The sequence below is a fragment of the Sminthopsis crassicaudata genome, chromosome 6 (genome assembly GCF_048593235.1).
Source record: "Sminthopsis crassicaudata isolate SCR6 chromosome 6, ASM4859323v1, whole genome shotgun sequence".
In the NCBI taxonomy this organism is placed as follows: Eukaryota; Metazoa; Chordata; class Mammalia; order Dasyuromorphia; family Dasyuridae; genus Sminthopsis; species Sminthopsis crassicaudata.
In genome coordinates, this window is record NC_133622.1 from 194,001,494 (window position 1) to 194,073,434 (window position 71,941).

Genomic DNA, 71,941 nt, shown 5'->3' on the forward strand with positions numbered 1-71,941 from the left:
TAGCAACCGTGGCCAAGGCAAAGGTCGGAGCTGCCCCTTGTCCTGCCCTGCTCCGCCTTATTATCAGGAGAAGGGAGCGTGGAGAGGGCGAGTCTCAAATTGGGGGGGAGGAAGAGAGGAGCAAGCGTCGGGGCTTCGGGGCCAGCTGCGGGACCCGCCAGCCCTGGGGGTGCGCTGTGGAGGGGACCTTCTGTGGCCGTCGCGCCCCGCACCCAAAGGCCCGCGCACGTGGAGAGGAGGCAGGCGGCCCGTGGGCTCCCACCCGCGCCGAGCCTCACCTTGCGCACGTCCATGTCCGGCGCCGAGCGCTTCCGCCGATGGGGCAGTTCTGGATGTAGCAGGCGGAGGCCAGGGCCAGGAGAGCAGCAGGAGAGGCCGGGACGGGCGCGGGCCGCGAGGCCCTGTGGGGTGCCGGAGGCTGATCTTCCTGGGGCTCTGCGCACCGGGGCTGGTGCCCGGCCTACTTATGCCCCGAGGCCAGAGCGTGGCAGGTGCTAGGAAGCTTACGCTTGGTCAGCGGGGCGTCTGTGCCTCTGGCCTCCCTCCCCTCCCTCCCCACCCCACTCCCGCACTTAGCCCGCCCGGGCTTGGGCACGGGGTCAGCTTCTCTTCTCGGGGCCGAGGTCCGGGTCAGAACCGGGGCGTTGCCCTCTTTAGGCTGGAGCTGTCCTGGTGCCCCCAATTAACTCTGGGCTCTGCAGACCAGCAGCCCGCACTTACACCCCCCTCCCCCAAGACTCGCTCCTCTCCGTCTGTCTCCAGGTGGAGAAGAGCTGCTCCCGGGCTTCCTCTCTCAGAGCAAGAAACGGCCGCTCCATCTCCAGGGAAAGCAGAAGCCAAGGCCCAGAGAGCGAAGAGGCTCCCAGAGAGTGGGCTCCAGAACCCCAGTCCTTAGTTCCCTCCCCTTTATCAAAGGCTGCCTGCCCCAGGAAGAGGAGCAAAGACTAGAGAAAAGTAAAACTTACTGATACATACATATATATACATTATATATAAATATATATATGTTTATATAAGGAAATTTATATGAGGAAAAATTATTATGATTTTCATATTTACCAATGTGCTATTTGTTTTTTTTGTTTGTTTTTTAATTTTTTTTAATTAAAGCTTTTTATTTACAAAACATATGCATGGATAATTTTTCAACATTGACCCTTGTGAAACCTTCTGTTCCAAATTTTCCCCTCCTTTCCCCCACCCCCTCCCCTAGGTGGCAGGAAGTCCAATACATTAAATGTTAAAATATATGTTAAATCCAACATATCTATACCTATTTATACAATTATCTTACTGCAAAAGAAAAATCAAATCAAGAAACCTGCAAAAGAAAACAAAATGCAAGCAAACAACAACAGAGAGAGTGAGAATGCTATGTGGTGAATCATACTCAGTACTCACAATCCTCTCTCATAGTGCAGATGGTTCTCTCCATCACAAGATCATTGGAATTAGCCTCAATCATCTCATTGTTGAAAAGAGTCATGTCCATCGGAATTGATCATAGTATAATCTTGTTGCGATGTATAATGATCTCCTGGTTCTCCTCATCTCACTCAGCATCAGTTCATGTAAGTCTCTCCAGGCCTCTCTGAAATCATTCTGTTGGTCTTTTCTTACAGAACAATAATATTCCATAACATTCATATACCTGGGGCAGCTAGGTGGCGCAGTGGATAGAGCACCAGCCTTGAATTCAGGAGGACCCGAGTTCAAATCTGGTCTCAGACACTAAACACTTCCTAGCTGTGTGACCCTGGGCAAGTCACTTAACCCCAACCTTAAGGGAAAAAAAATCATATACCACAATTTATTCAGCCATTCTCCAACTGATGTGCATCCACTCACTTTCCATTTCCTTACCATTACAAAGAGGGCTGCTACAAACATTTCTGCACATGTGGATCCTTTTCCCTCCTTTAAGCTCTCTTTGGGATTTAAGCCCAGTAGAGACACTGCTGGACCCAAGGGTATACACAGTTTGATGGCCCTTTGAGCATTTTCCCAAATTGCTCTCCAGAATGATTGGATCCATTCACAGTTCCAACAATGCATCAGTGTCCCAGTTTTCCCACATCCAACATTCATCATTATCTTTTTCTGTCATCTTAGCTAGTCTGACAGGTGTGTAATGGTATCTCTCAGTTGTCTTAATTTGCATTTCTCTGATCAATAATGATACCAATGTGATATTTGTAATGGATATTCCAAATGCCTTTTCTGGCTTGAGAGTTCAACTCTTACAATGCAATTTGAAATGATAAATCAGTTTTTGACAGTGCTCTCCTCTGTATGCTAAATGAAGTGAATCAAAGATTATAGAATCTGTTCCCATCACCAAACTCTGGTTCTCTTCCCCCACCAAGTAACAACCCCTGTAATTTGAAACAATGACTTAGGAATTATCCCCACAGGACTAGAGAACATCCCTTTTGTCCTGGATTAGTGGACTTGTTATGGGAAAACACCCAGGCCCTAAAAATGATTGCTCTATAACCCACCTTCCCCCTCCTTTCTCATTTATGATTTGTGTATAAAATCTCTACCATCCTACAATAAGAGGAGGTCTTCTGCCTAGGGGAACTTCCAGGATGCAAATTGTATTCCTCACTCTGACAGTGGTTAAACTGCTATTTGAGCTCTAAAACCTTTCCCTGTTTTGTGCAGCTCTAGCAATCTAGAGACCAAAGTCAGCAAAAATTCATTTAACAGTATGATAAACATATGTTTTCCTATACATATATTTATTTGTATGCATATCTCCTGAGGTTCAGTCTTACATTATAAAATATTAGATATTTACATCTGGGAATCTTATAGACATCTCAAATTCAGAATTTTTTTATTGTTGTTTTTTTTTAAGCTTTTTATTTACAAGATATATGCATGGGTAATTTGTTAGCATTGACAATTGCAAAACCTTTTGTTTCAACTTTTCCCCTCCTTCCCCCCACGGCCTCCCCCAGATGGCAGGTTGACCAATACATGTTAAATATGTTAAAGTATAAGTTAAATACAATATATGTATACATGTCCAGTTATTTTGCTGTATTAAAAGAATCAGACTTTGAAATAGTGTACAATTAGCCTGTGAAGGAAATAAAAAATGCAGGTGGACAAAAACAGAGAGATTGGGAATTCTATGTAATGGTTCATAGTCATCTCCCAGAGTTCTTTCTCTGGGTGTAGCTGGTTCAATTCATTACTGCTTTATTGGAACTGATTTGGTTCATCTCATTGTTGGAGAGGGCCTGGTCTACCAGAATTGACCATCATGTAGTTGAAGTATATAATGATCTCCTGATCCTGCTCATTTCACTCAGCATCACTTCATGTAAGTCCCTCCAGGCCTTTCTGAAATCATCCTGCTGGTCATTTCCTACAGAACAATAATATTCTATAAAATTCATATACCACAATTTATTCAGCCAATCTCCAATTGATGGGCATCCACTCAGTTTCCATTTTCTGGCCACTACAAAGAGAGCTGCCACAAACATTCTTGCACATACAGGTCCCTTTCCCTTCTTTAAGATCTCTTTGGGATACAAACCCAGTAGCAAAGATGCTGGATCAAAGGGTATGTACAGTTGGATAACTTTTTGAGCATAGTTCCAAATTGCTCTCCAGAATAGTTGGATGCACTCACAATTCCATCAACAATGTTTGGTTTTCCCACATCCCCTCCAACATTCTGCATTACCTTTCCCTGTCATTCTAGCCAATCTGACAGGTGTGTAGTGGTATCTTAGAGTTGTCTTAATTTGCATTTCTCTGATTATTAATGATTTGGAGCATCTTTTCATATGATTAGAAATAGTTTCAATTTCTTTATCTGAGAATTGTCTGTTCATATCCTTTGACCATTTATCAATTGGAGATTGGCTTTATTTCTTATATATTAGAGTCAGTTCTCTATATATTTTGGAAATTTGGAAATGAGGCCTTTATCTGAACCTTTGACTGTAAAAATGTTTTCCCAGTTTATTGTTTCCCTTCTAATCTTATCTACATTGATTTTGTTTGTACAAAAACTTTTCAAATTGATATAATCAAAGCTTTCTATTTTGTGATCAATAATGATCGCTAGTTCTTCTTTGGTCATGAATTCATTCCTCTTCCACAGGTCTGAGAGGTAAACTATCCTATGTTCCTTTAATTTATTTATAATCTCATTCTTTATTCCTAGATCATGAACCCATTTTGACCTGACCTTGGTATACAGTATTAAGTTGGGTCAATGCCTAGTTTCTGCCATACTAATTTCCAATTTCCCCAGAAATTTTTGTGAAACAGTGAAACTCAGAATTTTTAAATAGAACTTATCTTCTTTTCTATCCCCCAAACCTCTCTTCTAGCCAACTTTTTTCTTTTTTGAAAAAAAATATTTATTTAACACACATTGCTTTATGAATTATGTTCAGAGAGAAAAATCAGAGCAAAAGGGAAAAACCATGGCAGAGATTTTAAAAAAAATGAATAATACATAGCATGTGTTGATTTACATTCAGTCTCCTGCAGATGGCATTTTCTGTCCAAATCTTCTTAACTTCTCTAACTCTTTTGAAGACATCACATCCTAACTATGACCTAAGTTTTAAACCTTAGATTTATCACACACACACACACAACACACACACACATACACACACACAGCCAATTAGTTGCCAAGTTTCAGCCATCATACTTTCACATCACTTGAATCCCTTTTGCTCATGATACAACCACCATAGTTCTAGACCTGACTTTTGTAATAACCTCTTAATTGGTCTTCTTGAGTCTGGTCTGACACATTCTTTCTGCACCTGTCAAAGTGTGAAAGTCCTAAACAAGACATGGTTGATTCAGTAGCAGGGACAGTGACTTTTCATCACCTCCAACAGCAAGTGCAAACTCTTTTTGTATTTAAAGCTTTTGCAGCCAATCCCCAACCTACATTTCTATACTTAATATATAGCAATCCTCCACTTCCTCTATCCTCCAGCCAAACTGACCTTCTCTTCCCCATACAGGCCATTTTCATCCATCTTTGTGACTTTTCACAAATTGTCTTCCATTGAATACGCTGTGTCCTCAACTCTGCCCCTCCTAGAATCCCAAAGTTCATTTCAAGTACTTTTTACATGAGAGTTGGATGTTTGAGGTGCAAGGAAGAGAGAGAAAGAGAATAAGCGTGTATTAAATGGCTACTATGTGCCAGGCACTTTCCTATACTGTTTACCAGACAATATGTCATTTGATCTTCACAACAATCCTGGGAGGTAGATGCTATTATTATCTCCATTTTACTGATGAGGAAACTGAAATGTATCACTCACACAGCTAGTAAGTAGGCTTTGAACTCAAGGCCAGTTTCTTGAGAGCAGGGCTTGTTTCATTTTTGCCTCTGTGTCCCAATAGCTGGCATAAAGTGGTCTAGTACCAAAGGATCATAGATTCCAGCTGGAATATTTGTAGCTACTATTCTCACTATGCTATCTTAGTAACTGTTGTTGTTAAGAGGTAATTGTTTCTATTGGCTTATTGTTAACTGAAAGCACACTGATGGGGGTATCCCTCATTAAAGATTACATAGTAACAGCTCTCTGAGGGAATGTGCCAGAAAAGAGGGCAGCAATCTTTAAAACTTTAAACCTTTCAAATCCTTCCTGATAGACTTAATTTTTCTTCCTCCTTGATCCGATTTTTCTTCGGCAGCAAAATAGCTGTATAAATATGTATACATATATTAGATTTAACATATGTTAGACTACCTGCCATCTAAGGGAAGGGGTGGGAGAAAGGAGGGATAACTTGGAACAGAAGGCTTTGCAAGGGTCAATGTTGAAAAATTACCCATGCATGTGTTTTGTAAATAATAAGCTTTAATAATTTTTTAAAATCTTCTTGATATAGTCCCATTCTCTTTCATACTAATTACATCTCTTTAGATAAAGGTATACTCTGATTCATACTTTATTCTTCTCAGAGGAGATATGTGGAGAAATCCCTTCCTATACTTGCTGACACATCCTGGGGAAATGCTCAGAGGCTGGATCACTTTGCTTACAAAGAAAATAGAAAGGTTGATCCAACCTCTCCCTCACTCCCATTTTTTTGGTGGCTTTTTCCATACAAGCAAAATGAATCAGAAATTGTCGCCCTCATTTCCCTCCTAGACAACTTAAACACATTACCAAATGGACTCTCTAGGTTGCAGTGACCAGCTGAGGCATCTCTATTAAGTGTGGACGTGTCCCTGATGTTCCTGGCAGAAATTCTAGCTGGAGGACAGGTCAGGACAGAGACAAAACAAGACCGTGACGCCCCAGGCAGCCCAACCATCCCTTTATTAAGGCTTGAAGTTTCTCAGACAAACAGACAGATGGACAAGAAACTATTTGTTCACACAAAAGAAGTGCCAGCTCCCCCACCCTCCCCATGACTGGATGCCACTCTGTTCCTGGGAGAGTTGGCTCCTGGGCCATCCAGAGGCCATGTGCTTAGGGACTTCTGCCAAATTTGGCCCCCTGGGAAGTCCAGCTCTTTTCTCACTTTGCAGGAAGGGGCTGGTGGGGAGGGAAAGAGGAAGGGAGGGACTGGGAGAAGGGTCACGGTGCTCTTGGCTTCCCAGTTAATCCAAGGGAAGACTGCCACAGACAGAAACCTGCAGCAGAGGGATGGATCCTGGAAGGAAGGACCAGCTAAGGAGGGTTTGACTCCCACGATGAGACAAAACAGACCTCCGGGGCCTGGGCTGGGAAGAGATGGAGGGGAAGATGGCCCCAGCATTTCACTGTCCCCTGTCCTGGAAGCATATGGCTTCAGGTGGGGTACAGAGGGATGATCCTTTGTTACATTCAGCTTGAGCACTGTCCTTGGGAACAGAAGGTTGGGTTCGAGGCCAACTACGCCCAGCAGACTGGCCAGGAGTGCTCTGGCCAAGGCTCCCCTGGGGAAGCCCTCCTTCTCCTTTTCCCACTCTCCTCTTGTCCTTCCTTGGATGGCTCTTTCCTCCATGGAGCACAGCCTTAGAGATGGACCCTCAGGATATCCTCGTTGGCAGCAGCCTTCTTACAGCTCACACAGGTGAGGGTCGGGGACTTCTCCCTGTCAGCTAAACAGGTGCGGCACACCAGGTGGCCACAGGGAAGCTGGTAAGCAGGATCGCTTCTGAAGAAAGTAGTGAAGACTCTGCTGCAGGCGCTGCATCCAGGACCCGAGCTCCAGGTCACTGCAGGGAAACAAGGGAGAAAAACTAGGGCCAGGATTAGGACCCACGTGCTTCCTGCCCACATGCTTGGGATAGCAGTTTCCAGGGTCGTTTCTCCACAGCCACCATTAACATTATGGCTACTTTGAACTGCCAAGGGAAAGCTCTCACCTGTCTGAGTCTAGAGAAGGCAGGTCCACCTGCCCCAGACTACAGACTAGCACCCAGTTTTCCTAGGGGCTGGACTGGCAGGTGCCAACATTTAGGGCAGCTCTCCTTTCCCTCCCAAAGTAGTCATTTCCGGTTTGGTGCAAGAGATGATCAGTTCATGGAAAAGCTGGATTTCTCTGGCCCACGACCACATCACCTTGGATGTTGTAGGAGAAGTTCCCCAGACCAGCAGATGGTACCACTGATGAGCATGGCACTCCATGATGCTTCCCGTTTCATCATGATCATATGTACTTGGGTTTCCAACTTATGTGCAGCTTATCTTTATTTCCTGACATGCCACAGGAATTGGTCTCCTTCTCCTTTATATACTTGGGAAATATATGTTATGGCCATTTTTTTTTCCTGCTTAGGTACTAGCAGTATTGTGTGCTATCACTCTGTACATGTGAGATGGGTTTCATGTAAATGAGACATGTAGTCACTAGAAAGCATTTGGCTTTACTGGATTTTTAAAATCCAGATCCATGATTTTATTCATTTAGAGAATTCCCACATTGGCAAAGTCTTGTGGCTTCAAATTTTAGAAAGTGCCTGGGGAATTAAAAGATTGGGTGATTTGTCCAGAATCAGAATTCTGTGTGTCTGAGATGAGATTGAACTACAATCATCCTGACTCTCAAGCCATTTCTCTATGAACTAGGCCATTCTTCCTCTTCTGCTTGATAGATTGCATGCAATGCCAATTAGTGAGTGATAGAAAAGGTTCTGTGGGATGCTAACCAGCAATGGGGGTAATTACCTGAGATGAATTGAATTTTGATGTTATTCATCCCATTTATGAGATAGAGATGCAATATTCGTGTCATTTTGCAGGGACTATAAAACTTTCACTGCACTAAGGAATCACCCTTGAAAGGGGAGTAGAATATTCTTTTCTATTTTTCATTTTTCTGTTGAGCTCACCCATTCCCATGATGCAGACCATGGAGAGAGGAAAGATTTTTAGGAATATGTTGTCAAGTATGGAGTTAAGCTGAAACTTCCAAAGCAAGTTTCTCTGATGAGGCTTTATTTCTCCAATATAGAGGGAACTGAGTCAAATTTATAAAAAATAAGAGCCATGCCCCAATTGATAAATGATCAACAGATAGGATCTGTGTCCAAAGAGCGTAAATTCATGCATATCCTTTTGACCTAACAACACCACTTCTAGGCGTGGATACCTACAGGGATTTGAAAAAATAAAAGAAAATAAAAGAAAGCCCAGACTAAATGTCTAGGACTTCTGGAAGTCAGAGGTAAGGACACAGAGAGTTTCATGAGATAGCTTTAAAAGGCAATGAGATCTGATTGCCAGGTGATCAGGCCTAAGTGAGAGTTGCCTTCGAATATAATGCATTTTTCAGCTCCCTCTTGGACACTTAGAGTGTCAGAGCCAGGACTGCCTGAAATGCTGGTGAGATGAGTGAGATGTGCCTGATCAAAGCCAGGGAAGTAGTCCCAGTGTTATAGTGGAGGCTTGCCAGATTGTGGAGGACTCTAAATGAACAGGAATCATCAGCTACATGAACAAGACTTTCCCTCTGTCCATAACTTGGGATTTTTTTTGGTGGGAATGGGGAGGAACAAACTTCATTTCTCTTATGTCTCTGGCTTCTGGGAGTACTAGTTCCCTCAGAAGGAATAAATGTATGAATTTAACCCTTGAATATGGTAGCCTACTAAGCTTATGAGAGGCTAAACCTTGTGATTGTTGTGATTACCTGAAAGCAAACAAGTTTTGAAAATCTCAACCTATATTTTTGCAGATTCCTGCAGTAAAAGAAGCTAAGGCAGAACATGACTGATTTCCTATTGAACAAAGCAAGGAGGCAGGTAAGAATCTTAATGAGATAGCAGCTATGTACTTAGATCTTTTTGCAGAGTTAGAGTGGTGGAAGGGGAGACAAGAGCTAAATTTGTGATTCATTTATGAAACTTCAATGAAGTCTTTCACATTTTAAAACCCTGGAGGAACCTGCAGAGAGGACAAGGCACATGCTTCCCGCAATTAAAATTACTTTTTTTAAAAAAATCTTACAACAAGCGTCAAAGTGTGTGTTTCTTCTACCTGTGCTTAATGATGATGGCTTCCAACTATTCAATATCAACTTCAAGAACCAAACCATTTATGTGTTCATGGCCTCAGTGACAGTCCTCCAAGCATGAGTTTTAGGACGATTCAGCTTAATACACTACAGATCAAATGGTCATTTAGACGTTTGATGAAAAAAAAAAGCCCAAGTAGGAATGAGAGATTGTCATGGTAACCTTATTTTATCACTCAAAGAGAAAATAAAAAATAGAGGGGAAAAGAAATGATTTGGGGTTTTTTGAAGGGAGATGTTATACTAAGATTTGAGTGAAGGCAAACTTTCTTAGATAATAGTTTCAAAGACAACAATGAATTAAAAGTGAGTACTCTTTCTAATAAAGAGAAGGGGAGAGTATAACCACCCTAGTTCAGGGACTTTCACATATGCCATTGTACGAATAAAGGAAATAATAAATATTTTGCCAACTTTAAAGAACTATGTAAATGTAAATAAAAATTATGTAAAAGTCTCATGACTCTATGCTCCTAATTAGTTTCCCTTCCCCTCTCCCATCTCTGTCCTTTTCAATCCATGTTTCATAGAACTTTCAGAATTTAGGCTTTAGATTCTTTTCCTATTCAAAAGCCTGCTCTTCTTGAAGAGAACTTAGAACTTAACACAGTTAACACATAATATTTTCTAAGCATTCCCTGACTGAAAGAATGATTGATTAGCTCCTAACTGCACAATGTATAAAATCCAAACTCTCTAAGCTTTTCAAATCCTTTACAAGATGGTTCCAGCCCACCTTTTGTAGTTTTATTTCCTGGTATTAGCTTTCATATACTCAGTGCTACAAACCAAATCATCTATTTGTCCTTCCCAATATCGATCTGTCTTTTCCAGCCTCCCTTTCTATACATCCCCTGTTTCCCTGCTGGAATAACTGCCCCAGCACCATTGAAGCTCTTCTCCTCCCTCAAAGTCCATCTTAATGTTGCTTCCTTCATACCATTTTCTTTAAGAATCATATCCCTCAAATGCCCCACATGTGCAAAAATGTTTGTAGCAGCTCTTTTTTGGTGGCAAGGAATGGGAAATTGACTAGATGCCCATCAGGTGGAGAATGGCTGAATAAGTTCTGCTATATGAAGGGAATGGAAAAGTATTGTTCTATGAGAAATGATAAGCAGGATGATTCCAGAAAAGCCTGGAAAAGACTTATTTAACTGATGCTGAGTGAAGTGAGGAGAACCAGGAGAACCCTGCACACAGTAACAGCAATAGGATGTGATGATCAACTAGAATAGACTTGGCTCTTCTCAGAAACACAGTAGACCAAGGCAATTCCAATAGACTTGGGATGGAAAATGCCATCCTCATCCAGAGAGAGAACTATGGAGACTGAATGTGGATTGAAGCATGCAATTTTCATCTTTTTTAATTTGCTTTTTTTTCCTCTGATTTTTTGTTCTGATTTTTCTTTCACAACATGACTAATCTGGAAATATGTTTAAAATTATTGTACATGTATAACTTACATCAAATCACTTGATTCCTTAGGGAGGTAAGGGAGAGACAGAGAAAAATTCGGAACTCAAAATTTTATAAAAATTAAGGTTAAAATAAAATATTATTTAGAGTTTTTTTAAAAAGCATCCTATTCCTCCACCCCCACCCCAAGCAATCAGGATAATTCTGTTGAAGCACTCTGATGAACAAACTGCCCTTTGGTTGTTGATCATTTTCTAACTTGCATAATTAGCTATTTGTGTCTACCTCTAATTTCTATCCTAAGAAGAAAATTCTTTTAACAGTAGAGAGCATGATACAGACTTTTTAGATAATAGTATTAGTTGAACTGTTAAAAAATTCTTACTATTAATAATAATTATAATAATAATAATAAGATCAAGTTCAAATCCAGTCTCTCATATTTCCTCGACTAATAACTCTGGACAAGTCATTTTAATCTGTTTGCCTCAGTTTCCTCATCTGTTAAATGAGCTGGAGAAGGAAATGGAAAACTGCTCCAGCATTTCTTCCAAGAAAACCCGAAATTGGCTCAAAAAGTATGAGACATGACTGAAAATGACTGAATAAAAGTGAGTCCAATGTATAAGACTGAGTTATTTCCAACTGATAAATGGCCAAAGTTAATGAACAGTGAGTATTCAGAAGAAATCAAAGCTATCTAAAGTCATATAAATATATTCTAAATCAATACTGATTAGACAAATACAAATCTGTCTATTTTAGACAAATACAAATTAAAACAATTCTGAGATACCACCTCATATCTATCAGATTGGTTAATGTGACAGAAAAAGAAAATGAAAAAATGTAGGAGAACTATAAAACTATAGACCTACCCCAGCAATACCATATGTCAAAAAGATCCTACATAGAGTACTAGGTCTGTATCCCAAAGAGATCAAAGAAAAAGGAAAAGGACTTTTAGATTTATATTTATAGTACTTCTTTTTGAAGTGGTAAAGAACTGGAAATTAAGGGGTAATACCCATCAACTGGAGAATGGTTAAACAAGTTGTGGTATGTAGTTATGATGGAAAATTATTGTGTTATAAGAAATGATGAGCAGGATGGTTTCAGAAAAAGTGGCACAACATAGCAACTGATGCAAAGTGAAGTGAACTAACCAGAAAATTGGACATAGTAATTGCAACATTGTATGATGACCAACTGGGAATGACTTGCTATTCTCAATGATCCAAGACAATTCCGAAAGGACTTATAGAAAAAAACACTATCCTTCTCCAAATAAATGGAATCTGAGTGCAGATTGAACCATCATTTTTTCACTTTATTTGTCTTACTTTTTTGAAACATGGCTATTATGGAAATATGTCTTACATGATTTCATATGTATAATTGATAACATGTTTCTTACCTTCTCAATGCTGTGGAGGAAAATGGGAGAAAGTGAGAAAATTCAGAACTCATAATGTTTTATAAATGTATGTTTAAAATAAAAAATAAAAAATTTCATAACAAGTTGATAAAGCTAGCATAAGAGAAATATTTACTCATAGTTTCATCCTTACTGGAAAAGAAAAGTATATTAAAATGAGACTAATCATTAAATTAGAACTGGAAAATCTGGACCTGGGCTTTACATTAGTGACATGACTTAGGGAAATGTTTGTGAGAGGAATATTAAGGATTTTTATTCTGAGGCAATTGGGATTAAGTGACTTGCCCAGGTTGACACATAAATTATTATTATATTTTTTTAAAAGAAAACAAGTTGAAGATACTTAGGGTTTATAATAATTCCATTTATGTTTTCCTTCAGGAAATTATTTTATATTGCTTAAAAAAAACACACTAATGAACTAAGCTAAAGTTACCCATGAATTCAAAGAATGAATCAGGATCCATAATGACAAAAGAAAGAATGGGAATTTATAAGAGAAAATATGTAGTGATAAAAACAATAGGACTTGGTATAGATTGAGTGCAAATGAGGAGTACAGGATAAGACCTACATTGTGATCCCAGTGGTAAAGAGATAGTGGTTTGGAAGTCAAAATAAAGAGATGTTTTGGACATGTTGAGTTTAAGAAGTTTTGAGGACATTCAGATTAAAATCTTCAGTAGGCAGTTGCTGAAACAAGAGTAGAGAGATTAGGGCTAAATTTTAGAACCACAGGAATAGAGATGTTAATTTAATTTAGGAAAAGGCAATCAGATCACCAAGCAGGATAGAATAGAGAGAGGAGAGCCTTAAATAATTATCAAGATCTAATTGATATCAATTTATCCATTATAACATATAGACTCTTAAGTGATTAATAGCTTTTAAAAAGGTCATTACCTAGTGACCACATTTCCACTTAACCTCTTATTGGCTTTCCCTTCATGTCCCATCAGGCTGCATTCATCAGAACTTCTCTAACATTCCCCAGAAGCCTCTTCATCTTTTAAGATCAAGGTGGCACAAGACTTCACACTTCAGAAGTAAGCTCTGTTTCTTATACTCTTCCTTCTTATTAAAGGTAGAGAGCTACTCCCAGAATCTCCACTTAAAGAGGGCACATTTCACTGGGTTGCACTCTTTTGGAGGCTCATCTCCATCATGCCTCCATTCCAGGAACCTCTCCTCCTCCCCTACCAGAGACTTCCACTTTCTTTATGTGTTCTTTTTCATATTAATATTTAAGATGCTGTGTGACCCTTGGCAAGTCACTTAACCTCAATTGCCTCAGCTCCTCCCACAAAAAAGAACTTGAGATGCTAGAGAATAGTATCAGGCTTTTTGTGATTTGTATTTGTCTTTCCAGTGTTTAGCACATAATAAACACATAACTGATTTTTTAAAAGTATAGGGCAATTGACAAAGAGATACCAAAATGAACCACCTCTGATCTTGACAGAGAGAGAGGGAAAGGAAATGGTTGTAAGCGTGGGACATTTAAAATACTGTTTGGTTGGCTTTGCTGACCTGCATTAATTTCTCTCTCACTTTCTTATTCTTTGTAACTGGAAATGACTCTAGGAAGAAGTGGAAAAAATCTATTTGGAATTGATGAGATAAAATAGGGACTAAACTCATGGTTTCATTGGGATTGGAAATCCAAGATAAGGAGACCCTCTCTTCCATGTAAATCTTCACGTTTTCTGGAATGTGGAGTTGGAAAGCAGCTTAGAGGGCCAAGAGATCCTGGCTTGCCTAGCAGCACACAGCATGTGTCAGAGTCAGGACTTGAACCCAGATTTCTGAGACCACAATGAAATGAAGGCATAGAAAAATAAAAGACATCAAGACACTTTTAAATAGCTTTATATCCATTTTACTGCAGGAAGAGAGGGATTTGGCAAGTGGGACAGAACAATTTCCTAAACAAAACAGAACTCCCAGGACTAAGGATCACACCCACTCCTTCCTCTCACCAGCTGGGAGGGGGAGAAGAAAGGAGCTGCTCCATCTTTCTGCATCTTCCAGGCCTAGGAAAGGATAGATTCTTGATCACAGGCAGAATCCAATCCACAACCATCTGCAGAAAGAGAGTCGTAGGTATTTCAGTTAGATGGGAGCAACCATGGACTCTTCTTCTCCAACCCCTAAACCCTGGAAAGGGGTAATTGTTCAGTAGTGTCAACTCTCTAGGACCCAAACTGGGGTTTTCTTGGCAAAAGTACTGCAGTAATTTGCCATTTCCTTCTCCTGCTTATTTTATAGAAGGGGAAACTGAGGCAAACAGGAGTCACACAGGTAGTGTCTGAAGTACACTACCTGTCAGTGAGTCAGTGAGTCAGGTAGTCTTCCTGACTGCAGACCTGGCACCCTATCCATTCTTCCACTTTACTTAGGAAAGGAGGGAAAGGAGCCAGGGCAGGAGAAGGGCCTCTAGCGGAGGGAGGGCTGTCTCAGCTCCCAGCCCAGGACTTGAGGGAGCCCCTCACTCTCTCACACAGGGGTCTGCGGACCAGGAGTGCCGTCACTCACCGCTGCTGCAGCAGATCCCGGCGGCCGCACAGCGCCCTCCGCTCCCGCAGGCTTTCTGGCCAGACTGGCACGGGGAGGGCAGGTAGCTCTCTTTCTGGCACCTCAGGCTCTCGGCGGTGCCCACGTAACAGCCGAGCTCTTCCCCGCAGCAGATGCTGGGGCCGAAGCAGCGCCCTTTGCTTCCGGGGCCGCAGGGGAGGCACTGCAAGAGCGGGAGACGCGGCTGAGGGTCCGGGGCAGGACTCTGGCCAGCGTCTCCCAGCCCTATTCCCCCCCTCTCCCCCCCAGGAGGAGCACTTGAGGCCCCGGGGACGGCGGACTCTCCTCCCGCAGGGAGGCTGCACGGGAGCGCAGGGGAGCAACCCGGGCCAAGGCCGGAGCTCCCCTCTGCCCTGCCCTGCTCCGCCTTATTGTCAGGAGGAGGGAGCGTGGGGTGGGCGAGTCTGAAGTTGGGGGGGGGCAGTCAGCACAAGGGAGCCAAGCGTCGGGGCATCGGGGCCGGCTGCGGGACCCGCCCGCCCTGGGGGTGCGCTGTGGAGGGGACCTTCTGTGGCCGTCGCGCCCCGCACCCAAAGGCCCGCGCACGTGGAGAGGAGGCAGGCGGCCCGTGGGCTCCCACCCGCGCCGAGCCTCACCTCGCGCACGTCCATGTCCGGCGCCGAGCGCTTCCCGCCGATGGGGCAGTTCTGGATGTAGCAGGCGGAGGCCAGGGCCAGGAGAGCGGGGAGGTAGCAGCAGGCGAGGCCCGGACGGGCGCGGGCCGCGAGGCGCTGAGGGGAGCCGGGGCCGCCCATGGGGAAGCTGGCCGGAGGCAGGCTGGGCTCGCAAGCGGGCCCGGGGAGGCTGAGCGCTGGGTCCCGGAGGCTGATCTTCCTGGGGCTCTGAGCACCTGGGCCGGAGCCCGGCCTATTTATGCCCCGGGGCCCGGGACCTAAGGTGGCAGGCGCTTGGAAGCTCACGCCGGGTCAGCGGGGCGTCACTGCCTCCGGTGCCCCCGCACTTAGCCCGCCCGGGCTGGGGCACGGGGTCAGCTTGTCTGCTCAGGGCCTAGCTCGGGGTCAGAACCCGGGCGCTGCCCTCATTAGTCTGGAGCTGTCCTGGTGCCCCCAATGAACTCCCAATTAACCCTGGGCTCTGCAGACCAGCAGCCCGCACTTACTCCCCCCTCCCCCAAGACTCGCTCCTCTCCGTCTGTCTCCAGGTGGAGAAGAGCTGCTCCCGGGCTTCCTCTCTCAGAGCAAGAAACGGCCGCTCCATCTCCTGGGAAAGCAGAAGCCAAGGCCCAGAGAGCGAAGAGGCTCCCAGAGAGTGGGCTCCAGAACCCCAGTCCTTAGTTCCCTCCCCTTTATCAAAGGCTGCCTGCCCCAGGAAGAGGGCTTCCCAGGGGTTGGGAAGTCTGACAGTTGTGTAGTGATATCTCAGAGTTGTCTTAATTTGCATTTCTCTGATCAATAGTGATACCAATGTGATATTTGTAATGGATATTCCAAATGCCTTTTCTGGCTTGAGAGTTCAACTCTTACAATGCAATTTGAAATGATAAATCAGTTTTGACAGTGCTCTCCTCTGTATGCTAAATGAAGTGAATCAAAGATTACTAATCTGTTCCTATCACCAAACTCTGGTTCTTTTCCCCCATCAAGTAACAACCCCTATAATTTGAAACAATGACTTGCAAATTATTCCCACAGGACTGGAGAACAACCCTTTTGTCCTGGATTCGTGGACTTATTATGGGAAACCATCCAGGCCTTAAAAATGATTGCTCTGTAATGCACCTTCCTCCTCCTTTCTCATTTATGATTTGTGTATAAAATCTGCATTTTCTTTTTTTTTTTTTTTTTAACCCCCCTGAGGCTGGGGTTAAGTGGCTTGCCCAGGGTCACACAGCTAGGAAGTGTTAAGTGTCTGAGACTATATTTGAACTGGGGTTCTCCTGAATTCAAGAGTGGTGCTCTATCCACTGCTTTACCTAGCTGCCCCTATGTATAAAATCTCTACCATCCTACAACAGGAGGAGGTCTTCTGCCTAGGGGAACTTCCAGGATGCAAATTGTATTTCTCACTTTGATAGTGATTAAACTGCTATTTGATCTCTAAAACCTTTCCCTGTTTTGTGCAGCTCTGCAATCTAGAGACCAAAGACAGCAAAAATTCATTTAACAGTATGGCAAATATATATGTTTTCCTATACATATATTTATGTGTATGCATCTCTCCTGAGGTTCAGTCATGCATTATAAAATACTGGCTATTTCCATCTGGGAATCTTATAGACATCTCAAACTCAGAATTTTTCAAACAGAACTCATCTTCTTTCCTATCCCCCAAACCTCCCTTCTTCCTGACTTTTTTCTTTTTTGAAAAAAGTGTTTTTACTTATTTAACACACATTGCTTAATGAATCATGTTGGGAGAGAAAAATCAGAGCAAAAGGGAAAAACTATGGGAGAGATTAAAAAAACAGAAAATGAATAATACATAGCATGTGTTGATTTACATTCAGTCTCCTGCAGATTGCATTTTCTGTTCAAATGTTCCTAACTTTTCAAACTCTTTTGAAGACATCACATCTTAACCATGACCTAGATTTGAAACCTTAGATTTATCTCTCTCTGTCTCTCTGTCTCTCTCTCTCTCTCTCTCTCTCTCTCTCTCTCTCTCTCTCTCTCTCTCTCACACACACACACACACACACACACACACACATACACATACAGCCAATTAGTTGCCAAGATTCAGTCATTCTACTTTCACATCTCTTGAATCCCTTTTGCTCCCCTCATGCTACAAGAATCATAGTTCTAGACCTAATTTTTACAATAACTTCTTAATTGGTTTCTTGACTCCAGTCTGACCCATTCTCTCTGCACTTGTCAAAGTGTGAAAGTCCTAAACAAGGACATGGTTGATTCAGTAGCAGGGACAGTGACTTTTCATCACCTCCAGCAAGTGCAAACTCTTTTTGTATTTAAAGTTTTTTCAGCCAATCCCCAACCTACATTTCTACACTTAATATATAGCAATCCTCCACTTCCTCTATCCTCCAGCAAAATTGACCTTCTGTTCTCCACACAGGCCATTTTCGTCCATCTTTGTGGCTTTTCACAAATTGTCTCCCATGGAATACGCTGTGTCCTCACCTCTGCCCCTCCTAGAATCCCAAAGTTCATTTCAAGTACTTTTTACATGAGAGTTGGGTGTTTGAGGAGCAAGGAAGGGAGAGAAAGAGAATAAGCGTGTATTAAATGGCTACTATGTGCCAGGCACTTTCCTATACTGTTTACCAGACAATATGTCATTTGATCTTCACAACAATCCTGGGAGGTAGATGCTATTATTATCTCCATTTTACTGATGAGGAAACTGAAACGTATCACTCACACAGCTAGTAAGTAGGCTTTGAACTCAAGGCCAGTTTCTTGAGAGCAGGGATTGTTTCAGTTTTGTCTCTGTGGCCCAATAGCTGGCCCCGGGGGCAACGGACTCTCCTCCCTCAGGGAGGCTGCACCGCAGCGCAGGATAGCAACCGTGGCCAAGGCAAAGGTCGGAGCTGCCCCTTGTCCTGCCCTGCTCCGCCTTATTATCAGGAGAAGGGAGCGTGGAGAGGGCGAGTCTCAAGTTGGGGGGGAGGAAGAGGGGAGCAAGCGTCGGGGCTTCGGGGCCAGCTGCGGGACCCGCCAGCCCTAGGGGTGCGCTGTGGAGGGGGCCTTCTGTGGCCGTCGCGCCCCGCACCCAAAGGCCCGCGCACGTGGAGAGGAGGCAGGCGGCCCGTGGGCTCCCACCCGCGCCGAGCCTCACCTTGCGCACGTCCATGTCCGGCGCCGAGCGCTTCCCGCCGATGGGGCAGTTCTGGATGTAGCAGGCGGAGGCCAGGGCCAGGAGAGCGAGGAGGTAGCAGCAGGAGAGGCCGGGACGGGCGCGGGCCGCGAGGCCCTGTGGGGTGCCGGAGGCTGATCTTCCTGGGGCTCTGCGCACCGGGGCCGGTGCCCGGCCTACTTATGCCCCGAGGCCAGAGCGTGGCAGGTGCTAGGAAGCTTACGCTTGGTCAGCGGGGCGTCTGTGCCTCTGGCCTCCCTCCCCTCCCTCCCCACCCCACTCCCGCACTTAGCCAGCTGGGGCTGGGGCACGGGGTCAGCTTGTCTTCTCGGGGCCGAGGTCCGGGTCAGAACCGGGGCGTTGCCCTCTTTAGGTTGGAGCTGTCCTGGTGCCCCCAATTAACCCTGGGCTCTGCAGACCAGCAGCCCGCACTTACTCCCCCCTCCCCCAAGACTCGCTCCTCTCCGTCTGTCTCCAGGTGGAGAAGAGCTGCTCCCGGGCTTCCTCTCTCAGAGCAAGAAACGGCCGCTCCATCTCCTGGGAAAGCAGAAGCCAAGGCCCAGAGAGCGAAGAGGCTCCCAGAGAGTGGGCTCCAGAACCCCAGTCCTTAGTTCCCTCCCCTTTATCAAAGGCTGCCTGCCCCAGGAAGAGGAGCAAAGACTAGAGAAAAGTAAAACTTACTGATACATACATATATATACATTATATATAAATATATATATATATATATATATATGTTTATATAAGGAAATTTATATGAGGAAAAATTATTATGATTTTCATATTTACCAATGTGCTATTTGGTTTTTTTTTTTAATTTTTTTTAATTAAAGCTTTTTATTTACAAAACATATGCATGGATAATTTTTCAACATTGACCCTTGTGAAATCTTCTGTTCCAAATTTTCCCCTCCTTTCCCCCACCCCCTCCCCTAGGTGGCAGGAAGTCCAATATATTAAATATGTTAAAATATATGTTAAATCCAACATATCTATACCTATTTATACAATTATCTTACTGCAAAAGAAAAATCAAATCAAGAAACCTGAAAAACCTGCAAAAGAAAACAAAATGCAAGCAAACAACAACAGAGAGAGTGAGAATGCTATGTGGTGAATCATACTCAGTACTCACAATCCTCTCTCAGAGTTCAGATGGTTCTCTCCATCACAAGATCATTGGAATTAGCCTCAATCATCTCATTGTTGAAATTGTCCATCGGAATTGATCATAGTATAATCTTGTTGCGATGTATAATGATCTCCTGGTTATGCTCCTTTCACTCAGCATCAGTTCATGTAAGTCTCTCCAGGCCTCTCTGAAATCATTCTGTTGTTCTTTTCTTACAGAACAATAATATTCCATAACATTCATATACCTGGGGCAGCTAGGTGGCGCAGTGGATAGAGCACCAGCCTTGAATTCAGGAGGACCCGAGTTCAAATCTGGTCTCAGACACTAAACACTTCCTAGCTGTGTGACCCTGGGCAAGTCACTTAACCCCAACCTTAAGGGAAAAAAAATCATATACCACAATTTATTCAGCCATTCTCCAACTGATGTGCATCCACTCACTTTCCATTTCCTTACCATTACAAAGAGGGCTGCTACAAACATTTCTGCACATGTGGATCCTTTTCCCTCCTTTAAGCTCTCTTTGGGATTTAAGCCCAGTAGAGACACTGCTGGACCCAAGGGTATACATAGTTTGATGGCCCTTTGAACATTTTCCCAAATTGCTCTCCAGAATGATTGGATCCATTCACAGTTCCAACAATGCATCAGTGTCCCAGTTTTCCCACATCCAACATTCATCATTATCTTTTTCTGTCATCTTAGCCAGTCTGACAGGTGTGTAATGGTATCTCTCAGTTGTCTTAATTTGCATTTCTCTAATCAATAGTGATACCAATGTGATATTTGTAATGGATATTCCAAATGCCTTTTCTGGCTTGAGAGTTCAACTCTTACAATGCAATTTGAAATGATAAATCAGTTTTTGACAGTGCTCTCCTCTGTATGCTAAATGAAGTGAATCAAAGATTATAGAATCTGTTCCCATCACCAAACTCTGGTTCTCTTCCCCCACCAAGTAACAACCCCTATAATTTGAAACAATGACTTAGGAATTATCCCCACAGGACTAGAGAACATCCCTTTTGTCCTGGATTGGTGGATTTGTTATGGGAAAACACCCAGGCCCTAAAAATGATTGCTCTATAACCCACCCTCCCCCTCCTTTCTCATTTATGATTTGTGTATAAAATCTCTACCATCCTACAATAAGAGGAGGTCTTCTGCCTAGGGGAACTTCCAGGATGCAAATTGTATTCCTCACTCTGACAGTGGTTAAACTGCTATTTGAGCTCTAAAACCTTTCCCTGTTTTGTGCAGCTCTAGCAATCTAGAGACCAAAGTCAGCAAAAATTCATTTAACAGTATGATAAACATATGTTTTCCTATACATATATTTATTTGTATGCATACCTCCTGAGGTTCAGTCTTACATTATAAAATATTAGATATTTACATCTGGGAATCCTATAGACATCTCAAATTCAGAATTTTTTTATTTTTTTTTAAGCTTTTTATTTACAAGATATATGCATGGGTAATTTGTTAGCATTGACAATTGCAAAACCTTTTGTTCCAACTTTTCCCCTCCTTCCCCCCACGGCCTCCCCCAGATGGCAGGTTGACCAATACATGTTAAATATGTTAAAGTATAAGTTAAATACAATATATGTATACATGTCCTTTTATTTTGCTGTATTAAAAGAATCAGACTTTGAAATAGTGTACAATTAGCCTGTGAAGGAAATAAAAAATGCAGGTGGACAAAAACAGAGAGATTGGGAATTCTACATAATGGTTCATAGTCATCTCCCAGAGTTCTTTCTCTGGGTGTAGCTGGTTCAATTCATTACTGCTTTATTGGAACTGATTTGGTTCATCTCATTGTTGGAGAGTGCATGGTCTACCAGAATTGACCATCATGTAGTTGAAGTATATAATGATCTCCTGATCCTGCTCATTTCACTCAACATCACTTCATGTAAGTCCCTCCAGGCCTTTCTGAAATCATCCTGCTGGTCATTTCCTACAGAACAATAATATTCTATAATATTCATATACCACAATTTATTCAGCCAATCTCCAATTGATGGGCATCCACTCAGTTTCCAGTTTCTGGCCACTACAAAGAGAGCTGCCACAAACATTCTTGCACATACAGATCTCTTTCCCTTCTTTAAGATCTCTTTGGGATACAAACCCAGTAGCAATGCTTCTGGATCAAAGGGTATGTACAGTTGGATAACTTTTTGAGCATAGTTCCAAATTGCTCTCCAGAATGGTTGGATGCACTCACAATTCCACCAACAATGTTTGGTTTTCCCATATCCCCTCCAACATTCTGCATTACTTTTCCCTGTCATTCTAGCCAATCTGACAGGTGTGTAGTGGTATCTTAGAGTTGTCTTAATTTGCATTTCTCTGATTATTAATGATTTGGAGCATCTTTTCATATGACTAGAAATAGTTTCAATTTCTTTATCTGAGAATTGTCTGTTCATATCCTTTGACCATTTATCAATTGGAGATTGGCTTGATTTCTTATATACTAGAGTCAGTTCTCTATATATTTTGGAAATTTGGAAATGAGGCCTTTATCTGAACCTTTGACTGTAAAAATGTTTTCCCAGTTTATTGTTTCCCTTCTAATCTTATCTACATTGATTTTGTTTGTACAAAAACTTTTCAATTTGATATAATCAAAGCTTTCTATTTTGTGATCAATAATGATCGCTAGTTCTTCTTTGGTCATGAATTCATTCCTCTTCCACAGGTCTGAGAGATAAACTATCCTATGTTCCTTTAATTTATTTATAATCTCATTCTTTATTCCTAGGTCATGAACCCATTTTGACCTGACCTTGGTGTACAGTGTTAAGTTGGGTCAATGCCTAGTTTCTGCCATACTAATTTCCAATTTCCCCAGAAATTTTTGTGAAACAGTGAAACTCAGAATTTTTAAATAGAACTTATCTTCTTTTCTATCCCCCAAACCTCTCTTCTAGCCAACTTTTTTCTTTTTTGAAAAAAAATTTATATAACACACATTGCTTTATGAATTATGTTCAGAGAGAAAAATCAGAGCAAAAGGGAAAAACCATGGCAGAGATTAAAAAAAAAAAAAAGAATTATACATAGCATGTGTTGATTTACATTCAGTCTCCTGCAGATGGCATTTTCTGTCCAAATCTTCTTAACTTCTCTAACTCTTTTGAAGACATCACATCCTAACTATGACCTAAGTTTTAAACCTTAGATTTATCACACACACACACACACACACACACACACACACACACACACAGCCAATTAGTTGCCAAGTTTCAGCCATCATACTTTCACATCACTTGAATCCCTTTTGCTCATGATACAACCACCATAGTTCTAGACCTGACTTTTGTAATAACCTCTTAATTGGTCTTCTTGAGTCTGGTCTGACACATTCTTTCTGCACCTGTCAAAGTGTGAAAGTCCTAAACAAGACATGGTTGTTTCAGTAGCAGGGACAGTGACTTTTCATCACCTCCAACAGCAAGTGCAAACTCTTTTTGTATTTAAAGCTTTTGCAGCCAATGCCCAACCTACATTTCTATACTTAATATATAGCAATCCTCCACTTCCTCTATCCTCCAGCCAAACTGACCTTCTGTTCTCCACACAGGCCATTTTCGTCCATCTTTGTGGCTTTTCACAAATTGTCTCCCATGGAATACGCTGTGTCCTCAACTCTGTCCCTTCTAGAATCCCAAAGTTCATTTCAAGTACTTTTTACATGAGAGTTGGATGTTTGAGGTGCAAGGAAGAGAGAGAAAGAGAATAAGCGTGTATTAAATGGCTACTATGTGCCAGGCACTTTCCTATACTGTTTACCAGACAATATGTCATTTGATCTTCACAACAATCCTGGGAGGTAGATGCTATTATTATCTCCATTTTACTGATGAGGAAACTGAAATGTATCACTCACACAGCTAGTAAGTAGGCTTTGAACTCAAGGCCAGTTTCTTGAGAGCAGGGCTTGTTTCATTTTTGCCTCTGTGTCCCAATAGCTGGCATAAAGTGGTCTAGTACCAAAGGATCATAGATTCCAGCTGGAATATTTGTAGCTACTATTCTCACTATGCTATCTTAGTAACTGTTGTTGTTAGAGGTAATTGTTTCTATTGGCTTATTGTTAACTGAAAGCACACTGATGGGGGTATCCCTCATTAAAGATTACATAGTAACAGCTCTCTGAGGGAATGTGCCAGAAAAGAGGGCAGCAATCTTTAAAACTTTAAAACCTTTCAAATCCTTCCTGATAGACTTAATTTTTCTTCCTCCTTGATCCGATTTTTCTTCGGCAGCAAAATAGCTGTATAAATATGTATACATATATTAGATTTAACATATGTTAGACTACCTGCCATCTAAGGGAAGGGGTGGGAGAAAGGAGGATAACTTGGAACAGAAGGCTTTGCAAGGGTCAATGTTGAAAAATTACCCATGCATGTGTTTTGTAAATAATAAGCTTTAATAATTTTTTAAAATCTTCTTGATATAGTCCCATTCTCTCTTTTCATACTAATTACATCTCTTTAGATAAAGGTATACTCTGATTCATACTTTATTCTTCTCAGAGGAGATATGTGGAGAAATCCCTTCCTATACTTGCTGACACATCCTGGGGAAATGCTCAGAGTCTGGATCACTTTGCTTACAAAGAAAATAGAAAGGTTGATCCAACCTCTCCCTCACTCCCATTTTTTTGGTGGCTTTTTCCATACAAGCAAAATGAATCAGAAATTGTCGCCCTCATTTCCCTCCTAGACAACTTAAACACATTACCAAATGGACTCTCTAGGTTGCAGTGACCAGCTGAGGCATCTCTATTAAGTGTGGACGTGTCCCTGATGTTCCTGGCAGAAATTCTAGCTGGAGGACAGGTCAGGACAGAGACAAAACAAGACCGTGACGCCCCAGGCAGCCCAACCATCCCTTTATTAAGGCTTGAAGTTTCTCAGACAAACAGACAGATGGACAAGAAACTATTTGTTCACACAAAAGAAGTGCCAGCTCCCCCACCCTCCCCATGACTGGATGCCACTCTGTTCCTGGGAGAGTTGGCTCCTGGGCCATCCAGAGGCCATGTGCTTAGGGACTTCTGCCAAATTTGGCCCCCTGGGAAGTCCAGCTCTTTTCTCACTTTGCAGGAAGGGGCTGGTGGGGAGGGAAAGAGGAAGGGAGGGACTGGGAGAAGGGTCACGGTGCTCTTGGCTTCCCAGTTAATCCAAGGGAAGACTGCCACAGACAGAAACCTGCAGCAGAGGGATGGATCCTGGAAGGAAGGACCAGCTAAGGAGGGTTTGACTCCCACGATGAGACAAAACAGACCTCCGGGGCCTGGGCTGGGAGGAAGAGATGGAGGGGAAGATGGCCCCAGCATTTCACTGTCCCCTGTCCTGGAAGCATATGGCTTCAGGTGGGGTACAGAGGGATGATCCTTTGTTACATTCAGCTTGAGCACTGTCCTTGGGAACAGAAGGTTGGGTTCGAGGCCAACTACGCCCAGCAGACTGGCCAGGAGTGCTCTGGCCAAGGCTCCCCTGGGGAAGCCCTCCTTCTCCTTTTCCCACTCTCCTCTTGTCCTTCCTTGGATGGATCTTTCCTCCATGGAGCACAGCCTTAGAGATGGACCCTCAGGATATCCTCGTTGGCAGCAGCCTTCTTACAGCTCACACAGGTGAGGGTCGGGGACTCCTCCCTGTCAGCTAAACAGGTGCGGCACACCAGGTGGCCACAGGGAAGCTGGTAAGCAGGATCACTTCTGAAGAAAGTAGTGAAGACTCTGCTGCAGGAGCTGCATCCAGGACCCGAGCTCCAGTTCACTGCAGGGAAACAAGGGAGAAAAACCAGGGCCAGGATTAGGACCCACGTGCTTCCTGCCCACATGCTTGGGATAGCAGTTTCCAGGGTCGTTTCTCCACAGCCACCATTAACATTATGGCTACTTTGAACTGCCAAGGGAAAGCTCTCACCTGTCTGAGTCTAGAGAAGGCAGGTCCACCTGCCCCAGACTACAGACTAGCACCCAGTTTTCCTAGGGGCTGGACTGGCAGGTGCCAACATTTAGGGCAGCTCTCCTTTCCCTCCCAAAGTAGTCATTTCCGGTTTGGTGCAAGAGATGATCAGTTCATGGAAAAGCTGGATTTCTCTGGCCCACGACCACATCACCTTGGATGTTGTAGGAGAAGTTCCCCAGACCAGCAGATGGTACCACTGATATGGGGGCCTTGGATCACCTGCTGCTCCACATGTAACTGAGCATGGCACTCCATGCTGCTTCCCGTTTCATCATGATCATATGTACTTGGATTTCCAACTTATGTGCAGCTTATCTTTATTTCCTGACATGCCACAGGAATTGGTCTCCTTCTCCTTTATATACTTGGGAAATATATGTTATGGCCATTTTTTTTTCCTGCTTAGGTACTAGCAGTATTGTGTGCTATCACTCTGTACATGTGAGATGGGTTTCATGTAAATGAGACATGTAGTCACTAGAAAGCATTTGGCTTTACTGGATTTTTAAAATCCAGATCCATGATTTTATTCATTTAGAGAATTCCCACATTGGCAAAGTCTTGTGGCTTCAAATTTTAGAAAGTGCCTGGGGAATTAAAAGATTGGGTGATTTGTCCAGAATCAGAATTCTGTGTGTCTAAGATGAGATTGAACTACAATCATCCTGACTCTCAAGCCATTTCTCTATGAACTAGGCCACTCTTCCTCTTCTGCTTGATAGATTGCATGCAATGCCAATTAGTGAGTGATAGAAAAGGTTCTGTGGGAAGCTAACCAGCAATGGGGGTAATTACCTGAGATGAATTGAATTTTGAGATAGAGATGCAATATTCGTGTCATTTTGCAGGGACTATAAAACTTTCACTGCACTAAGGAATCACCCTTGAAAGGGGAGTAGAATATTCTTTTCTATTTTTCATTTTTCTGTTGAGCTCACCCATTCCCATGATGCAGACCATGGAGAGAGGAAAGATTTTTAGGAATATGTTGTCAAGTATGGAGTTAAGCTGAAACTTCCAAAGCAAGTTTCTCTGATAAGGCTTTATTTCTCCAATATAGAGGGAACTGAGTCAAATTTATAAAAAATAAGAGCCATGCCCCAATTGATAAATGATCAACAGATAGGATCTGTGTCCAAAGAGCGTAAATTCATGCATATCCTTTTGACCTAACAACACCACTTCTAGGCGTGGATACCTACAGGGATTTGAAAAAATAAAAGAAAATAAAAGAAAGCCCAGACTAAATGTCTAGGACTTCTGGAAGTCAGAGGTAAGGACACAGAGAGTTTCATGAGATAGCTTTAAAAGGCAATGAGATCTGATTGCCAGGTGATCAGGCCTAAGTGAGAGTTGCCTTCGAATATAATGCATTTTTCAGCTCCCTCTTGGACACTTAGAGTGTCAGAGCCAGGACTGCCTGAAATGCTGGTGAGATGAGTGAGATGTGCCTGATCAAAGCCAGGGAAGTAGTCCCAGTGTTATAGTGGAGGCTTGCCAGATTGTGGAGGACTCTAAATGAACAGGAATCATCAGCTACATGAACAAGACTTTCCCTCTGTCCATAACTTGGGATTTTTTTTGGTGGGAATGGGGAGGAACAAACTTCATTTCTCTTATGTCTCTGGCTTCTGGGAGTACTAGTTCCCTCAGAAGGAATAAATGTATGAATTTAACCCTTGAATATGGTAGCCTACTAAGCTTATGAGAGGCTAAACCTTGTGATTGTTGTGATTACCTGAAAGCAAACAAGTTTTGAAAATCTCAACCTATATTTTTGCAGATTCCTGCAGTAAAAGAAGCTAAGGCAGAACATGACTGATTTCCTATTGAACAAAGCAAGGAGGCAGGTAAGAATCTTAATGAGATAGCAGCTATGTACTTAGATCTTTTTGCAGAGTTAGAGTGGTGGAAGGGGAGACAAGAGCTAAATTTGTGATTCATTTATGAAACTTCAATGAAGTCTTTCACATTTTAAAACCCTGGAGGAACCTGCAGAGAGGACAAGGCACATGCTTCCCGCAATTAAAATTACTTTTTTTAAAAAAATCTTACAACAAGCGTCAAAGTGTGTGTTTCTTCTACCTGTGCTTAATGATGATGGCTTCCAACTATTCAATATCAACTTCAAGAACCAAACCATTTATGTGTTCATGGCCTCAGTGACAGTCCTCCAAGCATGAGTTTTAGGACGATTCAGCTTAATACACTACAGATCAAATGGTCATTTAGACGTTTGATGAAAAAAAAAAGCCCAAGTAGGAATGAGAGATTGTCATGGTAACCTTATTTTATCACTCAAAGAGAAAATAAAAAATAGAGGGGAAAAGAAATGATTTGGGGTTTTTTGAAGGGAGATGTTATACTAAGATTTGAGTGAAGGCAAACTTTCTTAGATAATAGTTTCAAAGACAACAATGAATTAAAAGTGAGTACTCTTTCTAATAAAGAGAAGGGGAGAGTATAACCACCCTAGTTCAGGGACTTTCACATATGCCATTGTACGAATAAAGGAAATAATAAATATTTTGCCAACTTTAAAGAACTATGTAAATGTAAATAAAAATTATGTAAAAGTCTCATGACTCTATGCTCCTAATTAGTTTCCCTTCCCCTCTCCCATCTCTGTCCTTTTCAATCCATGTTTCATAGAACTTTCAGAATTTAGGCTTTAGATTCTTTTCCTATTCAAAAGCCTGCTCTTCTTGAAGAGAACTTAGAACTTAACACAGTTAACACATAATATTTTCTAAGCATTCCCTGACTGAAAGAATGATTGATTAGCTCCTAACTGCACAATGTATAAAATCCAAACTCTCTAAGCTTTTCAAATCCTTTACAAGATGGTTCCAGCCCACCTTTTGTAGTTTTATTTCCTGGTATTAGCTTTCATATACTCAGTGCTACAAACCAAATCATCTATTTGTCCTTCCCAATATCGATCTGTCTTTTCCAGCCTCCCTTTCTATACATCCCCTGTTTCCCTGCTGGAATAACTGCCCCAGCACCATTGAAGCTCTTCTCCTCCCTCAAGGTCCATCTTAATGTTGCTTCCTTCATACCATTTTCTTTAAGAATCATATTCCTCAAATGCCCCACATGTGCAAAAATGTTTGTAGCAGCTCTTTTTTGGTGGCAAGGAATGGGAAATTGACTGGATGCCCATCAGGTGGAGAATGGCTGAATAAGTTCTGCTATATGAAGGGAATGGAAAAGTATTGTTCTATGAAAAATGATAAGCAGGATGATTCCAGAAAAGCCTGGAAAAGACTTATATAAACTGATGCTGAGTGAAGTGAGGAGAACCAGGAGAACCCTGCACATAGTAACAGCAATAGGATGTGATGATCAACTAGAATAGACTTGGCTCTTCTCAGAAATACAGTAGACCAAGGCAATTCCAATAGACTTGGGATGGAAAATGCCATCCTCATCCAGAGAGAGAACTATGGAGACTGAATGTGGATTGAAGCATGCAATTTTCATCTTTTTTAATTTGCTTTTTTTTCCTCTGATTTTTTGTTCTGATTTTTCTTTCACAACATGACTAATCTGGAAATATGTTTAAAATTATTGTACATGTATAACTTACATCAAATCACTTGATTCCTTAGGGAGGTAAGGGAGAGACAGAGAAAAATTCGGAACTCAAAATTTTATAAAAATTAAGGTTAAAATAAAATATTATTTAGAGTTTTTTTAAAAAGCATCCTATTCCTCCACCCCCACCCCAAGCAATCAGGATAATTCTGTTGAAGCACTCTGATGAACAAACTGCCCTTTGGTTGTTGATCATTTTCTAACTTGCATAATTAGCTATTTGTGTCTACCTCTAATTTCTATCCTAAGAAGAAAATTCTTTTAACAGTAGAGAGCATGATACAGACTTTTTAGATAATAGTATTAGTTGAACTGTTAAAAAATTCTTACTATTAATAATAATTATAATAATAATAATAAGATCAAGTTCAAATCCAGTCTCTCATATTTCCTCGACTAATAACTCTGGACAAGTCATTTTAATCTGTTTGCCTCAGTTTCCTCATCTGTTAAATGAGCTGGAGAAGGAAATGGAAAACTGCTCCAGCATTTCTTCCAAGAAAACCCGAAATTGGCTCAAAAAGTATGAGACATGACTGAAAATGACTGAATAAAAGTGAGTCCAATGTATAAGACTGAGTTATTTCCAACTGATAAATGGCCAAAGTTAATGAACAGTGAGTATTCAGAAGAAATCAAAGCTATCTAAAGTCATATAAATATATTCTAAATCAATACTGATTAGACAAATACAAATCTGTCTATTTTAGACAAATACAAATTAAAACAATTCTGAGATACCACCTCATATCTATCAGATTGGTTAATGTGACAGAAAAAGAAAATGAAAAAATGTAGGAGAACTATAAAACTATAGACCTACCCCAGCAATACCATATGTCAAAAAGATCCTACATAGAGTACTAGGTCTGTATCCCAAAGAGATCAAAGAAAAAGGAAAAGGACTTTTAGATTTATATTAATAGTACTTCTTTTTGTAGTGGTAAAGAACTGGAAATTAAGGGGTAATACCCATCAACTGGAGAATGGTTAAACAAGTTGTGGTATGTAGTTATGATGGAAAATTATTGTGTTATAAGAAATGATGAGCAGGATGGTTTCAGAAAAAGTGGCACAACATAGCAACTGATGCAAAGTGAAGTGAACTAACCAGAAAATTGGACATAGTAATTGCAACATTGTATGATGACCAACTGGGAATGACTTGCTATTCTCAATGATCCAAGACAATTCCGAAAGGACTTATAGAAAAAAACACTATCCTTCTCCAAATAAATGGAATCTGAGTGCAGATTGAACCATCATTTTTTCACTTTATTTGTCTTACTTTTTTGAAACATGGCTATTATGGAAATATGTCTTACATGATTTCATATGTATAATTGATAACATGTTTCTTACCTTCTCAATGCTGTGGAGGAAAATGGGAGAAAGTGAGAAAATTCAGAACTCATAATGTTTTATAAATGTATGTTTAAAATAAAAAATAAAAAATTTCATAACAAGTTGATAAAGCTAGCATAAGAGAAATATTTACTCATAGTTTCATCCTTACTGGAAAAGAAAAGTATATTAAAATGAGACTAATCATTAAATTAGAACTGGAAAATCTGGACCTGGGCTTTACATTAGTGACATGACTTAGGGAAATGTTTGTGAGAGGAATATTAAGGATTTTTATTCTGAGGCAATTGGGATTAAGTGACTTGCCCAGGTTGACACATAAATTATTATTATATTTTTTTAAAAGAAAACAAGTTGAAGATACTTAGGGTTTATAATAATTCCATTTATGTTTTCCTTCAGGAAATTATTTTATATTGCTTAAAAAAAACACACTAATGAACTAAGCTAAAGTTACCCATGAATTCAAAGAATGAATCAGGATCCATAATGACAAAAGAAAGAATGGGAATTTATAAGAGAAAATATGTAGTGATAAAAACAATAGGACTTGGTATAGATTGAGTGCAAATGAGGAGTACAGGATAAGACCTACATTGTGATCCCAGTGGTAAAGAGATAGTGGTTTGGAAGTCAAAATAAAGAGATGTTTTGGACATGTTGAGTTTAAGAAGTTTTGAGGACATTCAGATTAAAATCTTCAGTAGGCAGTTGCTGAAACAAGAGTAGAGAGATTAGGGCTAAATTTTAGAACCACAGGAATAGAGATGTTAATTTAATTTAGGAAAAGGCAATCAGATCACCAAGCAGGATAGAATAGAGAGAGGAGAGCCTTAAATAATTATCAAGATCTAATTGATATCAATTTATCCATTATAACATATAGACTCTTAAGTGATTAATAGCTTTTAAAAAGGTCATTACCTAGTGACCACATTTCCACTTAACCTCTTATTGGCTTTCCCTTCATGTCCCATCAGGCTGCATTCATCAGAACTTCTCTAACATTCCCCAGAAGCCTCTTCATCTTTTAAGATCAAGGTGGCACAAGACTTCACACTTCAGAAGTAAGCTCTGTTTCTTATACTCTTCCTTCTTATTAAAGGTAGAGAGCTACTCCCAGAATCTCCACTTAAAGAGGGCACATTTCACTGGGTTGCACTCTTTTGGAGGCTCATCTCCATCATGCCTCCATTCCAGGAACCTCTCCTCCTCCCCTACCAGAGACTTCCACTTTCTTTATGTGTTCTTTTTCATATTAATATTTAAGATGCTGTGTGACCCTTGGCAAGTCACTTAACCTCAATTGCCTCAGCTCCTCCCACAAAAAAGAACTTGAGATGCTAGAGAATAGTATCAGGCTTTTTGTGATTTGTATTTGTCTTTCCAGTGTTTAGCACATAATAAACACATAACTGATTTTTTAAAAGTATAGGGCAATTGACAAAGAGATACCAAAATGAACCACTTCTGATCTTGACAGAGAGAGAGGGAAAGGAAATGGTTGTAAGCGTGGGACATTTAAAATACTGTTTGGTTGGCTTTGCTGACCTGCATTAATTTCTCTCTCACTTTCTTATTCTTTGTAACTGGAAATGACTCTAGGAAGAAGTGGAAAAAATCTATTTGGAATTGATGAGATAAAATAGGGACTAAACTCATGGTTTCATTGGGATTGGAAATCCAAGATAAGGAGACCCTCTCTTCCATGTAAATCTTCACGTTTTCTGGAATGTGGAGTTGGAAAGCAGCTTAGAGGGCCAAGAGATCCTGGCTTGCCTAGCAGCACACAGCATGTGTCAGAGTCAGGACTTGAACCCAGATTTCTGAGACCACAATGAAATGAAGGCATAGAAAAATAAAAGACATCAAGACACTTTTAAATAGCTTTATATCCATTTTACTGCAGGAAGAGAGGGATTTGGCAAGTGGGACAGAACAATTTCCTAAACAAAACAGAACTCCCAGGACTAAGGATCACACCCACTCCTTCCTCTCACCAGCTGGGAGGGGGAGAAGAAAGGAGCTGCTCCATCTTTCTGCATCTTCCAGGCCTAGGAAAGGATAGATTCTTGATCACAGGCAGAATCCAATCCACAACCATCTGCAGAAAGAGAGACGTAGGTATTTCAGTTAGATGGGAGCAACCATGGACTCTTCTTCTCCAACCCCTAAACCCTGGAAAGGGGTAATTGTTCAGTAGTGTCAACTCTCTAGGACCCAAACTGGGGTTTTCTTGGAAAAAGTACTGCAGTAATTTGCCATTTCCTTCTCCTGCTTATTTTATAGAAGGGGAAACTGAGGCAAACAGGAGTCACACAGGTAGTGTCTGAAGTACACTACCTGTTAGTGAGTCAGTGAGTCAGGTAGTCTTCCTGACTGCAGACCTGGCACCCTATCCATTCTTCCACTTTACTTAGGAAAGGAGGGAAAGGAGCCAGGGCAGGAGAAGGGCCTCTAGCGGAGGGAGGGCTGTCTCAGCTCCCAGCCCAGGACTTGAGGGAGCCCCTCACTCTCTCACACAGGGGTCTGCGGACCAGGAGTGCCGTCACTCACCGCTGCTGCAGCAGATCCCGGCGGCCGCACAGCGCCCTCCGCTTCCGCAGGGTTTCTGGCCAGACTGGCACGGGGAGGGCAGGTAGTGCTCCTCCTGGCACCTCAGGCTCTCGGCGGTGCCCACGTAACAGCCGAGCTCTTCCCCGCAGCAAATGCTGGGGCCGAAGCAGCGCCCTTTGCTTCCGGGGCCGCAGGGGAGGCACTGCAAGAGCGGGAGACGCGGCTGAGCGTCCGGGGCAGGACTCTGGCCAGTGTCTCCCAGCCCTATTCCCCCCCTCCCCCCCCAGGAGGAGCACTTGAGGCCCCGGGGACGGCGGACTCTCCTCCCGCAGGGAGGCTGCACCGCAGCGCAGGATAGCAACCGTGGCCAAGGCAAAGGTCGGAGCTCCCCTCTGCCCTGCCCTGCTCCGCCTTATTGTCAGGGGGAGGGAACGTGGAGAAGGCGAGTCTCAAGTTGGGGGGGAGGAAGAGGGGAGCAAGCGTCGGGGCTTCGGGGCCAGCTGCGGGACCCGCCAGCCCTAGGGGTGCGCTGTGGAGGGGGCCTTCTGTGGCCGTCGCGCCCCGCACCCAAAGGCCCGCGCACGTGGAGAGGAGGCAGGCGGCCCGTGGGCTCCCACCCGCGCCGAGCCTCACCTCGCGCACGTCCATGTCTGGCGCCGAGCGCTTCCCGCCGATGGGGCAGTTCTGGATGTAGCAGGCGGAGGCCAGGGCCAGGAGAGCGAGGAGGTAGCAGCAGGCGAGGCCCGGACGGGCGCGGGCCGCGAGGCGCAGAGGGGAGCCGGGGCCGCCCATGGGGAAGCTGGCCGGAGGCAGGCGCGAGAGGCTGGGCTCGCAAGCGGGCCCGGGGAGGCTGAGCGCTGGGTCCCGGAGGCTGATCTTCCTGGGGCTCTGAGCACCGGGGCCGGAGCCCGGCCTATTTATGCCCCGGGGCCCGGGACCTAAGGTGGCAGGCGCTTGGAAGCTCACGCCGGGTCAGCGGGGCGTCACTGCCTCCGGTGCCCCCGCACTTAGCCCGCCCGGGCTGGGGCACAGGGTCAGCTTGTCTGCTCAGGGCCGAGCTCGGGGTCAGAACCCGGGCGCTGCCCTCATTAGTCTGGAGCTGTCCTGGTGCCCCCAATGAACTCCCAATTAACCCTGGGCTCTGCAGACCAGCACCCGCACTTACTCCCCCCTCCCCCAAGACTCACTCCTCTCCGTCTGTCTCCAGGTGGAGAAGAGCTGCTCCCGGGCTTCCTCTCTCAGAGCAAGAAACGGCCGCTCCATCTCCTGGGAAAGCAGAAGCCAAGGCCCAGAGAGCGAAGAGGCTCCCAGAGAGTGGGCTCCAGAACCCCAGTCCTTAGTTCCCTCCCCTTTATCAAAGGCTGCCGGCCCCAGGAAGAGGGCTTCCCAGGGGTTTGGGAAGTCAAGGTACAGGAGGACTGTGGGGTAGAGGCAGGTCACCGGCCCTACAGGAAGAGGAGCAAAGACTAGAGAAAAATCAAACTTAGTGACATACACATATAAATATATACATTATGTAGAAATATATTTGTTTATATAAGGAAATTTATGAGGAAAAATTATTATGATTTTCATATTTACCAATGTGCTATTTGTTTGTTTTTTTATGTTTTTTTTCATTAAAGCTTTTTATTTACAAAACATATACATGGATAATTTTTCAACATTGACCCTTGTGAAACCTTCTGTTCCAAATTTTCCCCTCCTTCCCCCCACCCCCTCCCCTACATGGCAGGTAGTCCAATATATTAAATATGTTAAAATATATGTTAAATCCAACATATGCATACCTATTTATCTTGCTGCACAAGAAAAATGAGATCAAGAGGGAAAAAGAAAACTACAAAAGAAAATAAAATGCAAGCAAACAACAACAAAGAGTGTGAACCACAACAATCCTCTCTCAGAGTGCAGATAGCTCTCTCTATCACAAGATCATTGGAATTGTCCTGAATCATCTCATTGTTGAAGAGAGCCAAGATCATCAGAATTGATCAATGTATACTCTTGTTGTAGTCATGTATAATGATCTCCTGGTTCTGCTCATTTTACTCAGCATCAGTTCATGTAAGTCTCTCCAGGTCTCTCTGTATTCATCGTGTTGGTCCTTTCTTACAGAACAATAATATTCCATAATATTCATATGCCCTAACTTATTCATCCATTCTCCAACTGATGGTCATTGACTCAGTTTCTCTTTCCTTGCTACCACAAAGAGGGTTGCCATAAACATTTCTGCACATGTGTATCCCTTTCCCTTCTTTAAGATTTCTTTGGGATATAAGCTCAGTAGAGACACTGATGGACCAGAGGGCATGCGCAGTTTGATGGTCCTTTGCGCATAGTTCCAAATTGCTCTCTAGAATGGTTGGATTCTTTCACAATTCCACCAACAATGCATCAGTGTCCCAGTTTTCCCACATCCTCCAACATTCATCATTATCTTTTCCTGTCATCTTAGCCAATCTGACAGGTGTGTAGTGGTATCTCAGAGTTGTCTTAATTTGCACTTCTCTGATCAATAGTGATATCAATGTGATATTTGTAATGGATATTCCAAATGCCTTTTCTGGCTTGAGAGTTCAACTCTTACAATGCAATTTGAAATGATAAATCAGTTTTTGACAGTGCTCTCCTCTGTATGCTAAATGAAGTGAATCAAAGATTACACAATCTGTTCCCATCACCAAACTCTGGTTCTCTTCCCCCACCAAGAAACAACCCCTATAATTTGAAACAATGACTTGCGAACTATTCCCACAGGACTGGAGAACATCCCTTTTGTCCTGAATTGGTGGACTTGTTATGGGAAAACACCGAGGCCCTAAAAATGTTTGTTCTGTAACCCACCTTCCCCCTCCTTTCTCATTTATGATTTGTGTATAAAATCTCTACCATCCTACAATAAGAGGAGGTCTTCTGCCTAGGGGAACTTCCAGGATGCAAATTGTATTCCTCACTCTGACAGTGGTTAAACTGCTATTTGATCTCTAAAACCTTTTCCTGTTTTGTTCAGCTCTAGCAATCTAGAGACCAAAGACAGCAAAAATTCATTTAACAGTATGATAAACATGTTTTCCTATACATATATTTATGTGTATGCATACCTCCTGAGGTTCAGTCTTGCATTATAAAATACTGGCTATTTCCATCTGGGAATCCTATAGACATCTCAAACTCAGAATTTTTCAAATAGAACTCATCTTCTTTCCTATCCCCCAAACCTCACTTCTTCCTAACTATTTTTCTCTTTTTTAAAAAATTATTTATTGAACACACATTGATTTATGAATCATGTTGGGAGAGAAAAATCAGAGCAAAAGGGGAAAACTATGGGAGAGATTAAAAAAAACAGAAAATGAATTATACATAGCATGTGTTGATTTACATTCAGTCTCCTTAACTCTTTTTCTGGACACAGATGGCATTTTCTCTCCAAATGTTCCTAACTTTTCTAATTCTTTTGAAGACATTACATCCTAACTGTGACTTAGATTTGAAACCTTAGATTTATCAGCACACACACACACACACACACACACACACACACAGCCAATTAGTTGCCAAATTTCAGTCATTCTACTTTCACGTCTCTTGAATCCCTTTTGCTTTCCTCATGCTACAACCACCATAGTTCGAGACCTAATTTTTACAATAACCTCTTACTTGGTTTTCTTGACTCTGGTCTGATTCTTTCTCTCTGCACCTGTCAAAGTGTGAAAGTCCTAAACAAGGACAAGGCTGATTCAGTAGCAGGGACAGTGACTTTTCATCACCTTCAACAGCAAGTGCAAATTCTTTGTGTATTTAAAGCTTTTGCAACTTATCCCCAACCTACATTTCTAGACTTAATATATAGCAATCCTCCAACCACTCTATGCTTCAGTCAAACTGGCCTTCTCTTAACCACACAGGCCATTTTCGTCCATCTTTGTGACTTTTCACAAATTGTCTCCCATGGAATACGCTGTGTCCTCACCTCTGCCCCTCCTAGAATCCCAAAGTTCAATTCAAGTACTTTTTACATGAGAGTTGTGTAAAGGGCTGAAACTCTTGAGTTAATGCACTGAGGTTGGACAACAGAGCACTTAAGGCTAATTACCCATTGGACAATACTCTATTAGCATATGCTTGGAAAATGGCCCTTCCCACTATTCTGTGCTGACCCAATCATTTGGTGTATACAGAGAATTATAGAAGGAGCTAGGGGGTGGAATAAGACTAGCCAGAGTCTCTTCTGGGAAGGAGAAGAAGAGGAAAGGTTGCAGAGATCCTAGTGTCCATTCCCTTCACTTCTACCACTAAAGACCAAGAATAAAGACCAAGGACTTTTGCTTGTCCTGATTCTAGCTGATTCTAAGGTATCTAGGGTGCTAACGCAGTTACCTCAGAGTTGGGTGGTTGAGGAGCAAGAAAGAGAGAAGGGAATAAGCATTTATTAAATGCCTACTATATGCCAGGCACTTTCCTATACTCTTTACCAAACAATATGTTACTTGATCCTTACAACAATCCTGGGAGGTAGGTGCTTATTATTATCTCCATTTTACTGATGAGAAAACTGAAATAGATCAGTTGGACAGCTAGTAAGTAGGATTTGAGCTCAAGGCCAATTTCTTTTTTTTGTTTGTTTTTTAAAATTATTATAGCTTTTTATTTACCAGATATATGCATGAGTAATTTTTCAGCATTGACAATTGCAAAATCTTTTATTCTAATTTTTCTCCTCCTTCCCCCCATCCCTTCTCCCAGATGGTGACCAATACATGTTAAATATTTTAAAGTATAAGTTAAATACAATATATACATACATGTTCAAACAGTTATTTTGCTGCACAAAAAGAATCGTACTTTGAAATAGTGTACAATTAGCCTGTGAAGGAAATCAAAAATGCAAGTGGACAAAATTAGAAGGATTGGGAATTCTATGTAGTGGTCCATAGTCATCTCCCAGAGTTCTTTCTGTGGGTGTAGCTGGTTCAGTTCATTACTGCTCTATTGGAACTGATTTGGTTCATCTCATTGTTGAAGAAGGTTGCATCCATCAGAATGGATCACCATACAGTATTGTTGTTGAAGTATATAATGATCTCTTGGTCCTGCTCATTTCACTCAGCATCAGTTCATGTCAGTCTCTCCAGGCTCAAGGCCAGTTCCTTGAGAGCAGGGATTGTTTCATTTTTGTCTCTGTGTCCCAATAGCTGGCATACAGTAGTCTAATACCAAAGGATCATAGTTTCAAGCTGGAAGAGACCTCAAAAGGCCACTTAGTCCAGTTCTTTCATTTTACAGATGAAAATAATGATCAGGCTCATGGTGGGTAAGGTATCTTTGGGTATTTAGCAGATCCTTGTAAAGAGCTGGTTGAGAGGCAGAATGGGTCAACTATTTCACATGAAGAGGAGTAAAAGACCTATTATAATAAAGGGGAAGGTGGAAGGATGCACAATGAGAACAGTATGATTGAACAGAGATTCTGCTCCAAGACTTGCAAAGAAGAAAGCCTTTACCTCCAAAGCGCTTCCCTACTTCCACATTAAAAGACAGAGTCAAAGATCTCAGCACAGCTTAAGACTTTATTTTCTAAAAACACTGAGGGGAACGAGGCAGGGAGAAAGGCAGCATGCTGGAGAGAGGGGAACTTCTCAGGGCTATCATCAGGAAGATTATCACTACATCCTGTTCTCATTTCCTCTGGTCCTTACTTCCCAGCTTCTCTTCATGATTTTAGGCATGGTTAGAGACTTGAAGAGGGTCCCCTAACTTATCCCCTAATCAGTTATAAGAAGATAACTTCCTCTTTGGGAGGCTGCAGTTCTCCCATGTGTTGGCCTGATCTCTGCATTTGGTGCAGCAGGAAGTCACTGGCTGGCCCATCCAGCTGGGTCCAACTACTCTTCTCACAGGTTGCCAATTTCCTCCCAGCAGGCTGGTTCCATCATTCAGTTCTCTGTGGGAATCACAATGGAAAAAATCTCAGAACATGGAGTTATATGAAGTTGGACCATACTAAGAAGCCTTGCATTAAACACACAACAAATAACAAGAAAATTGGATTTACACACATATATTGTATCTAGGTTATACTATAACACATTTAATATGTATGGGATTGCCTGTCATCGAGGGGAGGGTGTAGAGGAAGGGAGGGAAAAATTTGGAAAAATGAATACAAGGGATAATGTTGTAAAAAAAATTTATTACTCATGCGTATGTACCATCAAAAAATTATAATTATAAAATTAATAATAATAAAAAAAAGAAATGACAGAGCCAAGAAACAAACAAACAAACAAAAAACACAGCAAATGAAGTAGTGTAGGAGGCTGCAATATTTTCCTGAATTAGTCTAGGATATTTGAGGTTGGATGATAACCAGCAGCAAGAAGAACAAAAAAGGCGGCTGGGGGGAAAGGAAGGCTCTCTTCTTATCTGTTAGGACCTGTTGTCCTAGAAGTGAACCCTACATGTCCTAACTGTGCTTTCTCCAAGTCCCAGAGAAATAACTTTAATTCCCAGTGACTACCCTCAGGATGGGAGAATCCCTGGACTCCTCTTTGGTCCTACTAAAAGGTGGATTGATATATCCAGCTGTGTCCAGGAATCAAAATCTTGCTTCAAGCACCATTCACCCTTTTCAGTTCAATATCCTCCACCCCACAAATCAATTGGCCACTGGGAAAAATAAACTGTTTAACTAACAAGATCCTTGCCTCATGCACCATACAATTTAGTAATGTAGAGAAGTGGAAGGTTAACACAGACATCCCAGCTCACACCTGAGCATACATTTCTCCTTCCAGTCTGGTATGTTGTTCTTTGAGATCAAATGAAACAATTCTGATTTAGGAGTCAGGTAAGATCTGGATTCATTTCCTATCATTAACACTCATTGGGTGACTCTGGGAGTTAGTAAATTTCTTTTGGCTTCTATTTCCTCACCTGTAAAATGGGGTTATCAAGATACACATCCCAGGATTGTTGTGAGACTCAAATGAGATAACAATGCATTTGGGAAAACTTAAATTGCCAAATAAATATCCATAATTAGACTTAGTCTGTACTAGCCATGTGCATGTGCATGCCCTCCACCCACACCTGTTCCCTTTTGAGGTCTTTCTTCAAATGTTTGAAAGAAAATGGCAATGATCATCTGGATCCACTGTCTAGCAAAAGAACACTCCTTATTTCCAGGCTTTATGATCCCTTGACAATAACTAATAATGAGATCAGGCTTAGATTTTTTGGTAGAAGTAAGGAATATCGCAGGTGCTTTTATCCTTGTTTTCTGAAGATGAGGAAATCACCTTCTGGGAAACTATGTCTACATTCTCCTCTCAAATGTATTCACTCAGTATAAATGGCCATCAATACTTGTAGAAGAAAGAAGTTCTGTCTTAACCAATATCAAATTCTGTAGCCTCTGGCCCCTTGGCCCCTTACTTTTCCCAGGAGGAGTGTTCTGCCCTCAGTTCTGTTGCTCAGCCAGCTCCTGGTAAGCCCTTGCCTCCTAGTCTGAGTAGCCAATTATGTTCTCTTGCTTTGCTTCTGTGGTCCATATTTAAGGAGCTGCTCTGGAGTTAATTAAAGTTCCACCTTCCTGAGTTTGCAGTCTTTGTAAATCCAGTTCATGCCTCTTTTTCATTTTTTTAGCAACTGCTCATAATTAAACAGCTTATTTTTTCTCTGATTAGTCATTGATTGAATCAGCAGTGTATGATGGTGTCAAACCTTTCCAATATGACCTTTTCTGTTTTCTTCTATATGCTTCCCTTTTCTATAAGTCTCTATAGTAGATTATCTAGCCACATCACCATATTTTTTTTCTTTTTGTACTGAATGGTACCTGTTAAACTAGTACATTTCCACCCATCCATTTTGCCCCTGACATATACATAGGGCCATTATTAAAAATATTAAAGGACCTTTAAAAAATACATCTCTTTCACTGCAATTTCAGAATTGTCCTTCATATTGCACACATTTCTTTTGCTTTCCCTTCTTATTTCCTTTTGTGACTTCCATCAAATTATCTTTTTTGCTTTATTTACTATCTTGGATGCTTGATAATAACATAGGATTACAGTTGCCTAATCAATTCAAACTTCTACCTATCCTATGCTATAAAGTTTTATCCAATAAAGTGAACAAAAGATTTAGGTTAAAATGATCTTAAGAACATAAAGACTGTAACTTCCCTGTAGTGTGGGAGATCTAAGGCCACCCTATCTGGAAAGAATCTTTTCCCAACATAAGCAAATACCTCAGTTTGTTCATTGGCAAGGACTCTCTCCCTGCTGATTATACAAAATTTTATCCTTCTACTGGGAGAGGGATTTAGGAATATATCTTCATTTATTATTTCATTCTTACAGACACACACACACACACACACATAACACACACACACACACACACACACACACACACACACACACACATCCTTTGCAATTGGTTACTGAACATCTCCCAAAATCTTTTATAGCCAATTTTTTTCCTTTTTTTTTTTTTCTGAGGCAATTGGGATTAAGTGACTTGCCCAGGATCACACAGCTAGGAAGTGTTAAGTATCTGAGGCCAGATTTGAAGTCAGGTCCTCCTGACTTCAGGGCTGCTGCTCTATCCACTGTGCCTAGCTGCCCCTATTCTAGCCAATTTTGAAATTTTTGTTTTTATTTTTAGATTCAGGATCTACCCTTAGGAATCAAAGATCTCTTTGTGGTTTCCTATGCATTGCTTTATGGTGTCATTCTAAAAATAATTAGAATTATATTTAGCAAATCAATAACTCAAATGGAAGCAAACAATCATGCAAGACTAGGGAACAAATTTTTAAAAACAATTAAGCAGATTTTCTCTCAGAACTTACTTCATGACAAGCCTCTGACTTAATGCTTGACCCAGAAAGAAATCCACAAATTATCACCAAGAGAAGACATCCTTGAAAGTCGCCAGAAAAGGTCTGTGTTTGTTCGGGGGAGGGTCAATCAGACTGGGCGCAGACTGAGGGCAGACAGCCAGAGCAAGACAGGCAGCTCACACAGCTCAGACCGGAGGGGGAGGGGTGTGATCTCTGCCGTTTCTGTGAAAGGGCTTTTGCCCCAGTGTGGATGCTCCGTCTTGGCAGCAAGCCAGGAGCGGTGGAGGGGGTGTAAACACCGGAGGTGAAGATTAAAACCCCAGAAAGCCAGCTTCTCTCAGAGCCCGGCCACCCCCAACCCCCACCTGGACTGACTCGGTGTGTTCTCAGAGCCTCAGAGCGCAGACTCAGTACAGTCATTGCTGTTCTGTTAGTGGCTCTCTGCTGCCCTACCCCCAGTCTGTAGAGGAAGCCCATTAATACCATCCAGCCCTATCCCCCGCAAAACAGACCAATTGTTTCTCTTGTCAGTTTGTTTTCTTTGATTCCTACTCTGACAAAATGAACAAAAAATTCAAAAGGGCTCTAACCATTGACAGCTTCTATGTGGAGAGGGAGCAGACTTCAAATGCTGAAGAGACTAGGAACAGACTGTCCCCAGATGTATCCCCTGGGAGGGATATAAGCTGCTCCTCAATACAAAAGAACCTCATAGAGGAAATCAAAAAGGCTCTCACAAGAGAGCTGGAAGAGAAATGGGAAAAGGAAAGGGAAGCTTGGCAAGAGAGCCTGGAGAAGTCATCCCATGCATTCAAAGACAGAATGGATAAAGAAATCAAATCATTGAGAAACAGGATTAGTGAGCTGGAAAAGGTAAACAACTCCAAGGAAAACAGGATTAGAGAGCTGGAAAAAGAAATCAGCTCTCTAAAAAATACAATGGAAAAAAATTCCATAGAAGATAAAAACTCAATTGGACAATTACAAAGAGATATAAAAAAAGTGAGTGAAGAAAATACATCATTGAAAATTAGACTGGAACAAGTAGAAATGAATGACTCAAGGAGAAACCAAGAGGGAGTCAAGCAAAACCAGAGAAATGAGACAATTGAAAAGACTGTCAAGTACCTTACCAGAAAGACAACAGACCTGGAAAACAGATCCAGGAGAGACAATTTGAGAATAATCGGACTCCCTGAAAAATGGGAGGAAAAAAAGAGCTTGGACACCATTTTCGAGGAAATTATCAAAGAGAACTGCCCAGACGTTTTGGAAACAGAGGGTAAAATAGACATTGAGAAAATTCATCGATCACCTACTGAAAGGGACCCTAAAATCAAAACGCCAAGAAATATAGTGGCCAAGTTCAAGAACCATCAGACAAAGGAAAAGATATTGGAAGCTGCTAGAAAAAAACAATTCAGATATGGAGGATCCACAATAAGGATAACACAGGATCTAGCAGCGTCCACATTAAAAGAACGCAGGGCCTGGAACATGATATTCCGAAAGGCTAAGGAACTTGGTATGCAGCCAAGAATAACTTACCCAGCAAGAATGAGCATCATTTTCCAGGGAAGAAGATGGACATTTAACGAAATAAATGAATTCCATCTATTTTTGATGAAAAAACCAGACCTACATAAAAGGTTTGATCTTCAAATACAGAACTCAAGAGACTTCTAAAAAAGGTAAAAAGAAATCTTGAGAACCATACTTCTGTCAAAAAAATATGTAAAGAACATATGTACAATTTGTCTTAGAAACTAGAGGTGGAAAGGAGATTATATCATAAAAAAGTATAAAGTGGTGGTACTACATCTCATGAAGAGGCAAAGGTAACCTATTATATCTGAGAGAAAGAAAGGAGGGAGATGAACATAGCGTGTATCAATAGACATATTCGATTTATGGTGAAACTTCTTCCACTTCATTGAAAAGTGAAAGGGAAGGAGTAAGCTAAGGGGAAGGGAATACAGTAATTTCGAGGAAAAGGGATAAAATAAGGGGAGGATCTTTAAGGTGGGGGAGGGATCCTAAAAAGGGAGGGCTGTGAAAAGCAAGTGGTGTTTACCAGTTTAATACTGGATAGGAGGGTAAAAGGGAAGGAAAGGGGAAAAGCATAAGCAGGGGTTAATAGGATGGCAAGCAATATAGAATTAGTCCTTCTAACCATAAATGTGAATGGGGCAAACTGCCTCATAAAGAGGAAGCAGTTAGCAGACTGGATTAAAAGTCAGAATCCTACTATATGTTGTTTACAGGAAACACACCTGAAACAGGATGAGACATTCAAACTAAAAGTAAAAGGGTGGAGCAGAATCTATTATGCTTCAGGCAAAACCAAAAAAGCAGGAGTAGCCATCCTCATCTCAGATCAAGCAAAAACAAAAATTGATCTAATTAAAAGAGATAAGGAAGGGCATTATATCCTGCTAAAGGGAAGCATCAATAGTGAAGCAGTATCAATATTAAACATGTATGCACCAAGTGGTGCAGCATCTAAATTCTTAAAAGAGAAATTAAGAGAGCTGCAAGAGGAAATAGATAGCAAAACTATAATAGCGGGAGATCTCAACCTTGCACTATCAGAATTAGATAAATCAAACCACAAAATAAATAAGAAAGAAGTCAAAGAGGTAAATAGAATACTAGAAAAGTTTGATATGATAGATCTTTGGCGAAAGCTAAATGGAGACAGAAAGGAATATACTTTCTTCTCAGCAGTTCATGGAACCTATACAAAAATTGATCATATACTAGGGCATAAAAACCTCAAAATCAAATGCAGTAAGGCAGAAATAGTAAATGCATCCTTTTCAGACCATAATGCAATCAAAATAACATTTAATAAAAAGCCAGGGGAAAATAGACCAAAAAATAATTGGAAACTAAATAATCTTATACTAAAGAATGATTGGGTAAAACAGCAAATCATAGACATAATTAATAACTTCACCCAAGAAAATGACAATAATGAGACATCATACCAAAATGTGTGGGATACAGCCAAAGCAGTAATTAGGGGAAGTTTTATATCTCTACAGGCCTACTTGCATAAAGTAGAGAAAGAGAGGGCCAACGAATTGGGTTTACAACTAAAATTGCTAGAAAAGGAACAAATTAAAAACCCCCAGACAAACACAAAACTTGAAATTCAAAAAATAAAAGGTGAGATTAATAAAATTGAAAGTAAAAAAACTATTGAATTAATTAATAAAACTAAGAGTTGGTTTTATGAAAAAACCAACAAAATAGACAAACCCTTAGTAAACCTGATTAAAAAAAGGAAAGAGAAAAAGCAAATTGATAGTCTTGAAAATGAAAAGGGTGAACTCACCACTAATGAAGAGGAAATTAGAACAATAGTTAGGAGCTACTTTGCTCAACTTTATGCTGATAAATTCGATAACTTAAATGAAATGGAAGAATACCTTCAAAAATATAGCTTGCCCAGATTAACAGAGGAAGAAGTAAGTAGTCTAAATAGTCCCATCTCAGAAAAAGAAATAGACCAAGCTATTAACCAACTTCCTAAGAAAAAGTCCCCAGGACCAGATGGATTTACAGGTGAATTCTACCAAACATTTAAAGAACAACTAACTCCAATGCTACGTAAACTATTTGAAAAAATAGCGATTGAAGGAGTCCTACCAAATTCCTTCTATGACACAGACATGGTACTGATACCTAAACCAGGTAGATCGAAAACTGAGAAAGAAAACTATAGACCAATTTCCTTAATGAATATTGATGCTAAAATATTAAATAAGATATTAGCAAATAGACTTCAGAAAATCATCCCCAGGATAATACACTATGACCAAGTGGGATTTATACCAGGAATGCAGGGCTGGTTTAATATTAGGAAAACTATTAGTATAATTGACCATATTAATAATCAAATTAATAAAAACCATATGATCATCTCAATAGATGCAGAAAAGGCATTTGATAAAATCCAACATCCATTCCTACTAAAAACGCTTGAGAGTATAGGAATAAATGGACTATTCCTTAAAATATTAAGGAGCATATATTTAAAACCTTCAGTAAACATCATATGTAATGGTGATAAACTAGAACCTTTCCCTGTAAGATCAGGAGTGAAACAAGGTTGCCCACTATCACCATTACTATTCAATATAGTACTAGAAACTCTAGCCTTGGCAATAAGAGCCGAGAAAGAGATCCAAGGAATTAGAGTAGGAAATGAAGAAATCAAATTGTCACTTTTCGCAGATGACATGATGGTATACTTAGAGAACCCCAAAGACTCTGCTAAAAAGCTATTAGAAATAATTCAGAATTTTAGCAAAGTCGCAGGATACAAAATAAATCCACATAAATCCTCAGGATTTTTATACATTACCAACACAATCCAACAGCAAGAGATACAAAGAGAAATTCCATTCAAAATAACAGTCGATAGTATCAAATATTTGGGAATATATCTACCAAAGGAGAGTCAGGAATTATATGAGCAAAATTACAAAACACTTGCCACAAAAATAAAGTCAGATTTAAATAATTGGAAAGACATTCAATGTTCTTGGATAGGCCGAGCGAATATAATAAAGATGACAATACTCCCCAAACTAATCTATTTATTTAGTGCTATACCAATCAGACTCCCAAGAAACTATTTTAATGACCTAGAAAAAATAACAACAAAATTCATATGGAAGAATAAAAGGTCGAGAATTGCAAGGGAACTAATGAAAAAAAAGTCAGAGGAAGGTGGTCTAAGTGTACCTGATTTAAAGCTATATTATAAAGCAACAGTCACCAAAACCATTTGGTATTGGCTAAGAAATAGACTAGTTGATCAGTGGCATAGGTTAGGTTCACAGGACAAGATAGTGAATAAAAATAGCAATCTAATCTTTGACAAACCCAAAGATCCCAAATTTTGGGATAAGAATTCATTATTTGACAAAAACTGCTGGGAAAACTGGAAATTAGTATGGCAGAAACTAGGCATGGACCCACATTTAACACCACATACTAAGATTAGATCAAAATGGGTCCAAGATTTAGGCATAAAGAACGAAATCATAAATAAATTGGAGGAACATGGGATGGTTTACCTCTCAGACTTGTGGAGGAGGAAGGAGTTTTTGTCCAAGGGAGAACTAGAGACCATTATTGATCACAAAATAGAACATTTTGATTACACCAAATTAAAAAGTTTCTGCACAAACAAAACTAATGCAAACAAGATTAGAAGGGAAGTAACAAATTGGGAAAAAATTTTTACAGTTAAAGATTCTGATAAAGGCCTCATCTCCAAAATATACAGAGAATTGACTTTAATTTATAAGAAATCAAGCCATTCTCCAATTGATAAATGGTCAAAGGATATGAACAGACAATTTTCAGATGATGAAATTAAAACTATTTCCACTCATATGAAAGAGTGTTCCAAATCACTATTGATCAGAGAAATGCAAATTAAGACAACTCTGAGGTATCATTACACACCGGTCAGATTGGCTAAGATGACAGGAACAAATAACGATGAATGTTGGAGGGGCTGTGGGAAAACTGGGACACTGATGCATTGTTGGTGGAGTTGTGAAAGAATCCAACCATTCTGGAGAGCAATCTGGAATTATGCCCAAAAAGTTATCAAAATGTGCATACCCTTTGACCCAGCCATACTACTACTGGGCTTATACCCCAAGGAACTACTAGAGAAGGGAAAGGGTCCTGTATGTGCCAAAATGTTTGTGGCAGCCCCTTTTCATAGTGGCTAGAAGCTGGAAGATGAATGGATGTCCATCAATTGGAGAATGGTTGGGTAAATTATGGTATATGAATGTTATGGAATATTATTGTTCTATAAGAAATGACCAACAGGAGAAATACAGAGAGGCTTGGAGAGACTTACATCAACTGATGCTGAGTGAAACGAGCAGAACCAGAAGATCATTATACACTTCAACAATGATACTGTACGAGGATGTATGCTGATGGAAGTGGATTTCTTCAACATAGAGAAGAGCTAATCCAATTCCAATTGATTAATGATGGACAGAACCAGCTACATCCAGAAAAGGAACACTGTGAAATGAATGTAAACTGTTATTTTTACCTTCTGAATCCAATTCTTCCTGTGCAACAAAAAATTCGGTTCTACACACATATATTGTATCTAAATTATACTGTAATATATTTAACATATATAAGACTGCTTGCCATCTGGGGGAGGGGGTTGGGGGAGGAAGGGAAAAAATCTGAATAGAAGTAAGTGCAAGGGATAATGTTGTAAAAAATTACCCATGCATATGTACTGTCAAAAAATGTAATAATTATAAAATAAAAAAAAAAAAAAAAACAAAAACAATTAAGCAACTACGCAGATACAAATGATTATAATTAAACACCACACATCGTCAATTTTTTTTTACTAGACTTGTGATTTTATTGTCATAGGGAGCTGCCAGTAAAGAATATCTCCAAATGCAGATTAGCACCTGCAATGTTAATTGATGGTCTTAGAAAACTTCTTGGGGCACTGAAAAGACAAGTAACTTATACAAGGTCATACAACTACTATGTAACAGGGACAAAATATGGAGCCATCTTTCTGAATCTGAGGCCAGCTCTCTATCCATTCTAACAACTAGCATATGAAAAGATAAGTAAAATCAATTAATTCAGTGCTAGATGCAAGTAAGCAGCAATATGATAAATTATAAAAGGAGCAGCAATTCAAAATTAACTGAAAGGATTTTTTTAGGCTTTCCCCACTCCCATTCCAAGAAAAATTGAACTAAAAAAAAATCAAAGAATTTTCATCTCAAACACTAAGAAACAAAACATTCTGGGAATGAGCAAAAGACTCATTACCAGCATAGCCACAGGTCCCAGCAGCAGCACAGTACCCTCCATTCCCATAGGATTTCTTTCCAGACTGGCAAGGGGAGGGCAGGTAGTTCTCTTCCTGGCACTTCAGGCTCTCAGCAATGCGCATATAGCAACCTAATTCATCTCCAGCTGCTGGGCCCAAAAGCAATGGCCTTTGTTCCTAGGACCACAGGTGAGACATTACCAGGAGGAGGAAGGGGTTAAGTTGAACAAATATAAATTATTTATCCCCTAAAAGTGGATCCCCCTCTTTTCATATATGCCATTTTCCTTTTCCTCAATTCTTCCCACTCTCTCATCTTCCACATTCCCTTCCACTTCCCTGCCCATATTCCCATTTTCTTTGTCTTCTCTCTTTCTTTTTCTCTCTTCTGCTTCCCTTAATCCCTTTCTTTCCTCTCCCTCTCTATTGTCCTTTTCTTCCTTCTCCCCTTCTGTTTACTTCTTTCTTTATTCTCTCCTACTCCTCTCCTCTCTTTCTCCCTTGTTGTGCCACAGTTCCCTTTTATTGTCCTGACTCAGTTTCCCTAAATTGTTCTGCCTCTGTTTCCCTGAATTGTTCTGCCTCAGTTTCTAATTGTTCCACTCAATCCTGCATTACCACCCATACCTCCTAATCATCATGATCCAGATAAAGAGAAAAACCTTCTATCTTAAACATCATGACCCCAGCCCTTCCCTATTTATCAGAATGTCTGGTGCCTCCCCTTGATGTGGATTAAGATTTCTTTCTAATTCTCAGCCCCCATGAATCTCAATGGGAGATATACGGGCTTTCCCAACCCCCACCGGATCTGAGCTAACTTGGGCTGTCCCAGTCCCCATCTTAATAGTCTTCTCAGGTTTCCCCAACCCCCATCCCTAGCACAAACAGCTTCCTCCTTATCTAAAAACCCATTGAATTCTATTCAAATGCTAACCCTGGCTGAAATCGGCCAGGAGCTAACTTGGGACTCCACCCATGGGCCCCTTCACCAAAAGCCTCCCCATTATAAAAGAGAGAAACTGGAGTCCACTCTTTGCAGGAGCCCAAACATAGAATATGCTGGCTATGCCAAGGGTTCCTGTCTGCCAGGTGCCAGCCCTGGCCCTGGAGTCTTTCTACCTTTAATCTTACTTCCAAACCTCAAATAAACCTATTTTATTAATCTAGGTTTTCGGGTCTGTAAATTCCTTTACAGGGGACTCTCACACTGCTACTAGACCTATTTAACTCTGTATCCTTGCGCTGAATCTAAAGGGGTTGCAAGAGAGCTCTATTTGACTCCCTGTACCCTTAACCTGCCACTAGACCTCAATTAACCCTAATTTCATCTAGGTACCCATTACCTAACTCTCATCACCCTCACCCTGTCAGAACTGAATTGATAGTCCATTCCTGCTCTCAGTGCTCTGACTCCACCCCTGCCTCAGTCTACTCCTATAGCTGAGCCATGTGTATGTATGTATGTATGTATGTATGTATATATATATATGTGTGTGTGTGTGTGTGTGTGTGTGTGTGTGTGTGTATGTCATTGAGAACTTGATGAGGTTTAGGTATTGGGATTCCCTTTCATAGAGAACCAAATAATAAGGTCTAAATTTAGGGAACCAAAATGAAATTAGGGTTTCTGGTGGTCAGGTTGTTAAATGATAAGGTGTAGTAGTAGGGTCGGGGTTCAGGGAACCAAATGGAGAGGTTTGACTCTCTTGTACCCCTTGGGATTCAGCACAAGGGTAGAGAGTTTGGGGAGCCCCCTTCTGACAGTGAAGGAATTCTCTCTAAAGGAATTTACAAACCCAAAAACCTATATTGATAAAAGAAGCTTGATTATAGGGATTGGGAAGTAAGGTTAGAAATCGTGACAGAGAGGCATAAAGTCTCATTAGGGAAATAGGTGAAGGTAAAGAGAGGGTGGCGCTGGAAAAGAATATTATTCCAGTGGGGAGAGGCCTACTTGGCATAGCATGGCATGTTTAGGACCTCTGCAAAGAGAGGATTTTAGATTGGCTCTTTTATAATAGGAACTTTGGCTACAAGCTGAAGGGGGCTAGTGGGTGAAGTTCCAAGTTGGCTCATCTACAAGCTGGGTTTCAGCTTGAGCTGGAATTTGAATAGAATTGAATGAGTTCTTTTCATTCAATAGGGTTGGAATTCTTTTGCTCAGGACTGAACCAACCCCACCCAGATAACAGAATGAAACTGTTTTTCTTGTTTCCCTTGGGCAAGGTCCCTCACTGAGGCAGAGTTGAAGATTTTCTCCTTCAAGGAATTTTAGAGTTTTGGGATCCCTTCTTCAAATTCATATTGGTTTTTGGATGCTTTGGACATCAGCCCTGGGGGCATCATGTCCCCAGCACAATCTCTCCCTTTCAAATAAAATATTAAAAACTCTCTAATCTCTATATTGCCTCTATTATACCCTTAACATTTTTTTCCTCTCCCTGCTCTTCTTGTCTTTCTTTTCTTTTCTTCTGTTCTATCCCTTTATTTCCTCTTTCATTCTTCCTGTTCTCTTCAATTATCTCCCAAAGACCTTGACTAATCCATGTGGGACACATTCCTTCCTTAAAAGAATTGCCTAAAGGAATTCGAATTTGGGGAATCTGTGTTTCCTTCTTTCAGGACATTAATCCATCTAAATTCTGCTCAGGAAAACTTGTCTTCTTAAACTTCCTTTTTAACCTAGAATGAAGTTACTCAATTACCTCTTTTCTGCCCATACAATCCTCTCAGTTCATTAGAAACTGGCCCTGGGCTTTCCCATCTCGAAGAAATATTGAAAAAGGGACTGGGCAAGGAATGGAGAAGAGGGAAAGGCTAGGAAAGAAAGAAGAGAAACTAGTTTTGCCTGGTCTAGTTGCTGACCAGGGTGCTGAAGTAATCAATCTTCATATTCTAGAGGCACAGAGTACAAAGAAACTGGTCCCTCCCTGCAACAATAAGAAGGGCAGCAATCCCTGAGGAAGAACAGCACATCTTTCATATGCTTAGTAGTTCTATTTTGGTGGTGAAGACAAAGTCAGATTTCTTTCCAGTTTCTCTGACAACTAATGAGAAGGGAAAAGGTGAGAAATGAAATAGATGGTAATTAAGTAAGATATCTAGTGGAGAAGGTGTTGAAAGAGCTCTGTCTGCATTAGTACCCCCATAACGTTAAAAGATCTCAAGGAAAAAGCCCAACATTTTGAGTAGAGCCTTGTGAACTATCTATTGGGATGATGTGTGGCTCAGACAGGTGAGTGACTATCATATAATAAAAGAGCTGGAGATATCTCCAGGAGCAAAACAAAGATTTATTATATGTTCTCAAAAGGAGGGAATGTCACTCCAGTCAAATAAGCAATTGAAGAGAAGAGGCACCTTAGAGAGCCAGAACAGTAGATTAATAGTCCCTAAGGAAAAAAATTGCTCCCACCACTGACCCTCATCCTCATTGGCTGAAGGAATGGATCTTACATTCTAAACACAGAAACTACCCCCAGGAAATCAAGCTTTGGCCAATAAGAGCATAGCTGCCCATATTTGGTTTAGGTTAAAGTAGGAAGTGAATGATGTCACAGGAAAGGGAGGGAGGTATGTCCTAATAGGTGTTGGTTCAGGTCTACACCAACTTTGGGAATGGTGAAGCCTTACTCAATTTTTTCTACTGTCTGAAAGATCTCACTCCATCTCATTCAATGACATGGACAAGAAATACAGAGGGCTCTAATCTGCATTGCTAGAGTATCCTCCATCAAAGAGATCACAGATCACCTGAAAGAAGTCCAACAGAATTTCCTGGAAGGGAGCAAAATTACACTGAGTTGGTATTGCTTTTTTTCTGGAGTGCTCTAAGACTTTCTCATTCCACTTCTCTCTACATAATGTGGCTCAGGAAGTGACTTCTAAGCTTAAAATGGAGGGAAAACCCTATATTTGGTAAGCTGAAAGGCCCACTTCATTAGAGATAGAGGATGTCTTAAAAATCAGCTGTCCCCCATGGCTCTCTTCAACAACGAGATGATTCAAACCAATTTCAATTGTTCAGTGATGAAGAGAGCTATCTACACCCAGAGAGAGAACTGTGGGAACAGAGTATGGACCACAACAAAGCATTTTCACTCTTTTTGTTGTTGTTTGCTTGCATTTTGTTTTCTTTCTCAGGTTTTTCCTTGATCTGATTTTTCTTGTGCAGCAACATAACTGTATAAATATGTATACATATATTGTATTTAACATATTCTTTAACATATTTAACATGTATGGGTCTACCTGCCATCTAGGGGTGGGAGTGAGGGGAAGGAGGGGAAAATTTGGAAGAGAAGGTTTTGCAAAGATCACTGTTGAAAAATTACCCATGCAGATTGATGCATTGTTGGTGGAGTTGTGAACGGATACAACCATTCTGGAGAGCAATTTGGAACTATGCTCAAAAAGTTATCAAACTCTGAATATCCTTAAACCCAGTAGTGTTTCTATTGAGCTTGTATGATTTTAGAGAGGTCTGGAGAGACCTCCATGAACTGATGCTGAATGAAATGAGCAGAACCAGATCATTGTACCCAGCAACATCACTATTATACAATGATCAATTCTGATGAATGTGACTCTTTCCAACAATGAGATGATTGGATTTAGAAAGAAGGTAAAAATAACCTGAGAAGAAAAAACAAAAATGCAAGAAAAGAACAACAGAAAGAGTGAAAATGCTATGTTGTGGTCCATACTCATTTCACAGAGTTCTTTCTCTGGGTGTAGCTGATTCTGTTCATCACTGATCATTTGGAACTGGTTTGGATCCTCTCATTGTTGAAGAGAGTCATGTCCATCAGAACTGATCATCCTATAATCTTGCTGTTGCCATGTACAATGACCTCCTAGTTCTGCTCCTTTCACTCAACATCAGTTCATGTAAGTCTCTCTGAAATCATCCTGCTGGTTGTTTCTTACAGAAAAATAATATTCCATAACATTCATATACCACAATTTATTCAGCCATTCTCCAATTGATGGGCATCCACTCAGTTTCCAGTTTCTGGCCACTACAAAGAGGGCTGCCACAAACATTCTTGCACATACAGGTCCCTTTCCCTTTTTAAAAATCTCTTTGGGATATAAGCCCAGTAGTAACACTGATGGATCAAAGGGTATGCACAGTTTGATAACTTTTTGAGTATAGTTCCAAATTGCTCTCCAGAATGGCTGGATGTATCACAATTCCTCCAACAATGTATCAGTGTCCCTGTTTTCCCACATCCCCTCCAACATTCCATTATCTTTCCCTGTCATTCCAGCCAATCTGACAGGTGTGTGGTGGTATCTCAGAGTTGTCTTAATTCGCATTTCTCTGATTAATAATGACTTGGAACATCTTTTCATATAACTAGAAATAGTTTCAATTTCTTCATCTGAGAATTGTCTGTTCATATCCTTTGACCACTTATAAATTGGAGAATGGCTTGATTTCTTATAAATTAGAGTCAATTCTTTATATATTTTGGAAATAAGGCCTTTATGAGAACCTTTGACTATAAAAATGTTTTCCCAGTTTATTGCTTCCCTTCTAATCTTATCTGCATTAGTTTTGTTTGTACAAAACCTTTTCAACTTGATATTATCAAAATTTTCTACTTTGTGATCAATAATGATCTCTAGTTCTTCTTTGGTCATAAATTCATTCCTTTTCTGAGATATGAGGTCTGAGAGGTCTGAGAGGTAAACTATCCTATGTTCCTCTAATTTATTTATAATCTCATTCTTTATTCCTAGGTCATGAACCCATTTTGACCTTATCTTGGTGTACAGTGTTAAGTGTGGGTCAATGTCTAGTTTCTGCAACACTAATTTCCAATTTTCCTAGAAATTTTTGTCAAACATTGAGTTCTTATCCCAAAAGCTGGGGTCTTTGGTTTGGTCAAACACTAGATTAATAAAGTTATTGATTATTTTGTCCTTTGAACCTAACCTATTCCACAGATCAACTTGTCTATTTCTTAGCCAATACCAAATGATTTTGGTAACCATGCTTTATAATATAATTTTAGATCTGGTACAGCTAGGCCACCTTCATTTGATTTTTTTTTCATTAATTCCCTTGAAATTCTTGACCTTTTGTTTTTCCATATGAACATTGTTATTATTTTTTCTAGGTCATTAAAATAGTTTTTTGGGAGTCTGATTGGTATAGTGCTAAATAAATAGATTAGTTTAGGTAGTATTGTCATCTTTATTATATTTGCACACCCTATCCAAGAGCATTTAATATTTTTCCAACTGGTTAGATCAAACTTAATTTGTGTGGAAAGTGTTTTGTAGTTTTGCTCATATAGTTTCTGATTTTCCCTTGGCTGATAGATTCCTAAATATTTTATACTATTGGCAGTTACTTTAAATTGAATTTCTCTTTGTAACTCTAACTGCTGGATTTTGTTAGTTTTAGTTATATAAGAATGCTGATGACTTATGTGGGTTTATTTTGTATCCTGCAATTTTGTTAAAGGTGTGGATTATTTCTAATAGCTTTTTAGTAGAATCTCTGGGGTTCTCTAAGTATACCATCATATCATCAGCAAAGAGTGATAATTTGGTTTCCTCATTACCTACTATTCCTACTACTATTCCTTTCATTTCTTTCTCAACTCTTATTGGCAAAGCCAGCATTTCTAATCCAATATTGCATAGTAATGGTGATAGTGGGCAACCTTGTTTCACTCCTGATCTTATTGGGAATGGTTGTAGTTTATTCCCATTACATATGATGCTTAGTGACAGTTTTAAATAGATAATATAATTATTTTAAGGAAAAGTCCATTTATTCCTATACTCTCAAGTGTTTTTAATAGGAATGGATGTTGGATTTTATCAAATGCTTTTTCTGCATCTATTGAGGTGATCATATGGTTTTTGTTAATTTGGTTATTAATGTGGCCAATTATACTGACAGTTTCCCTAATATTGAACCAGTCCTGCATTCCTGGTATAAATCCTACTTGATCATGGTGTATGGAATGATTTTCTGCAGTCTTTTTGCTAATATCTTATTTAAGATTTTAGCATTAATATTCATTAGGGCGATTGGTCTATAATTTTCTTTCTCTGTTTTCAACCTACCTGGTTTAAGGTATTATTACCATATCTGTGTCATAAAAGGAATTTGGTAGGACTCCTTTATTTCCTATTTTTTCAAATAGTTTATATAGCATTGGGGCTAATTGTTCATTAAATGTTTGGTAGAATTCACATGTAAATCCATCTAGTCCTGGGGATTTTTTCTTAGGAAGTTGATTAATAGCTTGTTTCCTTTCCCCTTTTTCTGACACTTTCCCCTTTCCATTTCTACTTCCCTTTTTATGTTATATCAGTAAAATCAAATTATACATGTAGTTTTTATGTATATCCCCAACATAAATACAGTTCTCAAGAGTTCCTTTTACTTTTTTCTGCTTCTCTTGAGTGCTATGGTTGGAGAACAAATTTTTTTGTTTCCAGCTGGTTTTTTCCTTAGAAACAATTGGAATTCATCTGTTTCCTTAAATGTCCATCTTCTTCCATGGAAGAAAATGATCAGCTTAGCTGGGTAGTTTATTCTTGGCTGCATTCCAAGTTCTTTTGCCCTTTGGAATATCAGATTCCAGGCCCATCAATCCTTTAATGTGGATGCAGCCAGGTCTTGAGTGATCCTTATTGTGGCCCCTAGGTATTTGAATTGTTTTTTCGGGCTGCTTGTACTATTTTTTCCTTAGTCTGATAGTTCTGAAATTTGGCCACAATATGCCTTGGAGTTTTTATTTTAGGGTCTTTTTCAGGAGATGTTCAATGAATTCTTTCAATGCCTATTTTACCTTCTGATTCTATTACATCTGGGCAGTTCTCTTTGATGATTTCTTGTAAAATAGTATCTTTTTTTCATCATAATTTTCGGGAAGTCCAATAATCCTCAGATTATCTCTCCTAGATATATTTTCCAGGTCTGTTGTTTTTCCAAGTAAATATTTAACTTTTTTCTAACTTTTCATTTTTTTTTTTTTTTTTTTTTTGGTTTTGCTTGACTAATTCTTCATGTATCAATGAACTATTCATTTCTATTTATTCAATTCTGACTTTTAGTGAGTTATTTTCTTTTTCCAATTCACAAATCCTACTTTCCTGTGATTACTTTTCCAATTCACGAATTCTGTTTCCCTGCACTTCTTGGGAATTCTTTACCTTTTCCAATTCACCTCTTCAGGAAGTTGTTACTCTCTTGCATAGCTTCTCTTTTCTTTCCCCACTTTTCTTCTAACTCTCTTTTGAGATTTTTAACAGTCTCTTCTAGGAGAGATTTGTGTGAAGGGGGCCAGGTTACATCTGGAGAGTGTTTGCTATTAGTCTCCTCAGGGTTGAAAACCTACTCCCTTTCTGTATAGAAGCTATCAATCATCCTTTTGATTTTTTTACTCATTTTTTTTAAGCCTGTAGGGTCTGCCTTCAGGGCAAGGAGGTTACCAATTTCCTCTGCAAAGCAAGGATAGGTGCCAATGGGCTGCAAATAGTGGTGAGGTAAGGGAGTGCTCTGGGAAAAAGTTCCCCACCGGAAGTGACTCAGACCTGATTAGCACAGGCAAGCTGCTGAATTGCTCAGTAAAGAACTCTGCTATGTGGATTAGCAACTGCTCTGAAGCTAAAGGTTGAGCATTGAAAGTGTCACTGCCCCAAGTCAATGCTAGCTGTGGGGCTGTAGGTATTAGCAGCTGACCAGCTAATAGCCCCACAGGGACTGGCAGTGTCTCTGTCCAGGGAAGCACAGTTGTGCTGTGTAAGTTCTATTATCCCAGGCTGAGCCCCCTACTGTGCAGATTAGAAGCTGCCCCATGCTGAGCCCCACATTGTGCAGATTAAAGGCTGCCCCGGGCTGCACCGAGGAAAACCCCATACTGCAGAATGGCACCGCACAGCTGTGTGGTGGTCTGTGCTGATTCACTTCTGGTTTTGGGTGGGTATAGCCAGGTCCTGTTAGTTTCTGGCATTTTTTAGAATACCCTCTGTCTTTGGCTTTAATTTCTCTGCTGGTCTGCTGCTTTACAACCAAGGCAGAGCAATCAGCCTATGCCGGAGGCATCTCTATAATTTTTCTAGCCACAGAGGCCACCCCCTCCCCCAGTCCACTCTGTTTGCTAGCCTCTCCCACCTCCCGGTTTGTGCTGATCTGCTCCAGTCCCTCAGGACAAACTTTTCTGATGAACTTCCAGATTATCTTCAGCTAGTGAGCTGTACTACTAGTCTTCTTGAATTTTACCAATCAAGCACTATTTTTGAGGCTGAATTTAATAATTGATCATGAGGGTACGAGAAGAGCTTAGAAAATCAGGTGTGCCTTCCCTGCTATCTTGGCTCCATCCCCCTATATAGTTCTTTCCAGGCCTTTCTAAAATCAGCTTGTTCATTTTTTATAAAATAATAATAATCCATTACTTTCATATATCTCTACTTACTCAGCCATTCCCCAATTGATGGACATCTACACATTTTCCAGTTCTTTGCCACCACAAAAAGAGCTGCTACAGACATTATTTGCACATATGGGTCCTTTTCCCTCTTTTATGATTTCCTTAGGATACAGACTCAATAATAGCACTGCAGGGTCAAAGGGTATGCAGTTTTATAGTCCTTTGGGCATAGTTCTAAATTGTTCTCCATAATGGTTGGATCATTTCACAACTCCACCAACAAAACCATCACAACCCCAATACCAAAGTGTCCCAGTTATCCCAAATCCTCTCCTACGTTTATTATTATCTTTTCCTTTCGTCTTAGCAAATCTGAGAGGTGTGAGTTGATACCTCTAAGTTGTTTTAATTTGCATTTTTCTACTCAATAGTGATCTAGAGCATTTTTTTTTCATATTATAGATGATTTTAATTTCATCTTCTGAAAGTTGTCTGTTCATATCCTTTGACCCCTTATCAATTGGGAAATGATATGTATTCTTATACATGTGACACAGGTCTTTATATATTTTAGAAATGAGACCTTTATCAGAAACAATGGCTATAAAATTTTTTCCTAGTTTTATACTTCCCTTTTAATCTTGTTTGTATTGATTTTGTTTGTGCAAAACCCTTTTAACTTACTGTAATCAGTTACCCATTTTGCATTTCATAATGTTCTCCAATTTTTCTTAGGTCAGAAATTCCTCCCTTCTCCAAAGATCTTATAAGTAAATTATCCCTTGCTTTCCTAATTTGCTTTACAATGTCATCCTTTATGCCCAAATCAGTTATCCATTTTGACCTTATTTTGGTATTGGAGTGTGAGATGTAGGTCTATGCCAACTTTCTAACATATTATTTTCCAATATTCCCAGCAATTTTTGTGAAATAGTGAGTTCTCATCCCAGAAGCTGGAGGTTTATCAAATACTAGATTACTATGGTCATTGATTATTATGTCATATATTATGTCATTAATCCGTCATTCTATTTCTTAGCCATTTTTATCCTTTTTGGATTTGATTTTTCTTTTTTTTTCTTTTTTTTTTTGAGCTCTTTATTTTCAAAACATATACATAGATAATTTTCAACATTCACCCTTGCAAAACCTTGTGTTCCAAATTTTTCCCCTTTCCCCTCCCCCTAGACATCAAGTAACCCAGTTTATGTTTTTTTTTGTTTTTTTTTCCAACATTTTTAGTTATAATTTTTTCACAGTATTTTTGCATGAGTAATTTTTTTATAATATTATCCCTTATATTCATTTTTCCAAATTATCCCCTCCCTCCCTTACTCCCTCCCCTTGATGACAGGCAATCCCATACATTTTACATATGTTATAATATAACCTAGATACAATATATGTGTGTAAATACCATATTTCTTGTTGCACATTAATGTATTAGATTCCGAAGGTATGAAGTAACCTGGGTAGATAGACAATAGTGTTAACAATTTACATTCACTTCCCAGGTGTTCCTTCTCTGGGTGTAGTTATTTCATTGATCAACTGGAAGTGAGTTGGATCTTCTTTATGTTGAAGATATCCACTTCCATCAGAATACATCTTCATACAATATTGAAGTGTACAGCGATCTTCTGGTTCTATTCATCTTCACTCAGCATCAGTTGATGTAAGTCTCTCCAAGGACTCTCTGTATTCCTCCTGCTGGTCATTTCTTACAGAGCAATAACTATTCCATAACCTTCATATACCATAATTTGACCCAACCATTCTCCAATTGATGGACATTCCATTTCATCTTCCAGTTTCTATCTACTACTACAAAAGAGCTGCCACAAACATTTTGGGGATCTGATTTTTCTTGTGCAGCATATTTATGGAAATACATATAGAAGAACTGCACATGTTTAACATATATTAGATCACTTGTCTATTGGGGAAGGGGAGAAAAGGGAGACAGAAAAATTAGAATACAGGGTTTTGTAGGGGTGAGTGTCAAAAATTATCCAGGTATGTATTTTGAAAATAAAAGCTATAATTTAAAAAAAAAACATAAAAAAGAAAAATCAAGGAGGTAAAGAATAGCCTCACAAACATTGTAGAGGTCAAGAAAGATGGATAAGAAGGGAAGGACTTCAGTTTGAGGATTAACAGATGATTGGGACATGAATGGAATGAAATATTCCTGCATATGATGGATACAATTTTCCTAGCCTCATCCCCATTTTTATTTTTTTTCCAGACTGGAAAAGAGAAGGGAGAGGGTGAAGAAGAGGAAGAGAAATCAGGCCTCAGACCGAGATGCTTTGTAACAAGGAAAGAGGGAGGGAGTGTAAAGAACTAAAGGGAAAGAGGGAGGGAGAGGAGGGGAAGTTCCTTGGGCTGGCAGCTTTGCTGACGCCCCAGCCCTCAGCCCCTAGTCCTGGACACTGGAGAGGCCTGGAAACATGGCATTAGCATGCAGGGGGGGATTCATGGGCCTAATTAGTGCATCAGCATGGCCAGGGCCAGCAGAAGAATGTACATAGAAGGAAGGGGAAAGGAGAAAGGAAGGGTTGGTGGGAATTCAGGGGCTTCAAGTGTGCCTAAAAGGAGAATGGGAGAGAGAGGGATGCAGTCAGGCCATCAGGACAGACTCAGGAACTCAGGAAGGGTCCTCCTAGCGCCCCACCCAAGGCTACTTTCACTGAAATAGCAATGGAAAGGCTGGTGTTACAGGAAGAAGGAAAGGGGATGGCCTCTTCCCCCTAGCAGCTATTGAGCTGAATGGCAGGCTTAGTTTCAAGGCAGATTTCAAGCCCTAGGAGATGTCACCCCTCCTCCTATAACCCCCCGCGGCCCTGATCCTGCTGAGTTTCTCCTCCATCACACTCAGGAGTCCAGCTTCCCTCCTTCTCTACTCCCTACCCTGGACATGCCAGGGCAGACCAATACCCACGTGCCCCCTTCCTCATAGGACCCCAGAGACAGAGTCTTGGTCTAGATACCTGGGCCCTGGACTGCCTTGCCAGGACAAACTTTCCAGCCACACAGTTCAGGAAATAAATTCCTTCCTATACAACACAGGCAGCCCCTGCCCCTAGGCCTGGTGCCAGATCTCTGCCAGGCTGATCTGACCCCAGAATTCCAAAGCTAGAAGGGGCCTTGGAGGCCATCAAGTTCAGCCTCCTCATTTATAAAGCAAGGAAATTAGGGTTCAGAAAAGGCTGTAGATTTATTTAAAAGTCACCCAGCAGAGCCAGGACAAGGTCTCCTGGCTCCTGGCTTAGTGTTCTTTCCAAGGTAAGGGCACATAGAGCTCAAGGCAGTGGAGATAAAGGTGGGGGCCAGGTGGGAGCTCTCCTGGACCACCTGGAGCAGCACTTTCTGAAGGAGGACTTTCCCATACTTTCTCTCCAGGTTAGAACTCCCAACTACAACACTACTTTGTGCTAACCTTTTCCTCAGGGTTTACTAAGGGTCAGAAGCTGATAAATACCCTGAGCTGATGATACCAGGGGGAATCTTGGTTTTTAAAGGTTTTTTTAGGGGTGTCCTGTCCAGGCAGCATATTTGACTGCACCGGAAATGGAGAATGATGGGAAATCCTGATGCAGGAAAATAATCCCTGCATTGGTGTTCAGCAGCTCTGAGGTTCTGGATCTGGTCCTGGAGTTACCACTAAGTGAATGTGTAACATTGACCATGTCATTGTCTCTCTGAATCTCACTTTTTTTTCCTCTGGGAAAACAAGGAGAAATTTTTTTCTAAAGAGAAATAAGGAGTTAGAGTAAAGGGTCTCTCTCCTGAATGTTAGACATTCATTCATCATCCAGTTTCTAGCCACTACAGAAAGAGCTGCCACAAACATTTTGGCACATACAGGTTCCCTTCCCCTCTTTAGTATTTCTTTGGGATATAAGCCCAATAACAGCAATGCTGGATCAAAGAGTGTGCACAGTTTGATAACTTTTTTGGCCTAGTTCCAAATTGCTCTCCAGAATGACTGGATTCTTTCACAACTCCACCAACAATGTATTAGTGTCCCAGTTTTCCCACATCCCCTCCAACATTCATCGTTATTTGTTCCTGTCATCTTAAGAGCTCTAATTCTTAATTGAGCAGTAAGCTTCACCTTGGAGGAAGGAAGCTGGGTCTGGGAACCACAGACTCATTTTAAGTTTGAGAGGCTTCTTTGTTCTCATGGACTTGAGGGTTTAAAAGGAAAATAAAGAACATAAATAGTTCCAAGAAACAAGGAGAGCAGGGTCTTTGATGGTGTCCTTTCCTTTAAAGATACTTAGTCCTTCTGCAAGTGGGAAATCATGGTTAACTGACAATCATCCTTGCCTGTGGAGTTTAAAAACGTCTTTGTGAACCTTCTTCTTTCAGGAAAGAATTCTAATTTCTTTCTGCTCTCTGTCTCTGTCTTTGTCTCTGTCAGTTTCTGTGTCTCTGTGTGTGCCTGTCTCTGTGTCTTTCTCTGTTTCTCTTTATATATCTCTCTCTGTCTCTGTCTCTGCCTCTCTGATTGTCTCACCAAATTGAGGAAATAAGAAGAATCGACTGGGACTGGAAAAGACCCTGTGGAAAGCCCCCTCACCCATCCCATTCCCCACCCTGCTCTCTTCTCCAGTTCTGTCGGTACCTGCAAACTGCACTGCCCTAGCAGGCCCAGCCTGCTCCATCCCAAGACTGCCTGCGCCCAAGGCTCCAGAGAAGGATCCCAAAGTGCCTCACTGCTCTATCCTCCTGGGAAGGAGGAACCCCAAGTGCTGACCATGATATGGAAGGGTGGAAAAGAGAGGGAGGGGGAGAGGACAGAAAGGAGAAGCACAAAAAGAAGAGAGTGGAGGATGGGGATAAAGACCAGTCTCTGGACTCAATCAAACGCTGATTTGAAGAAACAGAGCCTTGACTTGGAGGACCTACATGGTGAGTTGGGTCAGAGCTGGATAAGGTGGGGGTGGGGAACCATGCATTATGGGAAAGGGGTCAGTGTTAGGGGAGCCAGGAGAGTGTAAGTCTGACCTCTGACATTGTTTAATTGCACAAGCAGAAGCAAGTCGTTTAACTTGCCACAGCTTCCTTATGATGTCCACACACAAGGATGTTGTGAGAAAATGGAATCATATATGTGAAGCTCTAAACCTTAAAGGGATATGTGTGTATGTGTGTGTGTGTGTGTGTGTGTGTGTGTGTGGTCAGTATTATCATCACTACTGCTGCATCACTAATGTTAGTGCTGCTACAGCTGCTATTGCTCCTACCTACACACACACACACATTTTTTAAATTAATTTTTTTTTCTGAGGCTGGGATTAAGTGACTTGCCCAGGGTCACACAGCTAGTTAGTGTCAAGTGTCTGAGGCCAGATTTGAACTCAGGTCCTCCTGAGTCCAGGGCTGGTGCTCTATCCACTGCTCCATGCTACCAGTATTACTATTACAGCTGCTGCTGCAGCACCACTATTGTTGCTACTGATGCTCCTCCTGGTGACGTAGCCACTATTGCTGCTGCTGTTACTGCTGCTACTGCCAATAATGTTACTGCTGCTACTGTTGCTACCATTGCTGCTGTTATTGCTACTATTGTTGCTACTACTACTGTTACTGTTATTTGTTGTGTCCTGTTTTCTAGAGCCCACACAGTGATTAAAATACACCTTCCTAGTGGAGAAGTGATGAGGTGGGACTCCCGAGGATGGTGGGAAAATGGAGACTTTATTTCAAGGACTTTTCCCTTTATATAATATAACAAAAACAAAACTGAGCATGTGGGACCACATAAAGAACTTGCTATTGTACCTAGTTTGCCACCTGGTATCACTCTTCCACCTGGTATTACTCTGCTTCTATCACAACACAGGTGGTCACCTTGCCCTGACTTCTGCCCTTAGGGGAGATGGGGAGCTGGACCAGATATTGTTAGCCGTTTCCCTCTGGGCTGAAGGGTCTAATACCTTACCCAGAGTTCCCCCACTGACTGTGACCCTCAACAGTTATTACTATTGCTTCTTCTCCTTCTTTTTCTCCTCTTTTTCCTTCTCCTACTCCAGTGTATTCTAGTATATTGAGAACTGGCCTTGAAACACGAAGCCCTGGATTTAAGTCCTCCTCTAATCTACAACTAGACTGTGAACCCTGAAAATGCTTTCAATGTCCTCAAGAAACTCTCTTTTTTATGTTTTAAAATTTTTATGAGAGCTTTTTATTTTCAAAACATAATACATGCTTTTATATTTCCTTCACAGGTCAATTGTATATTATTTCAAAGTCCTATTATTCTTGTGCAGCAAAATAACTATATGGACACGTATCCATATATTGTATTTAACACATACTTTAACATATTTAACATATATTGGTCAACATGTCATCTGGAGGGGGGGAAGGAGGGGAAAAGTTGGAACAAAAAGTTTTGCACTTGTCAATGCTGAAAAATTACCCATGCATAAATCTTGTAAATAAAAAGCTATTAAAAACCATAATGCATGAATAATTTTCAACATTAACCCTTGCAAAACTTTGCATTCCAATTTTTCCTGCCCTTCCCCATACCTCCAACCCCAGTTGCCAAGCACTTCAATATATGTTAAATATGGTTAAAAAAATTAAATCGAATATATACATACATATTTATATAATTACCTTACTGCACAAGAAAAATCAGATCAAAAAGAAAAAATGAGAAAAAATGCAAGCAAACAACAACAACAAAAAGAGTGAAAATGCTATGTTGTGATTACAATCAGTTCCCACAATCCTCTCTCTGGGTGTACTCTCTTCATCAGAAGATCATTGAAACTAGTCTGAATCACCTCATTGTTGCAGAGAGCTGCAGAATTAATCATGGTATAATCTTGTTGTTGTGCACAATGATCTGGTTCTGCTCACTTCACTCAGCATCAGTTCATGTAAGGCTCTCCAGGCCTCTCTGAAATCATCGTACTGATTGCTTCTTAAAGAACAATACTATTCCATAACCTTCATATACCATAACTTATTCAGCCATTCTGCCACTGATGGACATCCACTCACTTTCCAGTTTTTAGCCATTACAAAAAAGGCTGCCACAAACATTTTTGCATATGTGGGTCCTTTTCCCCTTCTTATGATTTCTTTGGGATATAATCCCAATGGAAACACTGCTAGATCAAAGGGTATACACAGTTTGATAACTCTTTGGGCACAGTTCCGAATTTCTCTCCAGAGTGGTTGAATCAGTTCACAACCCCAACAACAATGTATTTAGTGTCCCAGTTTTCCCACATTCCCTCCAACATTTGACATTTTAGCCAGTCTGAGAGGTGTGTAGTGGTACCTCAGAGTTGTTTTAATTTGCATTTCTCTGATCAATAGTGATTTAGAGAACCTTTTCATATGATTAGAAAAAGTCTTAATTTCTTCATCTGAAAATTGTCTGTTCCTATCTTTTGACCAGTTATCAATTGGAAAAAGGCTTGAATTCTTACAAATATGAGTGAATTCTCTATATGTTTTAGAAATGAGGCCTTTATCAGAACCTTTGAATGTAAAAATGTTTTCCCACTTTATTTCTTCCTTTCTGATCTTGTCTGCATTAATTTTGTTTGTACAAAACCTTTTTAACTTAATATAATCAAAATGTTCCATTTTGTGTTCAATATGAACACCATTTTTTTCCTGGCCACAAATTCCTTCCTTCCTTCTCCACAGATCTGAGAGGTAAACTATCCTTTGTTCTTCCAATTGCTTATAATATCATTCTTATGTCTAAATCATGAACCCATTTTGACGTTATCTTGGTATGCCATGTTAAGTGTGGGTCAATACCTATGTTTTGCCATCCTAATAAGAATAAGAAACTCTCTAAAATATTAAGCTGCAAAAAATGTGGCAATCTATATTGGTAAAAGGAGTTTCTTTATCTGGGGCCTCCCCAAACCAATGAAAGCAGAGGCCCAGTCCCTAACTCCTTTATTATTAGCAGAAAACACTGAGCAGGTTGGTTAGAGAAGAAAATTCAGCTTGATTTAATAGACATATAAATGCCTCCTCTGTACAACACCCTACCATGGATAAAAAAGGGGTAGGGATAGAGAGGAGAATTGCTTGGCCCAGATGAACTCACATCTCAATTAGGAGAACAAAACATAAATTAAGATAATTCTAAAACACAATAATCCAAAGTGAGTGAAGGTTGTAAATGAAGACAAAGGAGGAGGTGGTGAGTGGTGGAGACGCTGGCAGAAATCATAAAGGCAGGAGGAGCAAATTAAAGGGCAGTTGGAGATGCCTTAGACAGATCAGGGCTGGATAATGAGATTTGTGACTCATCTGCAGAGAGCTCATAGCTAAAACCTGGGGAGCGAATGTCGTTGCCAAGGGAGGAAGTGACTCTCAGAGAACACTCTCCTTAAGGTGTCAGAGTAAGGATGAAGTGGGAATAGAAGCTGGCTGTATAGAAATAAAGAAGTAAACTAGGTGTATAAAATTGGGAGAGATACAGACATTCAGGACGGAGTGTGGACAACACTGGTAAATGTTCCTGCAAGAAGTTCAAGGAGGACAAGGGCTCAGCAAAGATGATTAGATATGGCAATTGAGAAGTCATGGGCAACCTTTGGAGTAAAGTGGTGGATACCAAAGGTAGATTGCAGAGGACAGAGGAAAAGGAATGATGAGGCAGTGTCAGAGCTACTTTTTTCTGGAAGTTTGTCAGTGAAGCAGTAACAATAACTAGGTAGGCCAAAAGAGTGAAGGAATGGAACTGGTGGGGGAAGAGGGAAAGAAGAGACAGGAGGGACCAAGAACAATTGTGGGAGTGAAGTCCTACTAGAGAAAATGGGAGTGAATGATATCACAGAGGGGTTGATCTTAGTGACGACCATGTGTGACTACTGGAAGGAAGGGAATAATAGGTGATGGATTCCAGATTCTGGGTGGATAAATGTATTTTGAGAAATTGAGATGAAGAAGTAAGGTGATTCTGCAAAGCAACACAGACTCATAGACCTAGAAGGGACCTGCAAGTCCACCCCATATCTGGTCAAAACTATCTACATTCCAGAGTGTCAATCAATCATTCATCCTCTGCTTGAAGACCTCTGGTGAAGAGGAGCCAGATTTTTTCCCTGCCCTACCCCAACCCTCTATGAAAGACAGAGTCAGGAAGCCAGTGCAACTGAAGGATCTTTATTTATATTTGCAGTAAAGATAGGATGTAGGGGAGGTCATATGAAGAACAGGAATCATCAATAGGCGACTTCCCCTTCTTGAGGTTGTGGCTGCAGCTCACCCATCTGTTGGCCAGCCAACTGTACCAGACGAAGGAGGAAGGCACCGGCGGGTCCATCCAGGGTTCCGTTGCTCTTTTCGCTGGCTCTTGCCCTTCTCCCACTGCCTGCTTCCTCTCGGCAGGCTGGTTCCACCATACAGCTCTCTGTGCAATTAGAAATGGAGAATCTAAGTTAGTTTAAACCATAGAATACTGCATGCTGAAAAGGACATAGTGCCCACCAGCAATGAGACAGAGAAGGTGATCTGAAGAGGGCTATTAGCCATCAAAGGAGGAGTCTCTGGATAGGGTTCATTGACATGTTCTGATTACACTTAGGACCAGGTGGCCCAGGTCTGGGCTTTGGAGCCTCTGGATCTGCATCTTCTCCTCCTTGTGCTGTGTGCCAGAGGATTATGGTTCCCAATGTCCACCCAGTCAGTGCCACCAAAGATCTACTGGATCTGTATGCCAAAGAGATCTTAAAAGAAGGAAAAAAGATCACATGTAGAAACATGTTTGTAGCAGTTCTTTTTGTACTGGCAAGGCACTGGAAAGTGAGTGGATGCCCGTCAGCTGGGGAATGGCTGGATAAGTTATGGCATATGAATGTCATGGAATATTGTTGTTCCATAAGAAAGGATCAGCAGGCTAAAAAGCCTGGAGAGACTTACATGAATGGATGCGGGGTGAAGTGAGCAGAACCAGGAGATCATTGCACATAGTAACAGTAAGGTCATGTGATGATCAACTATGATACACTTAGCTGCTCTCAGCAATTCAGCGATACAAGATACTTCCAGTAAATTTTCTGTGGAAAGTGTCATCTGCATTCAGACAGAGAACTATGGAGACTGAATGTGAACGGAAGCATAATGTTTACACCTTTTTTTCTTGTTTTTTTGGGTGTGTGTGAGACAGGTTAGAGCAGGAATAGTTGCTCAGCTAGGTTGCTGTCCAAGGTTCTGAAGCAAACAATTTTCACATCTTAGGGAACATAAAGATAGAACCAGTCCCTTCCACTCTACAATAATTTAGAAAGAAGAGCAGGGAAAAACCAAGAAAAACAATTTTGCTCTGATTTTTCTCTCCCAGCATGACTCATTTGGAAACATGTGAAAAAGAATGAACATGTCTAACCTAAAAAATCAAAAAGCAGAATTCCTGTCCCCATGCAAGTCTCATTCTAACAGCATCTCCCTACATGGAGCACAAGTGGGAGGTGAGAGCAATATCCCAAATTCTAATATTTGAATGGAATGGACCATGCTGGACCATGACAAATTATAAACGTGAAGTATTCAGAGAAGCTTATAAGGGCTGACATTACAAACTCCTACAGAACGATAAAAGCAAAACCAGGAAAACAATATCCTGGGTGACTGCAACACTGGAACAGAAAGAACAAAACAACATGAAAATTGTGGGATTATGATCATTAAGCTGGATCCAGGAGAGAATTGAGAAAATGTTCTGCTCTCCTTTAATCCAGCTCCCACCCGGTGCTGCTACCAATTAATTCCCTTGGTGTTCTGTGCTAGTGCGTCTGCTCTGCCCCATGGGCACTGGCCAGTCTCTCCACTCATCACATAGTCCCTCACACGCTGCTCAGCTCCTACATCTGTCACCTCCATGTTTCCCGCCTCCCTCTCCCTTTGTGTCTCATGTTTCTTCTTGCAGAAAATCCTTAGTGCCCTTGTCCTCCTTACCAGCATTGCAGCAGATTCCCGGAGCAGCGCAACGACCCCCGTTCCCACAGGGTTGCTGTCCAGACTGGCATGGGGAGAGCATGTAGTTTTCTTCCTGGCACCTCAAGCTCTCAGAAGTGCCCATGTAGCAGCCTAATTCTTCCTCACAGCAGATGTTTGGTCCAAAGCAACGTCCTCTGTTTCTGGGACCACACGGGAGGCACTGTGAGGAGAGGAGAGAGGGGTGAGCGTCAGGGCTCAAGACTGGCAATTCAAAGATCCAGAGCAGTCCTAAGGACAGGGAGAACACAGGCTAGAATGAAAAAGTTCCCACGAGGAGCAGCCCTTGGCTACTACTCTGAGGGATGACTTATTACAAACTGTCACAGAATGAAAAAAAAAAAAAAGTATAACCAGGGAAACAATATGCCCAGTGACTGTAACACTGGAAACAGAGTTAGAGGGTTTTAGAGACTAGAACCTAAAGTCTGCTTTGGGCCAACATTACAACCTGAGTCCCCCAAGCACTTGCTTCCGGACTTGGACCTTCAGTGTCCTCGACTCCAAGCACACATTCTTAAATCCCTTGCTCTCCACCTTCCTTGTCAACCTCCTCTTCCCCCATTTCTCTTTTTTGCTTCTCTCCTCCCTTTTTCCTGCTTTCTCTATCTGCTCTCCTCCTGTTCATTTAATCTACTCCTTCCTCTTTTGCCCCCCTCTTCTCTACTCCTTCTCATCTTTCCTCTCTTCCTTTTACCCCTTTCCCTCTCTCCTCTCCTAGAGACTCTGCCTGTTCCTGTGAGTTGTGGGTCTGCCCTCATCAGTTGCTTAGTCTCTGGTCTGGAGTACTGTGCGTTCCCTTGGTCAGTGAACCTCCATTGTGCTCAGGAAAGCCTGCCTGCCTAGGCTTATTTCTTAGCCTGAGATGAAACAGCTCACTTCTCTTTTCTGCCTCCCTCCACCCCCTCAGACCTGGACCTAAAGACAGGTACAGCAGGAATAGTTGCTTAGCTAGGTTGCTGTCCAGGAGTCTGGAGCAAACTATTTTCACATTTTAGGGAACATAAAGATAGAACCAGTCCCTTCCTCCTTACAATAATTTAGAAAGAAGATCAGGGAAAAAACAAGAAAAACAATTTAGAAAGAAGATCAGGCTGGAAGACTGAATATGCCAATTAAACTCTCAGAGGTCTCTAAAAATTTTGGGATAGATCAAAAAAAGTTTTCAAGGTCCCCTAAAAACTGAGGGGAAGAGTGGGAAATACAGTAGGTTGTAACAAGTTGAGATATCTAGCAGAAAAGGAAGTAGGCCAACCTTTTACTTAGAGCAAAGGTAGTAGGGAAAGATTTCCCCCAATTTTCACTGACATCCCCATAATGCTAAGGGAGTTAAGCGAAAAAACCCACCCCTCTGGATAGAGTTCTATGGAAGATCTATTGGGAGGCCATATTCAATTCATGGAGGCACTGTAATATGCACTGTTGGAGTGAGTTCCACAGATCTCCCAAGGAGATCACAGATAACATGAAGGAAATCCAGCAGTCTTTGAAGGAGACCTTTGCAGAGAGCAAAATTACAATGAAAACTGACACTGCCTTCTTTGAAGAACTCTAAGAATCCATTCTATCCCTCCTCAGTCTCCTGCTCTGCCCATCTGAGGACCCACAGAAATCATGCTGGTGCTCAGAAAGTGATTTATGGATCCAGATGGGAGGAGGCTGCCACATCCTGACTAACTGGCCCCAACCTATGGAGAATAGAGGGTTTCTGAGAGGGCAGCTATCCCCAAATCCCACGAGGGCTAGATTTTGCAAGCAGAGACCAGGGCAGCCCAAAAAACTGCCACTCTAGGAAAGAGCATCCCTCTGAGATTATACTGACCCTAAGAACCCATCCCACTGCTCTATCTTGGCACTGGACAGTTCAACACCAGCTTTTCTGCCTTTCCTACGTTTCTGGTCTTTGGACGATTTTTCTTCTTGCAAAACCTCCTTGCATCATGCTGGTTCCTTCTTATTCTTTCCCTGCTTTCATTTGTCTCTCTCTGCTGGTTTCCTTCTCTTGCCTTTCTGTATCTGCCTCTGTCTCTGTCTTTCTGCCTCTGTCTCTCCTTGGAGCCTTTCTCTCTCCCATTTCTCCCTTGCCTATTTTCCCTCTCTCACACCATCTCTCTGCTCCCTTCTTCCTGTCCCCACCAGTTGACCCTTTGTCTGCCCAATCTGCCTCTCTGCCAGCCTCATTCTGCTCCTATTTCTGCTCAGAAGCCCTTTCTTTTTTTTTTCTACCTGCCTCTCTATCTCCCTCTCTATCTTTATGCTTCCCCTTTTGTATCCCATCTACTTTTCTTTTCTTTCTTATGGTTTCTCTCCAGTCTCATTACATCTGGCTTCTTACTCTGAATTGCCCAGTTTCCCTCCACCCCATCCTTGCCTCACTGAGCAATCATCTATGGGTCCTTTCAGTCCTTGCTCCCACCTTTGCAGAGCCCTTGAGAGGC

At 41.1% G+C, this 71,941-nt stretch overlaps 3 protein-coding genes across 3 annotated transcripts in view; all 3 read right to left on the reverse strand.

The window, feature by feature from the left end:
* Positions 1-14,285: 14,285 nt before the first annotated feature.
* On the reverse strand, positions 14,286-15,719 carry LOC141546291 (oxytocin-neurophysin 1-like). Its single transcript, XM_074273988.1, has 3 exons — positions 15,547-15,719; positions 14,912-15,113; positions 14,286-14,459 (listed from the first exon to the last, which is right to left on the reverse strand). Exons 1-3 carry the CDS (start codon positions 15,703-15,705, stop codon positions 14,410-14,412), a joined length of 411 nt encoding a protein of 136 aa, XP_074130089.1. The 5' UTR covers positions 15,706-15,719; the 3' UTR covers positions 14,286-14,409.
* Positions 15,720-32,757: 17,038 nt separating this feature from the next.
* On the reverse strand, positions 32,758-34,287 carry LOC141546181 (oxytocin-neurophysin 1-like). Its single transcript, XM_074273809.1, has 3 exons — positions 34,022-34,287; positions 33,389-33,590; positions 32,758-32,936 (listed from the first exon to the last, which is right to left on the reverse strand). The coding sequence occupies exons 1-3, from the start codon at positions 34,178-34,180 to the stop codon at positions 32,887-32,889; spliced, it is 411 nt and encodes a 136-aa protein (XP_074129910.1). The 5' UTR covers positions 34,181-34,287; the 3' UTR covers positions 32,758-32,886.
* Positions 34,288-67,653: 33,366 nt separating this feature from the next.
* Positions 67,654-71,941, reverse strand: part of LOC141547940 (vasopressin-neurophysin 2-like) — a 4,553-nt gene continuing 265 nt past the window's right edge. The window contains exons 2-3 of the mRNA XM_074276632.1: positions 69,465-69,666; positions 67,654-67,920 (exon numbers count right to left, since the gene is read on the reverse strand). Coding sequence (XP_074132733.1) covers positions 67,733-67,920; positions 69,465-69,666 — 390 coding nt within the window. The 3' untranslated portion in view covers positions 67,654-67,732. The remainder of the gene's footprint in view (positions 67,921-69,464; positions 69,667-71,941) is intronic.

Bases quoted from the DNA above. Each gene is read 5' to 3' on its own strand.
- LOC141546291 (XM_074273988.1), bottom strand. From the start codon at position 15,705: ATGGGCGGCCCCGGCTCCCCTCAGCGCCTCGCGGCCCGCGCCCGTCCG. The intron at 15,114-15,546 runs GTGAGGCTCGGC...CCGCTCTTGCAG, and splicing joins CGGACATGGACGTGCGCGAG to TGCCTCCCCTGCGGCCCCGG. The intron at 14,460-14,911 runs GTGAGTGACGGC...CTCTTTCTGCAG, and splicing joins CGGGATCTGCTGCAGCAGCG to ATGGTTGTGGATTGGATTCT.
- LOC141546181 (XM_074273809.1), bottom strand. From the start codon at position 34,180: ATGGGCGGCCCCGGCTCCCCTCTGCGCCTCGCGGCCCGCGCCCGTCCG. The intron at 33,591-34,021 runs GTGAGGCTCGGC...CCGCTCTTGCAG, and splicing joins CAGACATGGACGTGCGCGAG to TGCCTCCCCTGCGGCCCCGG. The intron at 32,937-33,388 runs GTGAGTGACGGC...CTCTTTCTGCAG, and splicing joins CGGGATCTGCTGCAGCAGCG to ATGGTTGTGGATTGGATTCT.